Source organism: Thamnophis elegans, chromosome Z (assembly GCF_009769535.1).
Source record: "Thamnophis elegans isolate rThaEle1 chromosome Z, rThaEle1.pri, whole genome shotgun sequence".
NCBI lineage: Eukaryota > Metazoa > Chordata > Lepidosauria > Squamata > Colubridae > Thamnophis > Thamnophis elegans.
In genome coordinates, this window is record NC_045558.1 from 129,358,420 (window position 1) to 129,430,508 (window position 72,089).

The window sequence follows — 72,089 nt, forward strand, 5'->3', positions numbered from 1 at the left end:
TGTTTGAACTCTGTCTCGAGGCTCATAAATTAATTAGGTCATCTCTTGGGAACTTCACATGTTACAGCATTTTTGTGTCAGATATAAGAAGATCCATTTTATATTCCATTTTATATGGAATATAATATCCATTTTATATGGAATAAAAACATGATTAATTTTTGGGAGATCCTACAGATGTCCTCGGTAGACCAACAATATTGTTGTGTCATGACCCAACAATACCATATATTTTGGTCATCCAAATCTTCTGGTTTGCTCATAGGGTCATTTTGTGCCTTCCAAAGCCTTCTGGGAAGCCTCCTGAAGCCTCCTGAATGCTCTGGAGGGCAAAAACCGGCCCTACGAGCAAACCGGAAATCCATTCCCAAACTTCTGGTTTGCTGGTAGGGCCAGTTTTTTATGCTCCAGAGGTTTCAGGGAAGCTCCTGAGACCTCTGGAGGGCCTCTGGGGGGGGAGGCTGTTTTTGCCCTTTCCAGACTCCTAGAAAGCCTCTGGAGTCTGGGAAAGATGAAAAAAGCACCCTAATAATGTGGACACATGTGCATGCCCGCTGGGGTCATGCACATAGCATTATTGGTGCAGCGTGCCTGCCCCCAACCCCCCTGTGCTCCCCCCTTTTGGCACGCAAATCAAAAAGGGTTTACTATATTCAGTGTATATTACATGAAATCCTTCAATATTTTTTTTGTCTACAAAAAATGGTTTCAACAAAATTATTTATTATTAAGGATGATTCTGTGGTGTGGGAAGTGCTGCTAAATAGTGCTCATCTTATTTAGTGGTATTCCTCAAAATCTGAAAATATCATAGTAGCTTTCAAACTCTTGTGCATCATGTGAAATCTTTGATGTTTCAAACATTTCCTCCAAATTTGTTACCGCCTCCCTTCGGGAGGGGGTCTTTCCCCCCGCACTTAAAGCAGCAGTGGTGAGACCCCTCCTGAAGAAACCATCTTTGGATCCAGCCGTCCTTAACAATTACCGTCCAGTCTCCAACCTCCCCTTTGTGGGGAAGGTTGTTGAGAAGGTGATGGCCTTTCAGCTCCAGTGGGCCTTGGAGGAAGCTAGCTATCTTGACCCATTCCAGTCCGGCTTCAGGCCTGGCTACAGCACAGAAACCGCTTTGGTCGCATTGACCGATGACCTCTGGAGAGCCAGGGATGGAGGCCATGCCTCCATCCTAGTTCTCCTTGACCTCTCAGCGGCTTTCGATACCATCGACCATGGTATCCTTCTGCGACGACTGCGAGAGGTGGGGGTGGGAGGCACTGTTTTGCAGTGGTTCTTCTCTTACCTCTCGGACAGGTCGCAGTCGGTGTTAGTTGGGGGGGCAGAGATCGAACCCTAGGCCCCTAACATATGGGGTGCCGCAGGGTTCGGTCCTGTCTCCCCTACTTTTCAACATCTACATGAAACCGCTGGGCGAGATCATTCGGCGGCACGGGATAAAATACCATCAGTATGCGGACGATACCCAGCTGTATCTGTCCGCCCCGTGCCAACTCAATGAAGCGGTGGACGTGATGAACCAGGGACTTGAAGCTGTTAGGGACTGGATGAGGGCTAACAAACTCATGCTCAACCCGGATAAGACCGAGTGGCTGTTGTGTTTCCCTCCCGCCAATTTGGCAAGTATTCCATCACTCAGGCTGGGGGGTTAAACATTATACCCCTCAGACAGGGTCCGCAACTTGGGAGTCCTCCTGGACCCACAGCTGACTTTCAAATACCATTTGTCAGCTGTGACCAGGGGGGCATTTGCCCAGGTTCGCCTGGTGCACCAGTTGCGCCGCTACCTGAACCGGGAGGCTCTCACAACAGTCACTCGTGCCCTTGTGACCTCTAGGCTGGAGTACTACAATGTGCTCTACATGGGGCTGCCCTTGAGGAGTATTCGGCGACTTCACCTAGTCCAGAATGCGGCCGCGCGAGCGATTGTGGGTGCACCTCGCTTCACCCACGTAACACCTATCCTCCGCGAGCTGCACTGGCTACCTGTCGATCTCCGGATATGCTTCAAGGTGCTACTTGCCACCCATAAAGCCCTCCATGGTAGTGGATCTGGGTACTTGAGAGACCGCCTACTGCCAATCACCTCCATTCGACCAATTAGATCTCACAGATTTGGCTCCTCCGAGTTCCATCCGCCGGTCAATGTCGACTGGCAACCACACGGAGGAGAGCCTTCTCGGTGGCAGCTCCGACCCTATGGAACGATCTCCCCGTGGAGATCTGTACCCTCACCACCCTCCAGACCTTCCGCAGAGCCCTTAAAAACTGGCTTTCCTGTCAGGCCTGGGGCTAAAGATTGCAACCCGCCCGAATGGTATGAATGTTGTGTTTTAATGATGTGTGTTCTATATGTTAAAAGTTTGTCCCCCCCCCCTTTTTAAGTTGTAAGCCGCCCTGAGTCCCCCCAGGGAAAAGGGCGGCATATAAATAAACTTAAAAAAAAAATTCAGTAAACTGGGATATTAAAATAAAGGACAGAAAATAATTATTTTTAATACATTTTAGACAGGGTTTTCATTTGGAAACTATATATACATATATCCCACAGGAATGGAGGACTTTTTGTTTATTTAGTTGTCTGTTTGTTAAATTTATTTGCCACCCATGTTGCCACAAGGTGACCCATGTTATATGGTAGTTATGGACATAATTATGTGAAAATGTAAACTAGGACATTTAAGAAAGCATTTGAAATGCAGTTAAGTTCCTTGCAGAAGTAAGTGAAAAATAACAGAGCAATCAATGTTATCTATAGATCACAGTCTATTAACTAATTAATTAAATAAACACATTTCTACACTACAAAACTCCAAAATACTCTGGATAGTTTGACAAATATGAAATTATAATAGCAATAAAAATATATAATTATCAGAAGACAGCAACCAAAATTCTCCACCATTTAAATTTAAATTATTGCAATGGATTTTTACAACTTCATATATTTTCATTCCACACCTGAGTAAATAATTGATTTTTGAAATAGTTGGCAAATAGATTGTGATAACTTTGGAATATAGCTACGCAGGGAAAAGATCACAAAATGAATCATCATTCTTCAAAAAGTACCATAAAATGTTTATTAAAAAGTGGCTAGTAGGAAATAGGTGAGTTTTCTTTTGTTCCTTTATCCAGATGCAGAAGATTGTTTCAAGTGTCCTGAAGATCAGTATCCAAGCAAGGAACAAGATCGATGCCTTAACAAAACAATGAGCTTCCTTTCCCTTAAAGAACCTTTGGGGATCAGTCTGGCCACAGCTGCTTTTATCTTCTCCCTCATGACAACAAGCGTGCTTGGAATTTTCCTTAAGCGTAGAGATACCCCCATCATCAAGGCCAACAACCGGGACCTCACTTACACACTACTCATTGCCCTTCTGCTCTGTTTTTTCTGTCCCTTGTTATTCCTTAGTCAACCAGGGAAAATAATCTGCCTTTTCCGTCAACCAGCATTTGGCATCATCTTCTCAGCTGCTGTTTCTTGTGTGTTAGCTAAAACTATTACTGTGGTTGTAGCTTTCATGGCTACTAAGCCAGGTTCTTCAGTGAGAAAATGGGTGGGGAAAAGATTGGCCCTTTCCATTGTCATTTCTTGCTCTCTTCTTCAAGCAGGACTTTGCATTCTGTGGTTGGCAACATCTCCTCCATTCCCTGAGTTAGACATGAATTCCCTTACAGAAACCATGATTTTGCAATGTAATGAAGGCTCCATCTTCATGTTCTATTGTGTCCTGGGCTATCTGGGCTTCTTGGCTATTGCCAGCTTCATTGTGGCTTTTCTTGCCCGTAATTTACCTGATACCTTTAATGAAGCCAAATTCATCACTTTCAGCATGTTGGTCTTCTGCAGTGTATGGATCTCCTTTGTTCCAACTTATCTGAGCACCAAAGGAAAAGCCATGGTGGCTGTGGAGATCTTCTCCATCTTGTCTTCCAGTGTTGGCTTATTGGGGTGTATCTTTTTCCCCAAATGTGTTATCATTGTATTCAGGCCAGAACTTAATAGCAGGCACCAATTAATCAAACGGAATAATTAAATTAGGTCTACATTCTTTATTACTTATAGGGAAAGAATATTAGAAAAGGAAAATTAAGGATTGGTCTTTTCAAATCTTTTCAATTTTCCTTCCTATCCTCCATTACATAACAACATATCGATTTTGTACTTATAATCTCTCCTCCGTTTCCTAAATTAGTTGTGCCCCCAGTTACGGAAGCAACAAAAGAAGGAAAGAAGGAAGAAAGGAAAGAAAAAAAATTTCTGAAACATGTTTTTGTGTCTGAAACTTAAGCCTTTTTGCTATGCTATTCTACTCCATTCTATGAAATCAGATTCTACTACAAATTTAATAAAAGGAAATACAACATTATTTTCTTTGTTTGTTTATTATTCTCTGATCTTTTTTGATGCCACTTTTAATGTCTGCTAAAAAGGACAAAGTCTAGACATAGACTTTGGGTTGGTAATTCTCCCTTGGTTTAAAATAAGTTACAAGGTGTGATCTATTTTTATTGTTTGCTTAAATTATTGGGTTAAAAGAAATGGAAATTTAGCAGGCTATGAAAAAAAATGAATGTGTGAGTGTGGTACATAATTTGATAGACTATTAAGGGTCTGCAGCCAAGAGTTTGAAACTAGTGGTACTTAAGGGAAGAGTAGTGGACATTAATGAAAACAAGAGATTTGATGGATCATCTCAATTTTATTTTTATTCATTCAAAAACAATTAAACAATTTTTAAAAATGTTAGAATAATAAAAACATCTGCAAAATAAATACACATTCCAGCCATGATGGTTAATCATCTACAAGTAAAACCATGTTATGGGTCTCTTAACACCCCATTAAAGAAGAGTTACCTACTATCAGACCCTATCCCATGCTCCTTTCCACACAACTTTAATAACCCAGGCGAGGAATGGATCTAATACACAAGTGGCCAAACTAATAGCTTAGAGGATCTTGTCCACCTCCTCAAGTTCCATTGGTTTCAGGTCACCTTGCCACACCACACAGATCTTGCCTTACAGTTGGAGTCCAACATGTAGTTTATTTGAGTGATATGTCCAGCCAATGTGCAATGATGCTTTAACTATTACTTCCTCCATGAAGGGACCAAGTCACCTAAAATATGTATTACTTGGACAAGGCTAGATCCAGAAGGATGGATGAAACTTTAGGATGAAACCAGTTTCAGGTGAGACATCAGAGGAAAACGTAAGTCACAGGTGGCAGTATAGGAAAAACATTAAAATTTCCCCTACTGAAGATTTCAGAGCTACAAGTATATCAGAATGGTATAAAACAGGGGTCAGCAACCTGTGGCTCTGAAGCCAGATGTGACTCTTTCATCCCTCTGCTGCAGCTTCCTGTCATTGGTCGGCTCCACAATTGATAGGGCTTTCAGTTAGGACAGAAAAAGAATGCTGCACAGGAGGAGACTCTATGGTGGTGGAACTGGACTTCCGGTCAGCTTGAAAATTGAATGGGGGGTGGGCTTCTGTTTAGGGCCTTTGTGCCTCTTTCTGTGTTTAAGATTGCTGACCACTGGTATAAACCCTTTCAAATGGTTAACTTAAAACTATTTTCTAATTTTGATGAATCTTACTCTTATTAAAAACATAACCAAAACCTAGAAGAAGATAGTTAAGTGTGTCTTTTTATCAATTGTTCCTTGCTGTTTAAATCAGGCCTCAGAACAATAATGTAACATTTAGGGAAAAAGATGCATCCCAGGAGGGCAGCAGTAGAGCACAAGATAGAGAAGATCTCCACAGCCACCATGGCTTTTCCCCTAGTGCTAAGATAGGTTGGAACAAAGGAGACCCATACACTGCAGAAAGCCAGCATGCTGAAGGTGATAAACTTAGCTTCATTAAAGCTGTCAGGTAATTTACGAGCAAGAAAAGCCACAATAAAGCTGGCAATAGCTAAGATACCCATGTAGCCCAAAACACAGTAGAAGAAGAAAGCTGAACCTTCATTGCATTGTAAAATAATTTCTTGGGACTCTGATTGCATGTTCAACTCAGGGAATGGGGAAGATGTCGACAACCAAACAATACAAATACATATTTGTAAGAGAGAGCATGAGAAGACAATAGAAAAGGCCAATCTTTTCCCCACCCATTTCCTCATAGGAGAACCAGGTTTAGTGGCCATGAAAGCCACAACCACAGTAATAGTTTTGGCCAGGATACTAGAAATAGCCACTGAGAAAGTGATGCCAAAAGCTGATTGTCGGAGAAGGCAGGTCACTTTGCCAGGATGGCTGAGAAAGAACAAAGAGGAGAGAAAACAGAGCAGAAGAGAGACAAGGAGGGTGTAGGTGAGGGACCGGTTGTTGGCTTTGACAATGGGAGTATCCTTGTGCTTAATAAATGTTCCAAGTACCCAACATGTCAAGAAGAAGAAACAAAGAGTCGTTGAGGTTAACCCAATTCCTAGGGTTTCTTCAATATTTAAAAAGACCACTCGTTTCACAATGCATTCTATCTTTTCCTCATTTGGATAGTGATCTTTTGAACATTCAAAACAGTCATCCATATCTGAAAAAAAAAGTCATGGAATTTGTCATCTACACATTTCCTAGTTTTATTTTTGAGTGGGGAGGGACCACATGTTATTCTTTTTGAGTTGTTTCCAATAGCTCTAAGTTTGATCATGTTTCTATGTAAGCACAATTTTAATTCTATTTTATCATTTACGGTTGGCATAAAATGAAGTGCAATTAATCTTAAAATGCAGTCTTTCTAATATTTTTGAAAATTGGTAAAATAGAGACAATTTTTAAAAAATGGAATAAGACTCTGATGATCGATGTAAGATTTGAATAACAGAAGCAGATGGAGAAACATTTAGATTCGTCCCAATGTAATCCATTTAAACCCTGTAGCTTTTCTCCTTCTAAAGGGTGAGTAAACTAGGAAACATCGGTATTTTTATTTTGAGAAAAAAGGTATGATTTTACAAGAAAATACCATTGATTTACTTTCGATATTGCTGTTGTTCAGTTGCTAAGCCATGTCTGATTCTTTGCTATCTCATGGACCATAGCACACTATTTTCCCCATCCTCCACTGTCTCCCTGAGTCTGCCCAAACTCGCGCCCACTGTGTCAATGACACTATCTATGTATCCAATGCTATTCAGTCTCCTTCTCCTTTTGCCTACAATCTTTCCAGTGAGTCCTCTCTTCTCATTTGGTGGACAAAATATTTGAACTTCAGCTTCTGTTCCTGTCCTTCCAAAGAAATGTCAGGATTTATTTATTTTAGGGTTGAACGCTTAACATAGGAAAAAGTATATTACTGTGTTCCAATGAATTTTGGCCTGACCTTTGTGATGCTTCTATGTTATATGAGATAACATTAATAGATTCTACAGGCAGCCCCCTTATATGAATGTTTGATCTATTCACAAATCTTCCCTTTTCTAATGAAGCTTTTTTCATTTCCCTTATTTTCATGCTTTCATGAAAAATGGAAAACAGTGGAAGAAGTGACAGTTCATTGACAACTAAACTGACCTGAACCATTCAAACATTTGTTAGTTGTATTTTGCAATTTTATCAGCAGTCATTTTTTATTTTAATTTAATTTATTCTCCTTATTTTGTAATCTAGTTTTGCACTGGAATTGATTTAAATTGCAACTAGAAGCTTAAATGTAACTAGATTCTTATTTCTCTGCCCTGTTTGAAAAAGGAACATTGTGGCTCTCAAAAACTCTATGGCTCAATGCATCTATAGTTTGCGTTTGTATAGCAAACATGACCTGTAGGCATCTCAATGGCAAATTGTGTTTGATCCGCAGATAAAGAAATGAATATTTGCCATAAAGTATTCATAAATCTAATAATTGTATACATCCTAAATGTGTTACAGTTTGCTTAAGAATATCTAATGAAAGCTTCCTGGAATGTCTAACTTACCCATTTGATTTGAAATCTTCCCTTCCGGACATTGAATACAGTCATAACAACAGAATTTTTTTTCTTCATCTCCTTTCTTCCAAAATCCAGGGAAACAATGATCATTACACTGAGAAAGTGGAAGAGCCTATTGATAAACATAAAAGGTTTTGAAAAGGGCAATCTTTAAAACAGTTTCTCATTTTTTCCCCTTTATGGAGACAGATAATATTTTACATCCCAGTGGGCTGCTGAATTTTATCATCTTGGATTTATACTGTGCATTAAAAAGGTGTTGAAATTACAAGGATGTGTAAGAGGACTTGAAGAGGGGAAAATGTTGTAATATAGTTGCAGAGCCACGCTGAATCACATAGGAGAAAACAAACTCCTAAAACGCCATAACATCCTGATAGTGCATAACATAACATCCTGAGATGTGCCTTACCAATGACGTCCAGGATTTGACCATACATAGACAGAACTTTCCTGAGTAGTAGATTAGAGATTGTACTTTTACAGGCTGTTTTTAATCACATGCTATTGCTCCTCCTGCCTTTGTCCTATCTCAATAAAAGGGGCTCTCAGACCCCCAATCTGGGTCGCTCCATCCCGAGAAAGATCGTGTCCTGTATTTTCTCCACATTGGCCTCATGGACGAACCACAGGAACATCACATTTGGTAGCAGACGATGGTTACATTACAGAAAAAGAAATTAAATAAAGGAAGGAAGACCTGCCTACTATTCAAGAATGGACACTGAAAGTAACAAACCTAGCTGAGATGGCTAAAATATCTGCATATCTCAAGGACCATTCAAATGAGAGACTGGAGTGGAGAAGATGGATTGACTATACTCAAAATAAATATGGGACTAAGAAATTTCAGATAGCTTATGACTAAAAAACTAGGAATGATATAAGTTGTTTAGAGCAAGCCTAGCAAGGAGGAGTTAAAGCTCAAATGAAAGATTTTATTAACTTTTTAAAGTTTATTTTAGAATGTTCTTATTAAAGATTTATACCCTGTATTGGTTCTAGGAAGCCGGGGGGGGGAGGGGAAGGTTGGGAGGGGGGGGGAGGGGGGGGAGGGAAGTAAATGTTTGTAAAAGTTGTTTTTCAAAATTTTCAATTAAAAAAATCATACTACCAATCTGTCAATATAGTAAATGAAACTTTGCACAGGACATGACTTCCACCTCGTTCAACAACAGAAATCAGATTTGGAAAATCACCAGCTTCAGTATGGTTTAACAGACAATGATCAACAGATCATAATGGATCAAAATGTAATTTGTGCAGGCTGTAGAATAGAATAGAGTAGAGCTGAGTAGTGTAGAGTAGAATAGAATAGAATAGAATAGAATAGAATAGAATAGAATAGAATAGAATAGAATAGAACTCAACTCTTTATTGGCCAAGTGTGACTGAACACACGAGGAATTTGTCTTTGGTGCATGTGCTCCCAGTGTTTGCACAGGACATGACTTCCACCTCGTTCAACAACAGAAATCAGATTTGGAAAATCACCAGCTTCAGTATGGTTTAACAGACAATGATCAACAGATCACAATGGATCAAAATGTAATTTGTGCAGGCTGTAGAATAGAATAGAGTAGAGCTGAGTAGTGTAGAGTAGAATAGAATAGAATAGAATAGAATAGAACTCAACTCTTTATTGGCCAAGTGTGACTGAACACACGAGGAATTTGTCTTTGGTGCATGTGCTCCCAGTGTTTGCACAGGACATGAATTCCACCCCCGTTCAACAACAGAAATCAGATTTGGAAAATCACTAGCTTCAGTATGGTTTAACAGACAATGATCAACAGATCATAATGGATCAAAATGTAATTTGTGCAGGCTGTAGAGTAGAGTAGAGTAGAGTAGAGTAGAGTAGAGTAGAGTAGAGTAGAGTAGAGTAGAACAGAACAGAACAGAACAGAACAGAACAGAACTCTTTATTGGCCAAGTGTGATTGGACACACAAAGAATTTGCCTTTGGTGCATATGCTCCCAGTATATATAAAAAGACAAGATACATTCATCAAGAATCATAAGGTACAATACTTAATGATAGTCATAGGGCAAAAATAAGCAATCAGGGAAAAAATCAATATCAATATAAATCGCAAGAATACAAGCAACAAGTTACAGTCCTGCAGTCATAAGTGGGAGGAAATGGGTGATAGGAATGATGAGAAGAATTATAGTAATAGTAATGCAACCTTACTGAATAGTTTGACAGTGGTGAGGGAATTATTTGTTTAGCAGAGTGATGGCATTTGAGAAAAAATGTTCTTGTGTCTAGTTGTCTTGTTGTGCACAATCATGATTACCTACCTGGTTAAATCCAGGGTGCCAAATAATTGTGTTCCCCTGAATGATGAGTTCTTTTCCTTTTGGAACCTTGGACCTAAATTCTCCAACTTTAACTCTCTGAAAAGATCTGTTCGGAAAAGTGATCATGTTGACAATGTCAAAACCACCTTGGCCTTCCCTTTTGTCTTTAAAGAAGACTCTTTCTCCAGCTGAGTTGTTAAAAGAAATCCCTTGAAGGAATGTGTGGAGCTACTTGAAGAATGATAAGAAAAAGGGAGTCCAAAAGAAAACAAATGATTAGGGCTACAAAGATTAAAACTTCCCTTTATTTTACTCTCATTTTTCAGGAAATGGAAAAAAAATGTCTTCCTAACTTGAAATAAAGAAGAAGAAAATATCAACCCTGAATGAAAGGTCAATATATGAGGTTTGGAACTCGTTTTGATGGTATTAGTAAAGGATGATAAGTATTTTAAAGCAACAAGCACAACAGTTTTCCTGGTAGTTTACTTTAAGTCCAAAACCTAACATAATTTCATGAAGTTTTAAGTTTCTGGGTGTTATCATCAAAGAGGACCTGACTGGGGCACTCATCTTCTTGTATTCTGTAACTTAGAATCACCTCTTACACCATCAGCCTTGCTGCCTCAATGTTTCTATTGATATGTGATTATAGGCCAGAGCAAACAAGTTATACTCAGTAGTGGATGAGAATGACTATCCACTAAAACAAAAGGTAGGCAAAGCATCTTTTAAGATATTACCTGCCAAGGCTGAAGATCTGGAAATTCAAACCTTTGAATGATTCTCTGTTGGGCTCTCATTCTCACTGCCTCGTGCAAAGAATGGGCCACTGCATAGACAGCATTGTAGATACTGTAGCTTTGGCCAGTCAGCTGCAACTCAAACAGAGGTGTGGGCAAATCCCCCAAATTCTCTTCTCCACTACAAATTTCATCGTACATTATGGTTAATTCCTCATTTGGAAATGAACAGTCAAACAATTGCTCCCAAACGTTTTGAAAAAATCCGTTTTTGTGGGTTGAAGGCTTGATAGCTTGAAGAAATTCTTCAAAGCCTTGAACTTCTCTTGAGTGCACTGTAAAAGAAAGGGCCCCGTAGAACAACTGGAGATCCAAACCTCTTTGAAATGCTGTCAGTATGAAATCAATTGGGTCCATCAGGATCCAAACCTTTCTAAATGATGCACTCTCTTTATCCTCTAGCTCACACAGAAACACAGCAATTCTGAGCCACAAAATTGTGAATGATTCTCCATAGACAAGAAAAGCATTTGCTTTCTGATCTGTTAGTTTATTGCAGATAATTGAGTTTCCCTGAAGTAATTCAGACACATTCTCCAAATTAACTAGTTGTGGAATATTTTGTGAGAAAGCTGTGCAGATGCCATTCTGGGAAAACAATGACTGCAGTTTCTGGAAGAAACGTTCTCCTTTATTAGTATCAAGAGTGAAGACTCCAATCCATGTCCATCCAAAATAAAGAAGAAGTTGTATAACTCCAGTGTACTGATGGTCCTCATGTGGGACCATGCAATAAAACGAAGATAACTTAGTAGTCTGGAACTCTTCTTGGGCAAAAGAGCCATAAGTCAACTAAACTAAAAAAAGGAGAGCCATTATTCATGAAAATCAAGGGGAAAATATGGGGGAAATGATTGCTTTCTGGATATATATTGAATGAAGTTGTCCCTACACTGAAAATTTCTACAATTACACATAGATTATGGAAGATGAACAATATAAGCAATAAAATCTCAAAATGAAATATTTTCTCACCATTATGAACCGTTATGAACCAAAATTAGCATCCTGATATAGAGTTCCAGAACATTTATTCCCATAAACACCTCAATTGCTAAATCTAGGGAGAAGCAACTTAAAAGCAACCAAGGAGAGAATCAACTGAGAACTAAGGAGAAATTTCCTAAATCAACTGATGGAGGAGCTTGCCTTCAAAAGTGTTCCATCAATGAAGGCTTTCCAAAAGAAACTGGACAATCATTGATCTGAAATAGCATAGGGTCTCCTGCTTGAGCAGGACATTGGACTAGAAGACCTTCAAGATCCTTTCCAACTCTATTATTCTATGTTCTTTAGAGCTAGACTTATTGAACTACCTTCTGCTCTGGATGCTGGCAGAATAAAATATTTAAGCATAAAATCCATGAGATTCTGGAGAAATGGAAACAGTTAAGAATATTCTACCTTAGTGTTTTACATACATACATACATACATACATACATACATACATACATCTCCAAAAAGACCCAAGTGCACCAATCACCCAATAATTCCAGAAAAAAGCAGTTGAGTTTTATACCAAACTATTTTTATCAGATCCCAATGAAGACAGAGCAAGGAGAGGTACCACCTATTACCTGAAGGCAGTCAAAACACAATATTTGGCCACTTAAATAAGTTTAAGGTTTTTCTTTAATTTATGTTTTCCATTTTAATATTCTGATCTGTGATCATGGCAAAAAAAATTCATTTTTGAATATTGCATTCCCTTGAGCCCAAACACTGCATTGTGGAATCAAATTACAGAAGGATTGCAAAATGGACTTCAGTGTAGTTCTGCAGAAAGACATAGCAAACATCTAATATCTAACATTCATCACAAAAGAAGGCAAAGTTTCTATCTCATCCCCTGCCCAAATTACCTGTGGAATTTTGTAGACGTTTACACTTTCTGCCATATAAGATGATGTATCCGAGCCTAATCCTCCTACAATGGCCATGAGATTCTTCTGACTGTCACATTTGTAGTTAGGGACAAATCCCTGGGATTTGAAAAGCAGGTCCAGAGTGGTGCGATAGGTCATCCTTGGATCATGGTAACTATCATGGATGTGGAACCCGAGAGTGAGGTTAGGTAAGATCTGGAAGTCCTCATTGATCTCCTTCACAGCAAAGACTAATGCAAGGATGTGCTGGTAGAATTTAGTTATTATACTGCAAATAGGTTAAATACACCCATTGAAAAATGATTCTACAATTCTTGTAAGGGGACAAAATCTCTATAAGAAGAAGAAGCATTTCTGTCTCTTATTGAAGTAATAAATGACAGTTTTCTAAAACACTCAATAATTAGAGCAGAATTTAAATATACTTTTTACACAATATTTCTATGATTTGAAACAGATGTGTACTACAACAATATAGTAGCTTTTTTCAAGCTACCACTTTTATTTTCTATCCACATAACAGAGAACTAAATATGAATAGATAATGTAGACTTTATTTTAAAAAGTATGTTAATCTCATTAAATGTTCCTCAAAAGACTTCTTGCAGCATATGTTTCATACATTTTACAAGAAAGACTTTAATTATTCCTTCTCCCACACCCAAATGCATTTGAAAGACAAACAAGGTTAGATAACATATAAAACCCAGCATTTATGTTCAAACAGCTTTTATTTATATAAGAAAGATTTGGAGGACTTGGTTAAGATTGAAAACGGCATGTAAAGAAAAGAAAACCCTTACAGTGGTAAGCCATAACCTTTTAAAGATGGATGTTCCTTAAATATAATTTCATAAAAGTGGTAAACAATTTGAGACACCATCCCACCAATGACAAAGTCACCCGGTTGGTACCACTCATGTGGAACAAGGAAAGCATCCCGTGCAGGGCACCTCAGAGTAACTACTTTGTTCATCAGGAATACCATAGGGAGAAACTTCATGACTTTCTGCTTATGGTGAAAATATCTGGGCCTATCATTCGAAGAGATGTTCTGGCAGATAAGACAGGAGGAAGAGAATATGTGGAAGTGAAACTCAGAGAATCAGCATTACCCTTTCCTTCCTCCCTGTGGCTCTTGAAATATTTATAGGGATTGTTTCTCACGTCCTATCCCCTTCTTCACAGAATCTTTGTTGTTTGGCCTACTAGAATAATGATGTGATTTCAGCAATTCATAAGGGACATAATTACCATTGAGCAATAGGCAACCTGGAAATTTTCTTTATATAATAATAGGTGAAATGTCTAAAAACTATAGGAATTTAAAAATTAGGACCTGAATCTTAGTTATCACTTGCTTCCTGAAGATGTTCAAGGAGTAAAATGGAAAACATATTATACTGATGGAAATAAAGTAATGAAGATTGTAGGTATTTTTTGAAAAGACAAGATATTTTATTCCGTTTTGAGAGTTGCTTCTACCCTATTTAATTCATACAGCATAACTTTGTATTTACTGTTACCCAGCACAAATTATTTCTGTCAAACAAATTACCTGCCATGGTTTTGCATTTTCATATTTTGGTGATTTATGCATCACTAAATGCTTGTGATTAGATTGAAGTAAGAAGAGAGCATGTAAAGTTTGAGCCAATACATAGACAGCATTATAGCTGTGCCCAGTCAACTGTACCTCAAAAAGAGACCCAGGAATGTCCTCCAGCTTTTCCTCTCCTGTACAAATGTTGTTATCGACTAGAGTTGAATGAGAAGATGGCAATGAACAATCAAACACTTGTTCCCAGAAAAGTGGGGGGAAACCATCTTCTTGAATCCAAGAAGGTTTTATAAACTTTAGGAATTCATTGTATCCTGAAATTTGCTTTGGGTGAATTGTAAAGAAAATGGCACCATCAAAGAACGGTCAATCCCTGGAGGAGGAGCCAACGTCTCAACAATATGAACATGCGGTCTCGAAGCTCCAGAAAGCTGCCCAATACTTTTGCCACTGGGTGGTCCAATTGGACCTAAACCATCCCATAGAGACGTTGAACAGGAAGAATACATCTTGCTGATCTCAGGGACAACACAAAGTCCCTGATTGATCCAAGAGAAGTTCTTCAAGCAGGCAACAAAATGTCCAGCCCCAGGCTGATGAAGTTGGGACCGCTACAGAAGGGAAGGGAAGTGGAAAGAGAAAGTGTGTCCAAATGGTGCGGAAACTTTACTGTTTTGGAAAAAACAGCCCAAAATTATTATTTTTTAAAGTTAAATTAAACCTGAAAGCAGAAGAAAATAAGCAGCATAATTAACCTATATTGGATTCCTTTGGATAATGTGTTTCTTTTTCACTGTAATTTTACTTTGTGGATTGAAGGGCTCACAACTTTTTTTAAAAAAGAATATGGATCAGTTTTTCTTGTTCAATTTTTTATTTTTATTTTTTAATTTAGGGATTAAGGTCTTCTTTATTTCAACAAGGACTTTTATTACTTGCTTTTTCTTTTAAGTTTGAAATAACATTAGAGAGTGGGAAGCAATACTGCCACTTGGAGGCTGGAGGCTTGAGTTTTTGAAACAATGCACTTTCCCTTTTCCTTTTGATCTCACTGACTTTGCATCTCGTGGCTTGGCAACTTGTTTATAGAAAGTGATATGAAGCAAGGGCATGAATTGCACTTTGAGAGTCTTACTGGCAGTGGGAGAGAAAAAGAAACAGAACCTTCTTTTTTGAAGATCATAAATGAACTTGTGTTTAAGCTAATTTAATATAAGAAGCCTTGAAAGCCAGAGTCGCAGTATCTACCAGCTTGCCAAAATGGCACAATATTCAAAAGAAACAATAACATTGCAAAACATCTTGGCTGGAATTCAAAATTTATTAGAAATAACAGGGAGAATTGAGAAGAAGATGGAAAAAATAGTGTTTATAAAAGCAAAAAATGATGGGGTCAGAGTCCCAAAAATTGAAGGGGAAAATGATTATAAAGACAAGACAAGTGGTTACTTTACCAGTGGAGTGAATGTGGTTGAAAGTAGGAAAAGGGGAGTATGGAAAAGGGAATTAGATTGAAAGGAACTATACCCCAGATTTCAAGGCATGGAAGAAGAAAAAAGAAGAAAAAAGATGGATTTAAGGAGAGAGAACTTCTCAGAAACAAGATTGACAACTAAAGATAAGATGATTAAAATAGCAGATGGAGGGCATCGAGATTACTTATGTGATGTTTAAGCAACAAGCTGCGGAGACAAGTCTACAAAAAGTTTATTAAGGAAATAAATAAAAGATCAATTCCACAAATGACAAAACAAATAAGACTGTATTATTACTGGAAGGATACAGGCTGATATATGAAAGTTGAAATAAAAATAGTTAATTTTAGTAATTAGTAATTTAGTAATTTCTAGAGTGCTATGTCAAATAAACAATTGATAAGGATAATAAGGTACATACACATGTTGGTTTGATGAGAGGAAATTTGATATAATTAGCGAATGAATTTTTGTTTGTAAATAATATCTCTAAAAATAACAATGAAATGACAAGGGATATACTGAACTGTGTGTGTGTGTGTGTTGTATTTGTGCTGATAAATAAATAAAGGGAGACTAGTATAGATCTATTTCAAGCTATTTAGCTCTCATCAGCTAGCCATACCCTTACTGGGATTCGAGCCTGTGCTATATTACATCGTAGGCAGACGTCTTAGCCATTAAGCCACAGGATCTCCTCCTTATCAGCTGAAGCCAGGGAGGAAGGTATATATTTAGTGTCACAACCCCTGGTATGCCCCAATTATGGGAGGAAGCTAACTGCTTCCATATCTGTCAATCGGCTCGTCACAAGAGTCCATCACGACAGAAACCCAATATTTTTACTGTTGCCTTTTGTACATTTTTGTTGTATTTTTGCTGATAAATAATATGGCTAGCTGATGAGAGCTAAATAGCTTGAAATAGATCTATACTAGTCTCCCTTTATTTATTTATAAGAGGTAATTCCTCTTTTTGAGTTGTACCTTTTGGTTGAGGTCAGGCCGCAAAACAATAATGTAGCATTTGGGCAAGAATATGCATCCCAGTAGTGCAGCACTGGAGGCCAAGATGGAGAAGACTTCCACAGCTATCATGGCTTTACCTTTTGTGCTCAGATAGGCTGGAAAGAAGGAGACCCACACACTACAGAAGGCCAACATGCTGAAGGTGATGAACTTGGCTTCATTAAAGCTGTCAGGTAGTTTACGGGCAAGAAAAGCCACAGTAAAGCTGGCAATGGCCAAGATACCCATGTAGCCCAAGACACAGTAGAAGAAGAAAGCTGATCCTTCATTGCATTGTAAAATCATTTCTTGAAGCTCTGAGTGCATGTCCAGTTCAGGGAATGGGGGAGATGTTGACAACCAAAGAATACAAATACATACTTGGACAAGAGAACAGGAAAGGACTATAGAAAAGGGCAATCTTTTCCCCACCCATTTCCTCATCTGAGATCCCAGTTTAGTCGCCATGAAAGCCACAACCACAGTTATAGTTTTGGCCAATACACTAGAAATGGCCACTGAGAATGTGATCCCAAAAGTTGGTTGTCGGAGAAGACAGATGACCTTGTCAGGTTGGCTGAGGAAGAACAAAGAGGAGAGAAAACAGAGCAAAAGAGAAACAAGGAGGGTATAGGTTAAGGATCGGTTGTTGGCTTTGACAATGGGAGTATCCCTGTACTTAATAAATGTTCCAAGTATCCAAGATGTCAAGAAGAAGAAACAAAGAGCTGCTGAGGATAAGGCAATTCCTAAGATTTCTTCAAAAGTTAGAAAGACCAGCAGTTTCAGGATGCATTCTTTCTTTTCTTTATTTGGATAATGATCTTCTGAACATTCAAAGCAATCTTCCACATCTGGAAAGAAAATCAATATATTTTTTTCATATGGGCACTCCATATTGCTCTAAATTACCTTGTTAATTTTATGCAACCCAGAGGTTTATTAACATTTGCTTAAGTCTAATGAAAAGTGGTAGAATGCCTAACTCACCATTTTGATTTGAAAACTTCCCTTCTGGGCATGGAACACAGTCATAGCAGCAGAACTGATTCCCCTCAATCCCTTTCTTCCAGGATCCAGGGAAACAAGGCTCATTGCATCGAGAAAGTGGAAGAACCTGATGATGAGGATAAAAGATTTTGAAACTGGAGATATTTAAAACAGTTTGTAATTTTTCTCCTTTATGGAAGAGAATTGTTTTTGACTTCCCAAAGGATACTGACTTTATCAGAAAATTATTGCACGTGTGGATAAACACATGGAAATATGCGAAGAAGAGACTTCTTAGTGGTTTCTTACAGGGGGTTTTAAATCAAATTTTAAGGTGGGGTGGGGAGAGTTGATCCGGATGGCTCATACAGGCTTGGTGGGGAGTCTGCCAGGGCACAGGCCAGAGCTAACTAATGGGCGTGGGACGGGAGTGTTGGGAAGGGTTGGGATTCCAGGGGGGACATTAAGCCATTCCATTAGGGGGTTTACCATCTCTACTTTTTGTGGGAGAGGCAGATATGGTGGGGGCCGAGGGCCAAATTACGTTCGGGGATGTGGGTTCGCTGCATAAGAATGATCGTGCATTCTGACCCTCATCATCCTTCTCACACCCCCGGATGCTCAGGACTACAAGGCTCCCCTCATTTACGACCTCATACAAGAGGGTAGAGTGGACCTGGCATGTATTATGGAGACCTGGTTGGGCCATTAGGGGGGGGTGTTCTCCTTAGTGAATTATGTCAACCAGGCTTCCGGGAGTTTCACCAGCCAAGAGCCCAGGGCAGGGGTGGGGGGATAGCGGTGGTTATTAGGGAAACTCTCAGACCTCAGGAGGTTACTGTGCCTGATATAGTGGGTGTGAGTCCCTTTTTGTGAAATGGGGTCTTGGAGTTCAGGTTGGCCTTTTTGTTACATACCTATCTCCCTGCTACGTTTTATCAGTCTTGCCGGAGCTACTGGATATATTAGCCGGATTGGTGGTTGATTTCACCAGGCTTATGATCCTGGGGGATTTCAATCTGCCTTCCATTGGAGAGACATCCAAGTCAGCTCGGGAGTTCATGGCTTCCATGATGGCTATGGACCTAACTCAGTTAATTCAAGACCCCACCCATAACAGGGGACACACGCTCAACCTAATTTTTGTCTCTGGGCAGTGGATGAATGATCTAGATTTAGGGGATATTTCTATCCAACCCTTGCCATGGTCTGATCATTTCCTCATCAGGCTTGACTTCCATCCTGCTACCCCTCGCCCCAGGGAGGTGGAACCGACTAGATGGTTCTGCCCCAGGCGCCTGATGGACCCTGAAAGGTTCCTGATGGAGCTTGGAATTTTTCCTGAATCCCTTGCTCACAGCTCGACCGAAGCCCTAGTGGAAGCCTGGGATAGGGTGGTCACTGGTGTCTTGGATCATGTTGTGCCTTTGCGGCCTCTGACCCAGTGTCAATCCCTGGTTTACCGAGGAGCTCTGGGAGATGAAACACCAGAAAAGACACCTAGAGAGTGGTTGGAGGGCCAGCCAGTCCGAATCCAATCAAAGACTAGTAAGAATTCATATTAAATCCTACTTAGTGGTGATAAAAATGGCAAAGCAGCAACATTTTTCCGCTCTTATCGCGTCCGCAGATAACTGCACAGCTCCCCTGTTTAGGGTGACCTGCTTCTTATTTAACAAAGGAACTGGGAATGACCCCTTGCAGGGTAGGGCTGAAGAATTTGTTCAGTATCTGCAGGATAAAATCATTCAGATTCAGACACACTTGGACTCTGACTGGGTAGATTCGGGCGAGTCAACGGGGATGAATCTTGTGGAGACTATCTGGGATGAGTTTGACCCTGTGACCCCTGAGGGCATGGACAGGATTATGAGGAGACTCAGTGCTGTCACTTGTGTGCTGGACCCATGTCCCTCTTGGTTAGTTTCAGCTTCCCAGGAGATGACATGAGGCTGGCTAACCTTTGTAGCAAAGGTTGTCGAGAGTGTGGTAGCATGTCAGCTTCCCCAGTACCTGGATGAAGCTGCCTACCTGGATCTGTTTCAGACGGGTTTCAGGCCTGGGTACAGCATGGAGACAGCATTGGTCGCATTGGTTGATGATCTCTGGTGGGCCCGGGACAGGGGATACTCCTCTGTCCTGATCCTTTTAGACCTCTCAGCTGCTTTTGATATCATCAACCATGTTATCCTACTGCAATGACTCAGGGTGTTGGGAATGAGGGGCACCATTTTGTGGTGGTTCTCCTTCTACCTGTCGGATCGGTCGCAGTTCATTTTGACTGGAGGATCAACCCCGAAGCACATCACTTGTGGGGTGCCCCAGAGGTCGGTTCTGTCACCCCTCCTGTTCAACATTTCATTTATTAAGTTTGTATGCCGCCCTATTCCTGAGAGGCTCAGGGCGGATATATGAAACCACTGGGTGAGATCATCCATGGTTTTGGGGTGCGGTATCATCAATAGGCTGATGATACTCAACTTTTCATCTCTACTCCAAACCACCCAAATTATGCCCTCAACATGATGTCCCAATGCCTGGAGGCTATGCGGATCTGGATCACTCATGCCCTCATCCTTTCTCACCTGGACTACTGAAATGCTCTCTACATGGGGCTGCCCTTGAAGAGCACTGGGAGGCTTCAAATGGTCCAGAATGCAGCCGTGCAGGTTATCTTGGAGGTACCCAGGAGCTCCCATGTTACATCCCTTTTAGGCAGCCTGCACTGGTTGTCTGTTGTCTTCCGGGAGCGATTCAAGGTACAAATTATGACTTTTAAAGCACTCCATGGCTTAGGCCCAGGGTACCTGCGAGACCACCTACTGCCACCGGTAGCCTCCCACCGTCCAGTGCGATCCCACAGAGTTGGCCTCCTCAGGGTGCTGTTGGGCAGACAGTGTCAGCTAGTGACCCCCAGGGAGAGAGCCTTCTCTGTGGAAGCACCTTCCCTCTGGATTGAGCTGCCCCTGGAACTTCGCATAATCCCTGACCTCTGGTCCTTCTGACGCACCCTAAAAAGTTGGCTTTTTCAGCAAGCCAGCCTAGCCTGAATAGAATAAAATATAAGATTAATTTGATTGTTAATTTAATTGTTAATTTTAATTTAATTTTTTAAATTTTATTCTAAATATCAATTGGGGTTTTTTGGATACTTTATTTAATGTCCCTTTTAAGTTTTGTAATATGAGGTTTTTTTATGTTGTACACCACCCTGAGTCCTTGGGACAAGGGTGGCATATAAATCCAATAAACCTCATAAACCTCAAACCTCACTCTTGGAAATGCCAACCAAATATGCATACATAACTTTTATACTGTAATTTCCTTTTGTCAATTTGATGAGTGTTTGATCATCAACAGCATTTGAAAAGAATACGCCTTTGTTTCTTTTAAAAATGAGAAATCACATTTTGAAAGAGACTATGTTCAACATGGAATCATAATGGATTAAGGTGTGGGCGATTCATTGATTTGATACCTGGTTAAAAGCTGGATTCCAGACAATCACATCTTCATCAATGAATAATTCCTTCCCTTTTGGAGCCTGTGGATCCAGCTTTCCAACTCTAACTCTCTGAAAGGATCTGTTTGGAAACATGATCAAGTTTGTGATATCGAATCCACCTGTTGCTTCTCCTTTCTCATTCAGGAACACTCTCTCCCCAGCTGAATTGTTAAAAGAAAGGCCTTGTAGAAATGAATGGAGCTACTTGAAAGGGAATAAAAGAGAAAGGGAATTGAAAGTATAATAATGTAGAAAAGAATATCATATTCAATGTTTTCACCATTCTTTCCATTCCAATAACAATAATTAAGCTAAAGGTTCCCCTCACACATATGTGGTTAAGATGCTGAGCTTGTCAATTTGGTGTTTCAAATCCCTAGTGCTACGTAACGGAGAAGCTGTCCCAGCTTCTGCTAACCTAGCAGTTTGAAAGCATATAAAAGTGCAAGTAGAAAAATAGAAACCACCTTTGGTGGGATGGTAACAGCGTTCCGTGCACTTTTAGCATTTAGTTATGCCGGCCACATGACTATGGAGATATCTTCGGACAATGCTGGCTCTTCAACTTTGAAACGGAGATGAGCACCACTCTCTAGAGTTTGAAATGACTAGCACATAGGTGTGAGGAGAACCTTTACCTTAATTATTGTTATTGGAATGGAAAGAATGGTGAAAACATTGAATATGATATTCTCTTCTACATTTCTACAAATTTATAATTGATATTTCATGGAAATATATAAGTCCACTCTTATTAATTTTATATTATTTTAAGGAAAGGTAAGAATGCATTAAAGGTGAGTAAAAATTTTAAATTATGTAAGTTTCTTCGATTATGATCAGGTTCCCTATTTAAACAACTAATTCTACATATATCATATCTAATCTGTCCTGATTGGTACAAAGGTGTTCAACAGTTTGAGATCTGACTAGTTTCCTTTAGTGGAATTTTTAATCTGAGACTCAATATTCTTTGGTGGATATTTAGGGGTGGAGATTATGGCAAACAAATTTGTTTCATACTATGGATGCAACACGAAAAACAGACCACTTTTATTTCATTCCTCTAAAACTCTAATAAGGACAGAAAGTTCAGTTTGTCAGACAGGAAAATTTCATGAGCCACACAGAAAGTTCTTGGAGAGTTGATTATTTTTGGAGGAGACAATGAACAATAATGTAGATTATCACTTTAACTGTCTTTTATTGTGCAAGATCAGGTGATTTACTAAATAACTCCTGCCGACATTTAAATCATAATTTATAGAGTAGCTTCTTGATGAACAGATTGATAGAATAACAACAAAAACTGTTTTCTGCATCTATTTTAGACAGAACAGTAGAATTTTACAAGGGGCTTTGGAAGTCTTCTAGTCAAATACTCTGCTCAAGGAGGAGACCCTATGCCCCATTCAATTCATCCTGATTATTCTTGGGAATTTTAATAAAGCATAACATAAATTTTAATAAAGCATAATCTACTCTTGATGGCAAGGAAATGACATCTTTTTCTGTAGCTCACTATGCAGTTATGCATTTATATTACAATACCATGCACAGGTTTTATCTTCTAATCCTTCTCACTTACCGCATCAGATTTATTTTATTTTACTTTACTTTATTTTTTACTTGATTTTTTTTTATTTTATTACTTTATTTTATTTTTCCTTCTTATCCCACCTTTATTATTTCTACAGAATGAAAGAGTTAGAAGTGATCTTTGAGGTCTTTTAGTCCAACAGGCAGGAAACCCTATACTATTTCAATAAATAAAATAGTAATAATAAAAAATAAACTAATTGTCATTTTAATTATCTCTTATTGTGCAAGCTATGGTGATGTACTAAATAACTCCTGCCAACATATAACCCATAAGTTATACAGTAGCTCCTTGATGATCAGAATAACAGAATAACAACAGAAACCATTTTTCTATATCTATTTTAGACAGAACAGTATAATAGGGTCAGAAGGGACATTGGAGGTCTTTTAGTCAAACACCCTACTCAAGAAGACACTATGCTATTTCAAACAAAAAGCTACCCTTCTCTTCATTAAAATCTAGTGTTGGAGCATCCAAATTTCTGAAGACAAGTTATTCCACTAATTAATTGTTAATTATTCTCACCATCTGGAATTTTTTTGCTTATTTCTACTTTGTTTATTATATTTGTTTCCACATACAAAAAACATTAAGACATTCTACAAGGATATTTTACATCAAACTGCTCATTTAAAAAAAGAAGAAATGTCCAATGAAGAGAGAATACCTGCCAAGCCTGCAGATTTAGAAGATCAATTTTTTTACGCATTGTAATTGTCTTCTTATTGAACCTCAACATGTGTAGTGCCTGCAAAGCATGAGCCACAGCATAAATGGCATTGTAAATGCTGTAGCTTTGGCCAGTCATTTCCATTTCAAAGACAGGCCCAGGAAGGTCCTCCAACTTCATCTCCCCAGTGCATTTCCTACTTGGCAGTTCTTGTAACTCTGATTTTAGAAATGAACAATCAAAGGATTGTTCCCATACTTCCTGCAGAAACCCATCACTGTAGACAGAAACAGGATTTACAGACTGAAGAAATTCCTTGAAACTTACAAATGCCCTTGAATGAATGGTGAAGGAAATAGCCCCATAGAACATCGCGAGATCCCAATTGATTTGAAATCCTGATAATATGAAATCAATCTGTGCAGTCATAATCCATACCTTTCTAAATGGTACTATTTCTTTGCTTTCAGGATCTGCCAGAAATGTGACCGCTCTTAGCCACGTAATTGCCCAGGATTCTCCATAGACAAGAACTGCATTGGCATTGCTATTTATCAAATTAATGGAAATCATGGAGATTGTTCTATAAACTTCTGGAAAGTCCTCCAAGTGAACCAGTTGCGAAAGCCTTTCTGTGAAGGATGAGCAGATTCCATTCTCTGCAAGTAAGGGCTGCATTTTCTGTAAGAAATTCTCTCCATTATTGTTATCCATAGCAAAAATCCCAATCCATGTCCACCTGAAATGGTGAAGCAGTTGAATAATCCCAATGTACTGATGGTCCTCTTTTGGTACCATGAAATAAAGTGAAGAGAGCCTACTGGTTTGAAATGCATCTTGGGCTAATGAACCATATGTCAGCTGCAAGAAAGTGGAGCAGGTTTCTGTTCAATTATTCAATATAACCTAATGTTTCTAGTCTAGTTTTATTATAAAAAATATCAAAGGTCTACTTAAAGATGAACAGTCCATAACTAAAGTGCAGGTGGCCAGATTCTGTGCCGCAGCACTGGGGATTCATTGCAAACATGTGTCTTCTCCACCATAGTTATCTTATATATGAGTCGCCATGGGTGAATAAGCAGCAATATAAATCCAAAAAATATAAATAAATAAATAAATAAATAAATAAATAAATAAATAAATAAATAAATAAATAATGTGGCAAACCTTTTACATTGCTCAGTCTTTTCCCTTTTAGCATTGAACCTACAATGGGTGACACAGTTTATGAGTTGTAATTTTGGTATAGTTAGACCATGTATAATCGACATACTGGATCTTATAGATTTTAGCTGTTATTTATTATTTTATACTAGAATTTTTAATTGTATATTTGCTGAGTATTTTTATTTATTCTGGTCTCTAGTCTAAGATTTTAATGAACTGATTGAGTGATTGATTGATATATCAAAGAAACAATTTTCCCTATAATTCTTCTAAATATTAATATAAAAAAGAATTTCTTGGAATTACTTAAAATACACATAATACATCAATTGTTTTAATAGAAGAAAAGTGTACTACATTAAAATCTTCACTCAGGTATGGAGTAACTCTGGATACTCACTTCCTGTACTTGGCATCAATTGTTTTAATAGAAGAAAAGTGTACTACATTAAAATCTTCACTTAGGTATGGAGTAACTCTGGATACTCACTTCCTGTATTTGGCAGTTTGGTAGTTTCAGGCAAGAGTGCTAAGTAGTAGACCTGAACTCCTTAACACAAACCTATGCCTAATCTTTGATGCTCATTAAATATTCCATCACAATAAGCAAACATAAAATTTTGCTCCTCAATCCCATCACAGCTTACTTGTGGAATCTTGAAGAATCTTATCATTTCACCTATATAAGATGATGTGTCAAAATCCAATCCTCCAATGATAGCTATGAGATTCTTCTGATTATCACACTTGTAATTAGGGACAAATTCCTGGGATTTGAAAAGCAGGTCCAAGGTGGTGCGATACGTCATCCTTGCATTCATGTAACTATCATAGATGTGGAACCCCAGAGTGACATTAGATAAGATCTGGGAGTCCTCATTGATCTGCTTGATAGCAAAAGCCAAGGCAAGGACATGTTGATGAAATTTGGTGATTATGCTGCAAATAATTTAATTACTCAAGTTGAAACAGTAAGTTGACAATTCTTTTAAGGCAGTATTATTTCTGTATGAACAAACATTTCTTTCTACGATGATAGTAGAAAGGTAATAGTATTTCTGAATTCTCAATAATTCCTACAGAGGGAGCTTTGGTTTTTTTTCTGAGCTTGGTTGGTTTCTTGCAGACATTTCATTACCCAAAGTATGTAACAACATCAATGACTAGCACTACTGATGCTATCTAGTTTGGATAATAATAATTGCAAGAAAACAACCAGTATCAGGGAGCATCAAAAATCCCTCATTTCAAACTTGAACTAAACTTGAACTATTCTCCTTTCTTGGTAATTTCTACAACTGTTGAAATTTACTTTTACACAATATGTCTTGCAAAAAACATATACTGCAACAAATGCAAGTAGTGTTTTTTTTCCCCAAAGTACTGTTTATTTTCACAAATGTTATATGAATACATTCAGCATGTATGTTACTCAATTACTGTATGTATGTTTTGAGAGGAGAGATCATGTCAAAACTTTTTAATAATTACCTTATTCTCTGTATATGTTCAACAAAAGCCTCCTTGATCTGAAATTTTGCAAATTTTATTTGAACGTCTTTAAAATATGTAAAGAAGATTATTTGTACTTGCCAGGACCAGATGTCATTGAAAGACATGGAAAGCACAGATTACATACAAGAATTCTACATTATGCACAGTCAGCATTTATTCATATAAGATTTTTTGGGAATGCTGGCTAAGATTAGATAGCAAAGAAAAATTCTTACATTGGTATGTCTTTAGGTGTTTTTCCAGGATATTCATTAAATTTCATTTCACAGAAGTGGTAAACAATGTGAGATGCCATCCCACCAACAATGAAGTCTCCAGGCTGGTACCACTCATGGGGAACAAGGAAAGCATCACTTGCAGGGCAGCTCAGAGTAACTACTTTGTGTACCAAAAACATCAGAAGAAACATCTTGATGCTTTTTTAATAGTGAAAATGGTATGCCTTCCATCCTACCAATCAGAAAGTATCCAAGACTTCATAGTAGGTTTATATCTGAGAATGTAATCCATCGTTTTCTATTTGAAGATATTCAAGAGTGCAAATTCGTATCTTGAATATCTCAAGAATTTGAACAGATACTCTGACAAAAGAGAACAGAAGGTAGAAACTTAAAGCAATAAATCTGACAGAGTTGTTATTACTCCTTGTACCAAATCTACTCTTGAACCCTACAATTCCAAACAACCTTTATAGCCAAACAAATGTCAAGACTGCTGTTGAATTTACATGCCCTTCGGTGCAGCCTTTGATGTTTTGGCCTAGTATTTATGAAAATATATTGTTTGCTCTAGGATATAATTATTTTGTTTTGATGAGATAATAAGTAGCTGATGGATCATCTATTTTTTTTTAAATGAGCAATTGCCAACGGAAGTAATAGAAATGATGGCTTCTGGTGAAGATGGCCAACTGTGGAGTTGAAGTGTCACAGTGGTTAGAATGCAGTATTGCAGGCTTTTTCTGCTGACTGCCGGCTGCCTGCAGTTCAGCAGTTCAAATCTCACATTCAAGTCAAAGGTTGACTCAGTCTTTCATCCTTCCAAAGTGGGTAAAATGAGAACTCAGATTGTTGGGGAAATATGCTGACTCTGTGAAACTGCTTAGAGAGGCTGTAAAAGCACTGTGAAGCGGTATATAAGTCTAAATGCTAAGTGCTATTGTTATGCCCAGGGAGAAATCCCCGGGGGTTCCTGAAGGATTTTTTCTTTGGACTGTCACTTTTTTCACCTTACCAACAAAAAGAACTGGCATTCTTTCAGTTTATATGATCCTCCTGGTTAGGGAGAGTCCTGTAATCATCCCACATGATTCTCCATAAAGCAAAAATCTGCAAGTACCGTAGGAGCTGTGTTTTGAAGCAGCATGTATGCCAACAGCTGGAGGGCGGATCTGCAATCACTCCATTGTTGAAAAAGCAGCCATTTTGGAATTTATTTTTCAAATAGACAGTGAGTTCTGTCTTTATTTTCTCAATCACTTTTAAAGACTATTAATCTTTATTAAACTGAGACAGGCTCTCTTTACCTGCAGCCTGTCATTTCTTTTTGAAGATCTGCCCCATTTGGGGGATTCCTTTGTTGTTTAAAAAAGGAAAAAGACTGCTGGAGGCAAACTAAAATAAGGAAGTATGGGATATCTTTAAAAAATGATGGAGAAATAGAGTAGAAAGTTGTGGTTCTGGTTTATTATTTGTAGCATGATCTGATTTGCTGTTGATGGCTCAATTGTTTTTATTTTTATGATTCTTGATTGGCCAGTAATTCTAAAGTATCTTACAACAAAGCTTCTCTTTCACTAAAGAGGGAGTTAAAGAGGAGCAAATTATTAGGGATGCATTGGAAAAATCCCTAAATAAAATCCACTTGTTTGTAGACCACCTATGCTCCAAGTATGTAAAAAATGCTATTCAAGCTACTTCAGGGATACAGTTATGTGTGGATAAAGTTACAAAATTACCAAAGCACATAGCTGTCAATGTAGAGGAGTCGATTTCAAATTGGGAACATAAACCTGACACCAATCTTTATTATGATGGTTTAAAGATAAACCTCTCAACACAATTGCAAGAAGAGTTCCAGGAAAATCTGAAGCATTCAAAAGGACAAATTTGGGACCTTTTCTTCACCTAACAAGGTTGAGAAATCCTTGAGAAGTTTATTGACTTTCCTTGATCACATCCATGTGATCCAGTAGGGCAGGGAGACAGGGAATGTTGCAGGTCCTCTCTCTTCAGTAAGAAGATCTGGTGGGACCATCTTCTTTATGATGGCTCCCTCCTTCTAGAACATCATCCACACTGAGATTAGATTCGTCCCCACTTTGACCCTCTTTTGCAATGCCCTGAGCACCTAGTTTTGTCAATAGGCCCAGAATGGGCTGGAACCTATGAAGTGGCTTGACTGATTGATTGTTATCCCCAGGGGTGTGTTTTTATTCTTTGTATATTTTTTTAAAAAAAATTAAACAGCTCAGAGACACTGACAGTAAATGGGTGAACATATAAATTTGCTTAAATAAATAAAAAATAAAACTCCTTACAATGGTATGCCATAAGGTTTTATATAAGGATATTCCTTAAATTTCAATTTATAAAACTGAAAAGTATGTGGGACATCCTATTACCAATGAGTAGAACAGAAGAAGCATCACTTGCAGAGAAGTCAAGAGTAACTAGTTTTTAATTAGAGTTGGACTTTCATTATAATTTGGTCCATTTTCCCTATCCATAGCATCTATCATCTGTCTAAATGTCCATCCATCCCTCCATCCATCCCGCCATCCCTCCCTCCAACATCTATCATCTACCATCTACCATCTACCATCTACCATCTACCATCTACCATCTACCATCTACCATCTGTCCATCCGTCCATCCGTCCATCCGTCCATCCATCCATCCATCCATCCATCCATCCATCCATCCATCCATCCATCCATCTATCTATCTATCTATCTATCTATCTATCTATCTATCTATCTATCATCTCTATCATCTATCTATCTTTTTCATCTGTCCATCTGTCTGTGTATCTATCATCTATCTATCATCTATCTATTTATCTATCTTTCTCTCTTTCTATCATTTATCTATCTACATGTCTGCCTACATATTTTACACCTATCTATCGCCTCCATTTAATGAACACTCAAAATTTTCCTCCAGGTTTTTTCATCATTGCAGTACCTCTCTCTATGAGAGATGAGCATACATTTTTCCCCTAGGATTTGAGCTGAATTTCAGCTGATTTTCATGAAAAATGCTAGATTTCTTATTCTAAACCAGGGTGTCAAACTTGATTTTATTGTGGGCTGCATTAGGGTTGTGTTTGACCTTGGGGGTCTGGCCAAGGTGAGCATGGTGATGTCATTTGTGTTGGGGGCTCCTATAGTGGCTCTGAGTGCTCTGCCAGTGAAAATGGGGTCCCAAGCTCAGTTTTTGGCTGGGACAACCTGCAACCCTCTGCCAATGAAAATGGAGCTTGGAGGGACCATGTGCAACCCCTGTGAGCTCGATTTTTGGCTGAGATGGCCTCCTGCAACCCTCTGCCAGTGAAAATGGAGCTTGGGAAGGCTGCATGCAGCCCTTGTGAGCTCCATTTTGGCTAGCAGAAGCACCATGGGCCAGTCCTTTGCTTTTCCAAGGCAGTCCTGAGGGCCAGATCTAAACACCCTCTGGGCTGGATCCAGCTCCTGGCCTTGGAATTTGACACCCTTGTTCTAAAACATGAGTATCAAACAACGCCACATCACATTGACATCACATGAAGTTTTGTAACATTTTCCTCATTCATAGAGCTGGGGTGGGTGTGGCCTAGGTGTGATGCATCCAGCCCATGAGCAACCAGATTGACATCCTGTGTGCACCCCTCCTGAGTTTTATTTTTGTTGGCAGAGCACTGGAGGAGGGAGTCACAGCCATTCTCTCTGATCTCAACTTCCTCTGCTGGAGACAATGGATCTTCCCCCAGCCCTGCCAAGGGCACCATAGGTGCCCCTGACATGAGTAACATCGAATTAATGCCACCCCAGCCATGCCCACCCCAGCCATGCCAATCCTGGCCACACCTACTGCCCACAGTGGTAAAACACAACCCTAATGCAGCCAAGGTGAGCATGGTGAAATCAAGTTTGACACTCCTGAAATAAACTGTTGAAATGGACAAAGAGTTATATTCAACAACCTGGAAAATGGTTGAAAATGCAGCATCATGAGTATTACTCTTGAATTGGGCAACTATAAAAAGCATCACTGTTAAGAATAATCATCCACAAATCCTCTTTTGAAAGAAATATTTTATGTATATATTCCCTGTAGACAAGAAATATTTCTATTCTTTTTTGTCAGCAATTTCTTTGAGCAAGGAAGATCATGTGATGAACTAATTTCTCTTTATAAGTTGCTCCCTTTGGTTTAGATCAGGCCTGAAAACAATGATGTAGCATTTGGGTAAGAATATGCATGCCAGTAATGCAGCACTGGAGGACAAGATAGAGAAGACCTCCACAGCTACCATGGCTTTTCCTTTTGTGCTCAGATAGGATGGAAAGAAGGAGATCCACACACTGCAAAAGGCCAACATGCTGAAGGTGATGAACTTGGCTTTGTTAAAGCTGTCAGGTAATTTACGGGCAAGGAAAGCCACAATAAAGCTGGCAATGGCCAAGATACCCATGTAGCCCAAGACACAGTAGAAGAAGGAAGCTGATCCTTCATTGCATTGTAAAATCATTTCTTGGAGCTCTGAGTGCATGTCCAACTCATGGAATGGGGGAGATGTTGACAACCAAAGAATACAAATACATACTTGGAAGAGAGAGCGTGAGAGGACAATAGAAAAGGGCAATCTTTTCCCCACCCATTTCCTCATCTGAGATCCTGGTTTAGTGGCCAAGAAAGCCACAACCACAGTAATAGTTTTGGCCAATACACTGCAAATGGCCACTGAGAAGGTAATCCCAAAAATTGGTTGTTGGAGAAGGCAGATCACTTTGCCAGGTTGGCTGAGGAAGAATAAAGAGGAGAGAAAACAGAGCAGAAGAGAGACAAGGAGGGTGTAAGTGAGGGACTGGTTGTTGGCTTTTACAATAGGAGTAGCCCAATGCTTAATAAAAATTCCAAGTACCCAAGATGTCAAGAGGAAGAAACAAAGAGCTGCTGAGAACAAGCTGATTCCTAACGTTTCTTCAAAAGTTAGAAACGTCACCAGTTTCAGGATACATCCATTCTTTTGTTCATTTGGATAATGATCTTCTGAACATTTGAAACAGTCATCCATATCTGGAAGAAAAATCAAGGAATTTGTCATTGTAACAATTCTAAACAATTTGGACTCATTTTATATTATGCACAATTGGTTTATTAAAGGTTCTTTAAGTCCAAAGAAAATTGGTAGAATGCCTACCTACCATTTTGGTTTGAAATCTTCCCTTCATGGCATGGAACACAGTCATAGCAGCAGAATTGATTTCCCTCAATCCTTTTCTTCCAGGATCCAGGGAAACAAGGATCATTACATCTGGAAAGTGGAAGAACCTGGTGATAATCATAAAAGATTTTGAAAAGGGATAAATTTAAAATAGTTTCTGATTTTTTTTCCTTTATGGAGGAAAATTATTTTTGACTTCCACAAAGAATATTGAATTTATCAGCATCATCAACGACTTTTGGTAGCATGACTATTATTATGAGATAAGCCCAGGAGCAAAACACAACACACAGCACACAAAGCCTTTAGACAATTAGCAGTTTATATATACATATATACAGACATAAGTGGTAGATAAAGTCCTTACCACTCTGTTAAGGACACAAGGAGAGAAATGAGATACACAACAAGATAGAGAAACACCCTCTAATGACCACTTCTTTATAGACACCTTTTAAAAGAGTACCGTATTTTCACCCATATAACCCGCGGGTTATATGCGGTTTTTACATGCACAGCGCCCCCCTGCGGGTTATATGCGTGGGCGGGGTATACAGAAACTATTTTACACGATCGGAGGCTTACACGATCGGAGGCTTGCTTCTTTCTCCGTTTCTTCCCCCACCCCGATCTCAGCTGTTTCCTTCTCCTTCGTTCCTTTCCTCTTCCCCAGCGTGCGCAGGCTTCTTTCTCCGTTTCTTCCCCCACCCCGATCTCAGCTGTTTCCTTCTCCTTCGTTCCTTTCCTCTTCCCCAGCGTGCGCAGGCTTCTTTCTCCGTTTCTTCCCCCCCCATCTCAGCTGTTTCCCTTCTCTTTTACTCGCCGCGGGTTATATGCGTGGGCGGGTTATATGCGTGGGCGGGGTATACGGGAAACATTTTACACGATCCAGAAAACCCGCGGGTTATATGCGTGTGCGGGTTATCTGCGTGGGCGGGTTATATGGGTGAAAATACGGTAAATGACTTTTGTGGATTCCATTAGAGTCTTTAATAAGTGATACATGTATTGCTGAATCATCCTCATTGCATCAGCTTACAGTTTACAGTTTACAACCTTACATCAACTGGCAGATATTAAATCCTCAGTTACCTGACAAATCTACTAATCAGAATAAAATTGATTGCAACAAATACGACTTCAGCAACAGAATGGTCAATGCTTGGAATGCTCTACTTGACACCCTTGGAAACATGTCCATTGGTATGATTTCAAACAGAGCCAAATATGCAAACATGGCTTTTACAATATCATTTTGTCAATTTTAGGAATGTTTGATCATCAACATTTGAAAGAAAATGCCATTGTTTATTTAAAACATAGAAATTAGACTTCTAAAGAGAGTACATTCAATACTGCATCCAGTTTTGGTCCCCACAATGTAAAAAAGATGTTGAGACTCTAGAAAGAGTGCAGAGAAGAGCAACAAATATGATTAGAGAACTGGAGGCTAAAACATATGAAGAACAGTTGCAGGAACTTGGTAGGTCTAGTTTAATGAAAAAAGGACTAGAGGTGACATGTTAGCAATGTTCTAATATTTCAGGGGCTGCCAAAAATAAGAGGGAATCAAACTATTCTCCAAAGCACCTGAGGGTAGGACAAGAAGCAATGGGTAGAAACTAATCAAGGAGAGAAGCAACTTAGAACTAAGGAGAAATTTCCTGACAGTTATAACAATAAATCAATGGAACAACTTGGCTCCAGAAGTTGTGAATGCTCCAAAACTGGAAGTTTTTAAGAAGATATTGGATAACCCTTTGTCTGAAGTGGTGAAAGATTTCCTGCCTAAGCAAGGGTTAGACTAGAAGACCTTCAATGTACTTTCCAACTCTGTTATTCTATTCTATTCTAATATGGAATCATAATAGATTAAGACATTGTTGATTCAATAATTCGATACCTGGTTAAAAGCTGTGTGCCAGACAATCACATCTTCAACAATGAATAATTCCTTCCCCTTTGGTGCCTTGAGATTCATCTTTCCAACTTTGACTCTTTGAAAGGATCTGTTTGGAAAAGTGATCAAGTTTGTGATATCAAATACACCTGTTGTTTCTCCTTTTTCATTCAGGAACACACTCTCCCCGGCTGAATTGTTAAAAGAAATGCCTTGTAGAAATGAGTGGAGCTACTTGAAAAGGAATAGAAGAGAGAGGGAATTGATAGCAATATAATAGCTCTGACCCCATGTAATTTACAGCCAATTATGACCCTATTTTTCCCCTCCCCCCAGGGTGTATCATAAATCATATTCTTCAATGGAGCACTTTTGTGGGCTGTAGAGGTCATGCCCCTCCAGCTGTTGCAGGTAACCTGGAATACAGCCTTGAAAAAAAATATGTGTGGAATGTACTTCTGGTTGTGGCTGCCATGCTGCTCTGTCAGTCCCCCTGTTGCTTATGGCACCTCGAGAGCAGGCCAGGGATGCTTTGTGAGTTTGTGAGTCTTATTATGCAACTATGATGATTTACTTAATAACTCCTACTGACACTTAAACTGTAATGTATATAGTAGCTTCTGGATGTTCAGAATAACAGAATGACAGAGTAATAGGAAAACAGAACAACAAGAGAAATAAGAATTCTGTATCTATTTCATACAGCATAGTATAAGAAAGTTGCAAGGAACCTTGGAAGTATTTTACCTAACACTCTACTCAGAGATGACTCTACATAATTTCACAGAAAGGAGTGTCCAATCTTTTCATAAAAATCTTCAGTGATGGAGCAAAAACAACCTCTAAAGGCAGGCTGTTCCACATTAATTATTCTCATCGTCATGAAATTCTGTCTTATTTCTATGTTGTTTCTTATATTTGATTCACAGGCAGAAAATATTAAGACTTTCCACATTGGGTTCAAAAAATCATTTTATGTCAAGCTGCTCATTGAAATAAAAGTATCCAATGCAATGGGAATACCTGCCAAGACTGCAGATTTGGAAGATCAGTTTTTTTACGCATCCGAATTATCTTCCTATTGAACTCCAACATGTATAGAGCCTGCAAAGCATAAGCCACAGCATAAACAGCATTGTAGATACTGTAGCTTTGGCCAGTCATTTCCATTTCAAACAGAGGTGAAGGAAGATCCTCCAGCTTCATCTCCCCAGTGCACTGCCTACTGTGTGTTTCTTGTAACTCTGACTTTGGAAATGAACAATCAAATGCTTGTTCCCAAACTTCCTGCAGAAACCCATCTCTGTAGTCTGAAAGTGGATTTATGGTCTGAAGAAATTCCTTGAAACCTTCAACTTCCATTGAATGAACAGTGAAGGAAATAGCCCCATGGAATATCTGGAGGTCCCAATTGATTTGAAATCCTGACAATATGAAATCAAGCTGTGCAGTCATGATCCACACCTTTCCAAATAATGCAATTTCTTTGCTGTCTGGTTTTCCTGAAAACATTACAAATCTTAGCCACAAAATTGTCAATGATTCTCCATAGACAAGAACTGCATTGGCTTCTCTATTTATCAAATGAATGGAAATTCTTGAGATTGTTTGATAAACGTCTGGAAAATCCTCCAAGTGGATCAGTTGTGAAAGTCTTTCTATGAATGATGAGCAGATTCCGTTCTCTGCAAGTAAGGGCTGCATTTTCTGTAAGAATTTTTCTCCATTGTTGTTAGCCACTGCACAAATCCCAATCCATGTCCACCTGAAATGACGAAGCAGTTGGATAATCCCAGTGTACTGATGGTCCTCTTTAGGGACCATGAAATAAAGAGAAGAGAGCTTATTGGTCTGAAATTCTGGAGTAGTATTCTTTTGAGTTGTTAGATCAAATATGAATGTCCTGTCTAGTTTCATATAAAATATATATCCAATGAAGGAATTATTTTCCTGAAATTCTTCTAAATATGGAAAGAAATTTCTTAGAATTATTTCAAACACATATAACTGATCAAAGCAGAGAGTTTAAATTTTTCCTCTAGTATGAAATGCCCATGGATTCATACTTCCTGAATTTGGCATAGTAGTTTCAAAATTATGCTAATTAATAGACCTTAAACCAGAATATTTTAACACAAACGTGAGATTAAATTTTAATGCTCCTTAATTATTCAAGAACAACAATGGTACAAGAATATAGGATTTTTCTGTTTAATCCTTTCATAACTTACTTGTGGAATCTTGAAGAAACCTATAATTTCAGCAATATGAGATGATGATGTAAAATCCAGTCCCCCAATGATAGCCTTTAGTTTCTTCTGGCTATTACATTTGTAGTTAGGGACAAATTCCTGGGATCTGAAAAGCAGGTCCAGAGTGGTGCGATAGGTCATCCTTGCATTGAGGTAGCTGTCATAGATGTGGAACCCAAGAGTGACATTAGGTAAGATCTGGGAGCCCTCATTGATCTGCTTCACAGCAAAGGCCAAGGCAAGGACATGTTGATGAAACTTGGTGAATACACTGCAAATAGGTTAAATCCCCCCATTGCAAAAAATAATAATTTTACAACCTTTTAAGGTGGCATCATTTCTATAAGAATAACAAACTTTTTTTCTCTGACAGTAGTAGGAAGATTATAGCTTTGGTACAATGCTTAATAATTCATACAGCATTTCCATGACTTCCAACAAATATGTACTGCAACAAATACAAGTAATTACTTTTTTAAAAGTACTATATTTATTTTCTAGAGATTTTCAGAAAATGGCATATGAACAGATTCAGGAGGTGTCACTCAATTATGTATGTATGTTTTGTGAGGAGAGATAGTGCCAAATCTTTGTAAAAATACCTTTACCTCAGTAAACGTTTAAATAGAGGCTTTTTATTTTTTTTATTTTTCAACATATAAACATTTCACCTTTCCTTAAACAGGGTGTCATCTGGGTATAAATATCTCTGTGCAACAGCTTTCAGGATTTACAACATCATTCACATTAATATTAATTCTCTAATCTTAAAATTGCAATATATTAAGCAATTGAACATTATTAACCTAATCATTTTCCTCTTAACATATCTTTGAATAAATAAAAACAATACTAACATTAATTATAATTATCCTCCTCATTGTAATACTAACAATTATCATCTTGCTTATACCTCTATCTCAACATATGTTCTACTCTTTAGTCTTCTTCCCTCATTTCCAATTCCCCTTTTCCCTCTAACCATTAATAAAATACTTATAATAGTCAGTTTGTTCTTTCTCTTTAATTATTAATGTTAATCTATTCATTTCTTTACATTCTAATATTTTCCTGATCACCTTCTCATCAATAGGAATCTCTTCACTTTTCCAGTGTTGTGCAAATACAATTCCAGCTGTAATTAATACATGGATAATTAAATAAGTATTCTCTTTATTACAAGTTTCAGGTAAAATCCCCAGCAAAACTATTTCTGGCTTTAACTCATTATGTTGGTTTATCATATTCTCCGACTATGTCATTATTTTTATCCAATTTTTTTTTTTTGCTTCTACACATGTCCACCACATATGATAGTAAGATCCATGTATCTAGTGGCATTTCCAACATTTAGCTGACTTATCTTTAAACATCTTCGTCAGTCTTGTCAGTGCCAGGTGCCATCTGTAAAACATCTTATATAGCTCCTCTTTATATACAGTTGACATTGTTAATTTATAAATCCTTTCCCTCAATTTCTGCCAATTATCTAATTCTATTGTATAGCCAATTTTTTTTTGCCCATGCTATCAGTCTCTTTTATTTGTTCCTCTTCCAGCTTTATACTCAATAAGTAACTATATAGTTTCTTTATCAATCTTTCTTCTGTTCCTGTTAATGTTTTATCTAATTCTGTTAATTCTTTATAAAAGCCGTGTAATTTAGCATTTCTCAAATCTAGACTGTATCTGCACTTGGGAGCACTGTGTTATATCGATCCCTTGCTCAAACATTTCTTGTTTGCTTTTGAGCTCCCTCTTTCACTCAAGATGTCTTTATATCTAACAATATTTCCCATATTAATGACATTTGGGTGAATCAATGCTTCCATTGTTGAAAGCCAAACTAGTATTCTCAAATAATGTTGTTCTTTCATTTTCTCCCATACTAATATTAATGCATTCCTTATATAATGTCTCTGAAAGTATCCGTGTATTTTATTTTTCCCATACCACAAAAGGTATGCCAGCCCAATTGGAAGTCATGTCCTTCTAAAGTCACTAATCTTGTATTCCTCAATACAATCCATTCTTCCATCCATGTTAATACAGCTGCCTGATAGTACAATTCCCAATTTGGTAATCTGAAACCTCCTCTACTTCTTACACGTTGTAACATTTTAAAGATAATTCTTGCTTTTTTTCCCTTGCCAAACATACTTATATATTATTTTATTAAATTCTTCAATTTTTTTTTCAAATTTATTGGAATTGTTTGAAATAAATACAATAATCTTGGCAATATATTCATTTTAATAGTAGCTATTCTTCCTACCAATCATAATTTTTTGATTAAGTTTTCCATTTTCCCAGATCTTAAATAGAGGCTTCTCTATCTTGTACATTTAAAAGAATGTAAAGAAGGCTATTTCTTGTCTCGTAACCAGATACAGTTGAAAGAAAAACAAGGCATAGATTACATTAAAAATGCTACATTTATACACTAACAGTGTTTATTCATGTAAAAGATTTTTGAAAGTCTGTAAGATTAGATAAAGAAAAAAATCCTTACACTGGTATTTCATAAGGAGTTATAGAAGGATTTTTACTAAATTTAAATTCATAAAAGTGGTAACCCATGTGAGATGTCATCCCACCAATGATGAGGTCTTCAGGCTGGTACCACTCATGAGGAATAACGAAAGCATCACTTGTAGGGCAGCTCAAAGTACCTACTTTATGCACCAAAAACATCAGGAGAAACAGAGCCGAGGTGGCGCAGTGGTTAAATGCAGCACTGCAGGCTATTTCAGCTGACTGCAGTTCAGCAGTTTGGCTGTTCAAATCCCACCAGGCTCAAGGTTGACTCAGCCTTCCATCCTTCCGAGGTCGGTAAAATGAGGACCCAGATTGTTGTTGGGGGCAATATGCTGACTCTGTAAACCGCTTAGAGAGGGCTGAAAGCCCTATGAAGCGGTATATAAGCCTAACTATTGCTATTGCTATCTTGATGATCTTGTTATTGTGGAAATGTTTTGACTTCCATCCTACCCATAGGGAAGCATATATAATCCAATACTTCATCTAAAGATAAATCTAAAGATTATACTTGAGAATACATCTAATGAGAAAATCTATCATTTTCTGTTTGAAAGAGAGTACAAATCTTTATCTTGAATATCACAAGGATTTGATACTCTGGCCGAAGAGAATGGATGGTGGAAACTTGAAGCAATGAATCTGACAGAGACGTAATTACCCCTTGTACTAAACACTCTGTGATTCAAGACTTAGTTTATAGCCAAACAGAGACCTTCATCATTGCTGAATTTCAATAGCCTTCTGGGAATACTTTGAAGTTTTGGCCTGTGGCAATTCCTCTAGGATGAATGAAGTGGGCGTATGGAGTCACTGAAGCAGTAGGCGTGAGTTTAAATGGACTCCAGAGGATGGTAGAGGACAGGAAGGCTTGGAGGAATGTTGTCCATAGGGTTGCGATGGGTTGGACATGACTTCGCAACTAACAACAACAATTCCTCTTAGATATAATTGTTTTATTTTGATGAGATAATAAGTAGCTGATAGTTCAGCTATTTTTTTTAATGAGCAAGTGCCAATAAAAGTAATATAAAGGACATATGCAAGAGAATATATATTTAATTGTTATAATTGTAGAAATAAATACAAAGCTTTTTCCCCCCAAGATAACATTTATTTCCTAGCATTTTTTTTTCACAAAATAGAATATGGACAAATCCAGCAGTTATCAGTCATTTATTGTAGGTAAGTTTTCTGAAGAGTAACTATGCAGATCATTTTTTAAAAAGTATGTCTAGTTTAATGAAAAGAAGGATTAGGGGTGACATGATAGCAATGTTCCAATATCTCAGGGGCTGCCACAAAGAAGAGGCAGCTATCTTAGTCAGTTGGAGTCAGCAAACCAATGGAAAGCATGATGCCATATGCTTCCATTGGCTGTCCTGTATGGCAAGTATAAAAAATTGTTCTCGTTGGTTACGAAGTCATGTCCGACCCATCACAATCCCATGAACAACATTCCTCCAGGCCTTCTTGTCCTCTACCACCCCTCTGGAGTCCATTTAAGCTTACACCTACTGCTTTGGTGACTCCATCCAGCCACCTCATTCTCTGTTGTTCCTTCTTCTTTTGCCCTCAATCATTCATTCTCCAAAGTATTTGAGTTTCATCTTCAGGATCTGAAGATACCATTGGCATTCCTGTGATTCAGGAGAAGTGGAGACTGTGGGTCACATACTCCTTCGATGTTCCTTTTACACAGAGATTTGGGGAAAAATATTCTGCCAATAACTGATAGGTAATCCTGAACATTACCTATCTTCAGTGGCTGCTTAAGGATGAACAGTCCTTAACTACAGTGCAGGTGGCCAGATTCTGCCCAGCAGCACTGGGGATTCATCACAAACAAGTGTCTTCTCCACCATAGTGAAGTTATATAACAATTGTGGCAAACCCTTGCATTGCACTTTATTAAACTGAAGGTCCAGGGGACCAATCTGGCCTTCAGGGTGCTTAGGTCTGGCGTGTGGGACTTCCCTGGAAACAGCAAAGGACTGGCCCATGGTTCCTCTGCCATGGAGCTAATGAGGGCTGTGCATGGCCCCCCGAGCTCTACTTTCATTGGCAGAGGGTTGCAGGGAGGCCGTCACAAAACTTGGGAGCCTGTTTTCACTGGCAGAGCACTCAGTCCACCACAGTAGCCCCCTGACATGAGTGACATCATACCCCCTGGCCATATCCTCCCCCCCAAGATCAAACACAACCTTAATGTGTCCCTCAATGAAATCAAGTTTGACACCCCTGGTTTGGTCCTTTCCTTTTTAGCATTGAACCTACAACAGGCCATAGAGTTTTTGGATTGCAACTGTAATACTATATAGTCAGACCACTTATAATTGATAGACTGGATTTTATTATAGATTTTAGTTGTTATTTATTATTTTACATGAGAATATATATATATATATATATATATATATATTCATTCTCATGTATATATTCATATATATATATATATGTTTTCTGAGGTTTTCGCGGGTGTTAGTATGTAGGTCTCTAGTTATTCGGGTTTTCTCCCGTGTAAAATTGGAGATGTCTTGGCGACGTTTCGACGAAGTCTCATTCATCATCTTCAGGCTACTTCAGGCTTGGTGCTTCCAGGAGCAATGTGAGATCTCGGCTGTTTCTTCCTTTTAACTGCCAGTGGGGGTTTGAACTGATTGGGTGGGAGCTTGGCTGTGTCCTGATTGGGTGGAGGTGTGTCCTGATTGAGTGGAGGTGTGTTCTGATTGTTTGGGGGTTTGTGTTTCATGTAAGGATAGGAGGGGTTTAAAGAGGCTAATTGTGCATTTGCAGTCTGGCTTCTGGTCCTCGGTCGTGCCTCCTCATCAGTTTGTGTTTTTGTCTGTTTTCTTTGTGGATGTTTGGTGGTGATATTCTGTGTGGCTCTTGTGAGTGTGGGCCTGGTGTCATTCATCATGTTCAGGACTCATTTATCAATAAGGGCAGGCTTCCAAATGGCTGACAGGCAGGGCTGGGTGAAAAGAGGCTAGCCTAGGGATGTTGCTGAGCAGTTCCTGCCATATTATCGCAGGCGGCTGGAACTGTCAGAATTTAAAGGCTGCCTATTATGAGGACAGAGAGTTGCAGTGCCCCCATCTCTTTGTACTCCCATTCTGCGTCACCTCCACAAAGGGCACCCTGGCATCACCAGGATGAAGGCTCTAGGCCACAGCTATGTCTGGTCACCCAAATTAGATGAAGAAATAGCTATCTGGGTGGCAGGATAACCTTGTCAGTTATCCATACCTAGTCCTCCATCAGCCCCCACTAGGACATGGGAAGCGCCAAAGGGGCTGTGGGCTCGACTGCAGTTAGATTTTGCTGGCCCAGTAAACGGCCACAATTTTCTGATAATGATATTTTGCAAAAAAAAAAAAAAAAAAAAAATTCACAGTTAGCAATGTCTCAGCAGGATTACAGATATTTCTGGTAAATTTTGAAATCATCCCAGCTGAAAACTTTGATTCAAATCTTTTTCTTCTGGCCTGCTACCATTCATAGAACTTATTAAATTTAATAGATCAATAGGCTATATTTCTTGATTCTCACAGCACGCTATGGAATGGAGGGGAGTTGTATGGATTCGTCAGTCTAAGGTTCATATGTTATCATTAAATGATCCAGGAATCAAATCCCAAATAGGTTCAGTGTGAATTCATTTAAGCTGTATGCATTGGTTTGAACTTTGACTATGGTTTACATTTTGAAATGTCTATTTTTTTATACTGGAACATGCACTAAAAAAAGACACAGGGCCTAAATTCTTGCAATATAGTCTGTAATGGCTCCTTTCCTAACTTGAGAAAGTAAAGACTCTTGAAACGAAATATTTCAAAAGGAACCTTTAATCAAGCAGGATGGAAACCATTAGAATCAAAGCAGCATGTGAAAACCTTTAGGCCATGCCAATGAGATTAAGCTAATAATGACCCTTCCCCTTTGTCCAAATGCAGATTCTGACCAATACCCAAGTGTGAAGATGCTTCCTTAACTCTTCTGCCCTGGGAGTCAATAAAGCACACATTCCCATGGATATCTCTAGTTAGACATCAAAGTTATATATCCCACGTGGCTACCATAAACATCCCTCCAAAGATGTTGGGACCTTCAGTTTCCCAGTGACAGAAAACCAGTTGTAAAGTTGTAAAACTCAGTTGTTTCAGATGTAGCTAATGATCTAACTCCAAGGCTCCCCTCCTCCCAATTGAATGGCAGTATCACTTTTAGGTATCTGACATAGTCACAGACAGGATATTTTCTTAAAAAGCAGAAAGAGCTCACTAATTGCCTCATCAGAAAAGTTAGATATGAAGAAAGGGGAGATTAGGAGAACAACCAAGAAAGCATTTCAGCTTTTCTTCCACAGCCATTTTCTGCAAAGGCTAATAACACTATCATTAAGTGACCCTAAAGATGCTTTTTCAAGGGAGAGATTTTTCCTCATGGAAAAACAAATCCAGTTGCCTTTTGAAAAAGCACTTTCAGGACAACCGTGACCTGGTTGACCGAGACTCTCCATAGACATCATTAAGTGATATTCTGGTGTGTAATTACAACACAGAAAGCCCGGCTATATGATTGACACCAATCTTGCTACGCTTGTGTCAATTCTTGGGTTGAATAAAAAACTAGGAATATGAATGTTTGTATCTGCTGGCCCTAACCATGCCACAGTAGGATAACTAATGCCCAATTCGACAGACATCTTATTATGTCATTGTTTATTTTTCAGAATAATGACTCTGCAATTTGGCTTTAGATGTTTCCTCAGCCTCAGTGTTGAGAAGACCACTTCCAGGCCTTTGAGAGTTACAGTCCTCAAGAGAGTTTCTCACAGACTAGCTCTTTTCACAGATGAGATAATTTAAACTTTATCTGGAATTAGCTGACATGGAAACTGAATTGCTTGGAGGACATGAGAATGGTTTAGAGAAGTCAACACACACTCTCTCTCTTCATTTACATCTCTAGAGTCCTAATGTACATTTCCTGCTGCTGAAAATGAGCAACTAGAGCTATGGTTGACACTTTCAGAGTTATATATTTAAAACAATGGGACTAAAGTAATACCATGTTTTCCCCAAAATAAGACCAGGTCTTATATTATTTTTTTGCTCCAAAAGATGCATTAGGGCTTATTTTCAGGTGCTTTTTTTTCCATATACAACAGACATGTCAAAAATAAGGCCCACACTGACTCTCCCAGTAGCAGGTAGAAGCAGAGGCTTGGGAAGGCATTCTGACCTGACAGATGTGCTGCGCAACAGGATGCCTACTCCATTCCCCAGTCTGTCTTTGCTTGCCCATGGCCATGACCAGGCAGTCAGCTGTGGAGCACCTGTAGCAGGCCAGATCAAGTGCCTCCACCAATACCTCTGTGGTTGGTTGGACAGTGGGGGTCGAGCACACAGGAGCCACACCATTGGGCCATCTATATCCCGCCTTGCCTTGCCTTGCCTTGCCTTGCCTTGCCTTGCCTTGCCTTGCCTTGCCTTGCCTTGCCTTGCCTTGCCTTGCCTTGCCTTGCCTTGCCTTGCCTTGCCTTGCCTTGCCTTGCCTTGCCTTGCCTTGCCTTGCCTCGCCATGCCATGCCATGCCATGCCATGCCATGCCATGCCTCAGCAGCAGTGGCAGTAGGCAGAAGCAGAGGCATGGGGGGAGGCATGTGATCTGACCACTCCAACAATGACATCACCCCTAGTTCTTCCTTTCACTAGACTAGATGTACTCAATTCCTGCAACCATTCTTTATATGTTTTAATCTCCAGCCATTAATTATAGAAATTCAAGGAAGCCTCTGGAGGGCAAAATAATGGCCTCAAAAGAAGACCGAAGGTGGCACGCAGAATGGGATAAGATTGTTTTTCAAAATTCAAAATCCTATGAATTATGCATTGAGGTATCCAGGGTTCCATGAATTATTTAATTCACGCTGGCCAGCACTTTTTAATATGCTGTCTAGATTTGCCATAGCTTTCCTCCCCAGGAGCAAGGATCTTTTATTTTCTTAGCTGCAGTCCCCATCTGTGGTGATCTTAGAGCCCAGGAAAATAAAATCTGTCACTACCTCCATTTCTTCCTGATCTATTTGCCAGGAGCTGAGAGGGCCAGATGCCATGATCTTAGTTTTCTTAATGTTAAGTTTCAAGCCAACTTTTGCACTCTCCTTCACCTGCATCAAGAGGCTCTTTAGTTCCTCATCACTTGGTACCATTAGAGTGGTATCATCTGCTTATCTGAGGTTGTTGATATCTCTCCCGGCAATCTAAATGTCAACTTTTAATTCATCTAGCCCCACATTTCTCATGATGTGCTCTGCATATAAGTTAAATAGGTATGGTGACAGTATACAATCTTGCTGGACTCCTTTCCCAATTTTGAACCAATCTATGGTTCCGTGTCCAGTTCTCACTGTTGCTTCTTAACCTGCATATAGGTTTCTCAAGAGACAAATAAAATGGTCTGGTACTCTCATCTCTTTAAGAACTTGCCACAATTTGTTGTGATCCTGTTGTGGCCCAGCAGGAGCCGTTGGAGCTGCCACCAGACTCTGACAGGGAGGGGCTTTATGAGTCGGCTTTGGAGGATGTGGAGGACCCTGGACAGGGTTCCGACTCCAAGCAGGGCGCACAGAGGCTGGTTGGCCACCAGGAGGCATCTGAGCCTTGGACCAGTGGGGAGGAGACAAGGGAGTCTGATCCGGACATCAGCAGTGGGGAGGAGCCAAGGGAGTTATTCCTAGATGCCCGGCACCGAGAGCTAATAGGCGTAAGGAACAATTACGTAATTATAGGAGGTAATTGCACCCAGTTGGTGGTAATTAGGCTCCTCTCCAGACTATAAAAGGAATGCTTGTGCAGAAGTCAACGCAGGAGCGAATGTTGTAGAACATTATTGTGAGCTTGGCAGGCTGGATTGCTGCCACAGCTTATCTGTGCTGGTTGCTGCCCAAGCTTCTCTGTGCCGGTTTGCTGCCAAGGACCTGTCTGTCTGTTAATTAAATGCCGTAACTTATCTTTGGCTCGGAGTGTGTGTTGGTGTGGGACGAGGGGGGTCAGAACAGATCCATACAATCAAAGGCTTTAGCATAGTCAATGAAGCAAAAGTAGATGTTTTTCCAGAACTCCCTAGCTTTCTCCATGATCAAGCGTATGTTAGCAATTTGATCTCTAGTTCTTCTGCCTCTTCAAAATCCTGCCTGTATCTCTGGTAGTTCTCAATCCACGTACTGCTGGAGCCTAGCTTGTAGGATTTTTGAGCATAACTTTACTAGCATGTGAAATGAGTGCAATGGTGCGGTAGTTTGAACATTCTTTGGTATTGCCCTTCTTTGGAATTGGAATGTAAACTGGCCTTTTCCAATCCTGTGGTCACTGTTGACTTTTCCAAATTTACTGGTACTTTTACTGCATCATCTTTTAAGATTTTAGATATATGTTAGCATATAACAAATATGATTGCAGTGTTCTCATATCGAAGGGGATGCCACAAAGAAGAGGGGGGTCAGCCTATTCTCCAAAGCACCTGAAGGCAGGAAGAAGCAATGGATGGAAAATAATCAAGGAGAGAACCAACCTAGAACTAAGGAATAACAGTGAAAATATTTAATCAATGGGATGACTTGCCTCCACAGGTTTTGAGTGCTCCGTCACCGTAGGTTTTTAAGAAGAGATTGGACAACTATTTATCTGAAATGGTATAGGGTTTTATGCTTGAGCAGGGGATGTCATTATAAGACCTCCAAGATCCCTTCCGAGTCTTTTATTCTGTAATTCCAATTTTCCTCACAATAGCAAGAAAGTGGGTTGGGCTTCCAGGGAGTGACTGGCTCAAAGTTATCCAGTTGGCATTCATGGCTAAGGTGGGACTTGAACTGATAGTCTTCCACATTCTAACCTGTACACGAATCACTAAACCAAACTGACTCTCATATCTGAAACTGGCTCTCAAATCAAATATTTCACTTATGAGTGAATGCAGCAATCTTTTTTGAGCAAAGAATTCCAAAGCCACAAAGCAGAATAGAAAATATTGAACTGATACTCAAAGAACACAACATTTGTGGTTGCTGGCTGTGATCGTCACAATTTCTATGGCTCTGTTTCAGTAGGTTGTGTGTCGTCCCCCCATTGAATCCTTATCTTTATGTCTTTAGGACATTTGATTGTCTTCTCTGAAACTTTCATTGCTCCCTTACCAAATTATAGTCTGCAACATATTTCCCAATGATGGTTCCTTTATTGTTGCTTGTCCAAAAGGGGATTTTTCAAAAGGCAACTGGACTGGACATACAAACTCTATAACATTCACATTTCAAAGACCGCATACCTATCCGAAAAGGATATCCCCCTCATACCATGTTAAATATATCTTCATAAAATGTAATTCCTGTTTCACTATATTTATGAAGTCATTTATAAATAAAAATATATAGAAATGATGAAAATGGCAAAGTCCCATCCCCTCAGGAGGTACACTTGGCAAGACCCAGAAGAAGGGCCTTCTCCATGGTGGCTCCCAAATTCTGCAACATAATCTCTTCAGAAATTAGACTGGCCCCAACTTTGACAATCTTACATAATGCCCTGAAGGCCAGATCATTGTCCCACACATACTGCAGATCTTATTTTACTGTGTGTTGTTGCCAGAGGAGGTTATAGTTTTTTCTGCTCCCATATTGTGCTTTATTGCTGGTAACCAGCCAAGAGGCTCTGTTGAAAATGATTACTAATGCAGCAGCATGAAAATTTCTTTTGCAATTGGCAACTATAATAAATCTTAGTGATCAGGACAATCATACATCAATTATTTTTGTCAGAATTAATGATTTCTATATGTCTCCTTGCACAGCAAACAATCCTTTTTTGTCAGCAATTTCTCAAAGCCAGAAATGTTACATTATTTGCTAATTCCTCTTTCTGAGTTGCTCCTTTTGGTTGCAGTCAGGCCGCAAAACAATGATGTAGCATTTGGGCAAGAATATGCATCCCAGTAATGCAGTGCTGGAGGCCAAGATGGAGAAGATCTCCACAGCTACCATGGTTTTGCCTCTTGTGCTCAGATAGGCTGGGAAGAAGGAGACCCACGTACTGCAAAAGGCCAACATGCTGAAGGTGATCAACTTGGCTTCATTAAAGCTGTCGGGTAATTTACGGGCAAAAAATGCCACAATAAAGCTGGCAATGGCCAAGATACCCATGTAGCCCAAGACACAGTAGAAGAATGGAGCTGAACCCTCGTTGCATTGTAAAATCATTTCATGGAACTCTGAGTGCATGTCCAACTCAGGGAATGGAGGAGATGTCAACAACCAAAGAATACAAATACAAACTTGGACAAGAGAACAGGAAAGGACAATAGAAAAGGACAATCTTTTCCCCACCCATTTCCTCATCAGAGAACCAGGTTTAGTGGCCATGAAAGCCACAACCACTGTAATAGTTTTGGCCAGTATGCTAGAAATGGCCACTGAAAAGGTGACCCCAAAAGTTGGTTGTCGCAGAAGACAGATCACTTGGCCAGGTTGGCTAAGGAAGAATAAAGAGGAGAGAAAACAGAGCAGAAGGGAGACAAGCAGGGTGTAAGTGAGGGACTGGTTGTTGGCTTTGACAATGGCAGTATCCCTGTGCTTAATAAAAGTTCCAAGTACCCAAGATGTCAATAGAAAGAAACAAAGAGCTGCTGAGGATAAAGCAATTCCCAAGGTTTCTTCAAAAGTTAGAAAGACCAGCAGTTTCAGGATGCATTCTTTCTTTTCTTTATTTGGATAATGATCTTCTGAACATTCAAAGCAATGTTTCATATCTGGAAGAAAAGTAAAGGGGTTTTATCATTTATGCATTTCATAATATTGAAAATTACCTTATTAATTTAATTCAATAAATAGTTTATTAATGTTTGCTTAAGTCTAATGAAAAATGGTAGAATGCCTAACCTACCATTTTGATTTGAAATCTTTCCTTCTGGGCAAGGAACACAGTCATAACAGCAAAACTGATGTCCCTCAATCCCCTTTTTCCAATATCCATGGAAACAAGGGTCATTGCATCGAGAAAGTGGAAGAACCTAGTGATAAGTATAAAAGTATAAAAGCATTGCACACCAGAACAACTAGACACAAGGACAATTTTCCCATATGCCATTACTCTGCTAAACAACTAATTCCCAAAACACTGTCAAACTATTACTAAGAATGTATTACTATTATTCTTTTCATCCTTCCTATTACCTATCTCCTCCTTATGATTATAAACTTGTTGCTTGTATCTTTTACAATTTATACTGTTTTAGTTAGTTTCCTAGTATGATTTGATTGTTTATTTAGTATCCCATGAGTATTACTAAGTGTTGTAACATCTGATTCTTGCTGAATGTATTTTTTTTTTAAAAAAAACTTTAAATAAACTTTATTTAACTTCACAAATTGAATAAATATAAACATGTTTTATGTCTGTTTGGGGGCTTGTAACGTTCATTGCTTTTTTTGTCAATATATGTTTTATTTCATTTTCATTTTCAATTTATACAATCACTTATATACTGTGCGATTAAAGAAACAATAAGCACAACTCTTCTTATATTCCAAAATACAAAACCAACATAACACTTCAACCCTCCATACACCCTTTCTTTCTCCCCCTCCAACTTTCGTTTCTCCCCTTCAGCATTCCCCTCCTCTACTTCCCCTCCCCCTCTAACGTTCCTTTCTCCCCCACCCTCCATCTCACCCTCCTTCCATTCCTCTCTCGCTCCCTCTCTGCCCCTCCCTCTTCTTTCCCTCTGCTCCTCACTTCGGTGTATTTCTACTATTCATCGATATATTCCGCTTCTTATTTTATACTAATTTTTTTTAAAAAAGGCAACAGTATACAAGTGCATTCATGTTGTTTTAAAAACTGGCACAAACTATATTTCCCCCCTCCCCCCTCCCCCCTATGACCCCACCTCCCTTCCCCCCTTCCAACTTCCATTCCCCTCTCACTCCCTCTCTACTCATCCCTCTTCTTTCCCTCTACTCCTCGCTTCGGTGTATTTCTACTATTCATTAGTATATTCGATTTGTATTTTATACTAAAATTGAAAGAAAAGAAAAAAATAAAATAAAATAAAGAAAAGGAGCAACAGTATACAAGTGCATTCTTGTTGTTTTGAACATTGAAACTATGTTTCCCCCCACCCTCCTCCCCCCTCCCCCTTTTGATCCCCCCTCCCTACCCCCCTTCAGACTTCCCAGATCCCATACCTGGCTTAGCTTTTTATCAAACACAGTCTAGAGTATATTAAAACCAAGTACATTGAAAGTTAAGAGATTAAAAAAAAGGAAAAAAGAAGGAAATAATAAAAAAAGGAAAAAAGGAAAGATCAATAAACTCTTTACGTTGAGCTCAGCTTCCCATCATTATTAAGGCTTGAACAATGTACATCATTCCTAATCTCAGTTAATTAATTGCTTGCAGGATTTCAAACTGTATTGAAACCAAATAAGTTAACCAGATAGAATTCTTCTCTAGCTAGGGGCCTTATTTCTTTATCTAAATATCTGTTTGATTCCAAACCTTTAATTTGTCCCTTTTATAAACACGTCTCCAATTCTTCTCTCGGTTTCCTTTTCCAACTCTTCTCGTCCTGCCTCTATCCATGTCCATATACATACATATACACATATATATGTATATACACACACATATACATACACATACATATATTTTATTTTCATCCGTACTCCTCTCATATATGCTCTGCCTTCCTACAGACTCCCTGGGTATATCCTTCCAGGCATTATAATCAAATAACAGTTTATACAAAAAATCAATTTACTTTCTATCTCAAAATAAGCTCTAATTCAACCTCCACTACCCTCCCGTCTACACCACACCTCTCAACTCCCTCCAACCTGAACCGCGATCCAGAAACACCAAGCTCTCCACCCTCCTCACCCTGGAAAATAATTCATTAGTAATTTATATAAAAGTTCAGGATTATCCATCAAGTCTTCTTCTTTTTTTTTAAGTCCCATACAATATATTTTCCAAGGAGATCAGCATCAGTTCTTTCAGTATTAATGTCTCTTCATCTGTATACAACTATACCATTTTATGCAAAACAAAAGTCTCAGAGTATTATTCAAGTTGAGAATTAAGCCAATATTTTAAATCAGTTAATTTAATATAATTTCCTTGCAAAGAAGTTATATCATTTTAAGGCTATTTAATATAGCAAGATGTTTATAAAGGTTTCATGAATATCTCCTATGTTCATAGATTTTGCTATGATCCACTTTATTTTCGATTCGTCTGGGAGCACGGCTAGATCCTTGTTCTTTGGTCTTCTGCTTTTCCGGAAGGGGAAAGTGATACTTCCTGTCTTGTGATTATGTATTTTGTTGTTTCTCTTCCCCTTCTCTTTGTCTTTCTCCAAGTCCAGGTGATTCAAGGTGTCCCACCTTTAGGATCTCATAATAAAAATCTCGGGCTTCCCAAAGAGAGTTAAGACGATATTTTTGGTCATCGAATGTAACTATGATACCAAATGGCACATCCCATCTATACTGTATTTGACGGTTTCTGAGTTCTTTAGTTAGAAAAGCATAGTCTCTCCTAGCTCTTAACATTTGGGATGGTATTTCTTTGAAAACAATCAAGTCCTGTCCATCAATTCGCAGCCTGGTATTATAAAACTCTTGTAGTATCGCATTTCTGGATTCTCTTGTAGCAAAATATATAATTATGTCTCTCGGAAGCTGTCTCTGTTTTGCCGCCCACGAATTCTGGCGATAAATTTTTTGGATCTGCCAATCAAAGTTGAGTCCCAGACTTCCCACCAAACGACTGAAAGCCTCTGAAAAAGTCTGTTTCAAATTCTCCTGTTCATTTTCACGTAATCCCCTAACTCTTAAAGCAAGCTCCATCTTTTTATAATTTGTCATAACGAGTTGTTTTTCTGCGTTTTCAACTTCCTGTTGTAGCACTTCAATTTTAGATGTCAGGTTGGAGTTGGCTTCCTCCAGGAGCTCCAGCTTATCTTCCATTCCAGCAACATAATCTGTCAATACAGTTATAACTCTTGTCATATCCTCCCTTGTTTGAGCAATCTTGGTATCAAGCTTGTCACATAAATCTGTAACAAGTTGCTTCATCTCCTCTCTAAATTCTTTGAGAGTTTCAAAAAGAAATTCTTTCGTTAACAAATCTCCAGTAGGGGGCGTGGAAGGTAAGAGCTGTGGCTTTGTAACAAATGCCTGAGATGTAAGAGAACGTCTGGGCTGCTTCGATTTCGGTGCCATTATAAAAAGAAAGCAAACAGAGTCTCTGCTCATGTTGATTTAAGATAAGGTAGTTTCAGTAAACTTTTGGCAATTGATAAAAGGAAATCTTCGAGGGAACGGGGCTAATTGGTTTGTAAAAAGTTATTTCCTTAATTCTGTGCCAGGAAGTTGAAGATATATCGTTATAACAAATGCGGAAGCTATAAAATCGCCATTTTTTAAAAAAAAAAAGTTAAACAAAGGAGTCTTTTATAAAATTGAAGCTGGTATTTTAAATAGAGAGAAAAAAAGTTCACGGGTATGGTCGCTGCTCGGATTGATCTTAAATGAGTTAATTACAAAGGCTTGTCCTGAGGGGGGGGGTAACTCGCCTTGAGCTGAAAAAAAACAGCTGAGAAGATCTGGCCGGAGTAAGTGACTCAGCTTTCGTTGATCCTTCTCTTTTGTTCGCAGCCAAAAAAAAAGAGCTGCGAACTACAAAGAGGATTCTAACTAGCTGGGTCCCTCCCCACTTTTTTCTTGCCTGAAAAAAGAGATATCTAAGATCTTTAATAGATATGCGAACCAGAACTCTGAGGGCAGCTTAGTTAAGCTGCCGACGGCGGCAACCCCTCCCCCGGAAGCCCTTGCTGAATGTATTTTTATGTACACTGAGAGCTTATGCACCAAAGACAAATTCCTTGTGTATCCAATCACACTTGGCCAATAAATAATTCTATTCTATTCTATTCTATTCCATTCCACTCTATTCCACTCCATTCTCTGGTTTTCAAATTGGAGATATTTAAAAGTTTCAGGTTTTTTTTCTCCTTTATGGAGCGGAATTATTTTTGACTTCACAAAGGATACTGAATTCATTAACTTCACCAAAAACTTAAAAAGATGTAGAAATTACAATGATGTACAAAAGGTTCTGTTTGAAGCGCAGATAAAATAATTGCACAAAGTAACAATCTCATGTAAAAATGGCCACCCTTATGACTTAAAATGCAAATGAAATATGTAAACATGGATTTGGTATTGTAATATCATATTATCAATTTAATGAATGCTTGATCATTATCAACATCAGATTTTGAAAGAGACTATGTTCAATATGGGATAATAATGGATTAAGTCATGATAGATTCACTAATTCAATACCTGGTTAAAAGCCAGATTCCAGACAATCAGATCTTCATCAATGAATAATTCCATCCCATTTGAAGCCTGTGGATCTACCTTCCCAACTCTAACTCTCTGAAAGGATCTGTTTGGAAATGTGATGAAGTTGATAATGTCAAATCCACCTGTTGCTTCCCCTTTCTCATTCAGGAACACTTTCTCCCCAGCTGAATTATTAAAAGAAATCCCTTGGAGAAATGAATGGAGCTACTTGGAAGAGAATAGAAGAGAGAGCAATTGAAAGCAATGAAAGAACAAAGAGAACATCCTAAAACTATTATTAAATATGTATGCTTAGAAATTTGAGAATTGATTTTGCATGGAAATGTACTTGGCCACTCTCTAATTAATTTGGTATTATTTTGAGGGAAGGTAAGAATGAATTGAAGTAGAATGAAAATACAGTTTTGGAATGATGTAACATTCTTCAATTATGATTTAGGTTCCTTACTTAAACTAGCCCATATCAAATCTTTCATAATCTGTATAAAGCTATTTTAAAGTTCTGAGGTGTGACTAATTTTGTGGCTCTTTGGTAGGATCTGGGTCATTTGGCGGGCTGGAACATATAACTTGTATTCCAGGTCAGCCCTCATCGTCACATTGATTGTGTGGTCTTTGAGCCATTCATCTTCCTTCAGAGCTTCTTTTAGCTGTTGGATGAGTGTGCTGTCAGCCAGCTGAGGAGTGTATAGCTGCCATCACCTTGGAGGGAATGATGGAGTTAACTATTTCCTTGCAGGTGCTTTTGTATTGGGGCATCCAAGAGGATGCATCAGTGAGGAAATTCTTTCTCCTTGGCAAATATCGAAGGGTGAAGTTGAACCAATTAAAATACTTGGAGAGAAGGAGAGAAGAAAGGAGGGAAGGAAGGAGGGAATGTAGGAGAGAAGGAATGGGGGAAGGAAGGAGGAAAGGAAGGGGGAAAGGAAGGAGAGAAGGAGAGAAGAAAGGAGGGAAGGAAGGAAGGAGGGAAGGAAGGAAGGAAGGAAGGAGGTAAGGAGAGAAGGAGAGAAGAAAGGAGGGAGGGAAGGGGGAAGGAAGGAGGGAAGGAAGGTGAGTAGGAGAGAAGAAATGAGGGAAGGAAAGAGGGAGGGAGGGAAGAAGAAGTAGGACCGTTGTAAGATAAGATGGATCTATGGGATGGTAAGAAAGCAATTTTCAAGTATATTGTCAACTGTAGGGGAAAAAAATGTTATAAATACATATTATTAATAACAGTTATAAGATCATATAATTGTGAATGTATATATGAAATTGATAAAATAAAAAATTGGAAAAAAATAAATAAAATACTGTGCCCATCTCACTTGCTTAAGGTATAGCTTCCTTGGTGTTCTTAAGTCTTCTAGGTTTTTGTGGTCAATTAAACGCTTCAAACAGAATCTTACTGCCTTCTAGGAACCTCCAAGTCAGCAATGCCAATCAAACAGCATACACTTCCTTCTCACACACAGCTCAATATCTCTTGATGTCGGTCACCTTCTGGTAAGTCTAGGCACAGGATTGTAGCATCCTGTTCACCTTTTTGGAGCAAAAAAGCCCCCATTGGCTTATATTACAAATAGCATGTATGGGTGCTTAAGGATTGGCTCTGCCGCAAAAAACCTTTAAACTTTTTGAAAGTCGCATGGTATTCCAAATTCCAAATGAGAGACTGGCTTCACTCCCCTTCCACCCACTTTAATAGTTTGATGATAGGCAGAGCTATCTGTGCAAACAAGTGGATGAATTGACACTAGAAGTTGGTGAAGCCCCAGAAGTTCTGCAGTTGCTTTCTGGTGCAAGGACCTTTCCACTTCAGAATGACTTTCATCTTTCCAGGGTCCATCTAAACCTTCCCACTGGACGCGTAATGTCCCAAGTAGTCTAAACTGGTTTTAAGGAAGTCACGCTCAAATAGTTTAATGTAGAGCTTAGCTTTCAATGGTTTTCTTAGCTTCTCACATACTAAATTTAGGTGGTATTCCATTGTCTCAGAATAAATCAGAATATTGTTCAGTTACACCAACACCCCCTTATACAGTTGCTTATGCAGTACTTTATTGATTAGCTGCATGTATACCATGGGTGGCCCCTTCAGCCTGAAAGACATCATTCAGAATTGGAAACACTCTAAGAAACAATTGAAAGTGGTTTTCCACTTAACACCTTCTTTTATTCTTACTCTGTAATACATTTCTCTCAAGTCCAGCTTGGTGAACACCTTTCCCTTGTCCAGCATATCCTTCATGGGGGGGAGGGGGTTGTTCCATTGATTAATTGTTCTATCTGTCAGGAAATTTCTCCTTAGTTCTAGATTGCTTCTCTCCTTGATTAGTTTCCACCCATTGCTTATTGTCCTACCCTCAGGTGCTTTGGAGAATAGTTTAACTCCCTCTTCTTTGTGGCAGCCCCTGAGATATTGGAACACTGCTAGCATGTCACTCTCAGTCCTTCTTTTCATTAAACTAGACATACCCAGTTCCTGCAACTGATCTTCATATGTTTTAAACTCCAGTCCCCTAATCAACTTTGTTGCTCTTCTTGCCACTATTTCTAGAGTCTCAACATCTTTTTTACATCGTGGCAACCAAAAGTGGATGCAGTATTCCAAATGTGGCCTTACCCAGGCATTATAAAGTTGTATTAATACTTCATGTGATCTTGATTCTATCCCTCTATTTATGCAGCCTAGAACTGTGTTGGGTTTGTTTTTTTTGGCAGCTGCTGCACACTGTTGGCTCATATTTAAATATCCACTAGGGCACCAAGATCCTTCTAACACTACTATTAAGCAAGTATATACCACGTATACTGTACCTGTGCATTTTATTTTTCTTGCCTGAATGTAGAACCTTACTTTTTTCACCATTGAATTTTATTTTGTTAGATAGCACCCAATGTTCAAGTTGGTCAAGTTCCTTCTGTGTCTTAAACCTATCATCTGAAGTGTTGACTATTCCTGCCAGCTATTCCTTACTAGGTCTTCTAGTCAAACACCCTGTTCAAGGAGAATTAGACAAATGACTATCCTTCTCTTTGTAAAAATCTCCAGTGTTGGACCATCCATAACTTCTGAAGAGAAGTTCTTCCACTAGTTAATTGTTAAATGTTCTCACTATCAGGATTTTTTCCTTATTTCTACTTTGTTTTTCATACTTGTTTCCACATACAGAAAATATTAAGACTTTCCACAATGAGTTCAAAATTAATTGTCCATCAAACTGCTCATTGAAATAAAAGAAGAGTCCAATGAAAAGAGAATACCTGCCAAGCCTGCAGTTGTGGAATCTCAGATTTTTTACCCATTATAGTTTTTTTTCTATTGTACCATAATGTGTACAGAACCTGCAAAGCATGTGCCACAGCATAAACAGCATTGTAGACACTGTAACTTTGGCCAGTCATTTTCATTTCAAAGGCAGGTCCAGGAAGATCCCCCAGATTCATCTTCTCAGTGCATTTCCTACTATGCATTCCTTGTAACTCTGCTTTTGGAAATGAACAATCAAAGGATTGTTCCCAAACATCCTGTCGAAACCCATCTGTGTGGTCCGAAAGAGGATTTATGGTCTGAAGAAATTCCTTGAAACCTACAACAGCTGTTGAATGAACAGTGAAGGAAATAGCCCCATGGAACATCTGGAGATCCCATGTGATTTGAATGCCTGATAGTACAAAATCAATTTGCACAGTCAGGATCCACACCTTTCCAAATAATGCAGTTTCCTTGCTTTCAGGATCTACCACAAATGTGACAAATCTTAGCCATATAATTGTCCAGGGTTCTCCATAAACAAGAAATGCATTGGGTTTGCTCTTCAACATATTAATAGAAGTCATTGTGATTGTCTGATAAAATTCTTGGAATTCTTCCAAGTGGAATTGTTGAGCAAGCCTTTCTATAAACGCTGAGCATATTCTGTTCTGTGAAAGTAAGGGCTGCATTTTCTGTAAGAAATTTTCTCCATTGCTGTTATCAACAGAAAATATACCAATCCATGTCCACCTGAAATGATGAAGCAGTTGGACAATGCCAATATACTGATGGTCCTCTTTGGGAACCATGAAGTAAAGTGAAGACCGCTTACTAGTCTGAAATTTCTCCTGGGCTACTGAGCCATAGATCAGCTAAATGAAAGTGCAATAGTATTCTGTTCAGTCTTTAGTTCAAGTTAAATTTCTCTATCTTGTTTTCATATAAAATATATCAAAGGAATATTTTTCCCTTAGCATTCTTTTCAGAATATAGGTATGCTTTTTTTCTAAATATTTCAAACCTATGTACCAGAACAATTGCTTTAATGGAAGCAGTTCAAATCTTCCCTCAGGTCTGGAATGACTCCTGATAATACTTCCTGTAGCTGATATTGTAGTTTCAGAAAAGAATGCCAAGTAGTAGACTTTAAAACTTTCAGAACATCTTAACAAAATCCTGATCTTAATATTTAATGCCCATTGATTGTTCTATAACAACAATAAGATTAATAATTTTCTTCTCAACTCTTTCAGAACTTACTTGTGGAATCTTGAAGAATCCTACAATTTCAGCTATATAAGATGATGTGACAAAATCCAGTCCTCCAATTATACCCATGAGATTCTTCTGGCTATCACATTTGTAGTTAGGGACAAATTCCTGGGATTTGAAAAGCAGGTCCAGAGTGGTGCGATAGGTCATCCTTGCATGGAGGTAACTGTCATAGATGTGGAACCCAAATGTGACGTTAGGTAAAATCTGGGGGTCCTCATTGATCTCCTTAACAGCAAAAGCCAAGGAAAGGATGTGCTGGTAGAACTTAGTTATTACACTGCAAATGATTTAAATACCCCAATTGAAAAAAGGAAGTTGTCCATTCTTATAATGTGGCATCATTTCTACATGAATAACAAACATTTCTTTCTATGATGAAAGTAGGAAACTAATAGGCTTTCTAAAATGCTGAATAGTTAATACAAAGTTCAAATTTGCTTTTTCTACATTATTTGCATCATTTGCAACAAATATCTGCTACAATAAATGAAAACATTTTTTTCATCCAAACCCATTTATTTTCTAATACATTTTCACAAAATAGAATATGAATGATTCCAGCATGTATCAGTCATTTATTGTATGTATGTATGTTTTGTTAAGGGTGACAATATTATTTTTTTAAAAAAATTACAATAGGGTGAGGGTTAATAAATGTTCTTCACAAAAGGTTTTGCCCTAAAGTTTCATACATTATATGACCAATACTTTACCATAAAGGAAATTATTTATTCTCCCATAACTAGAAACATTTGAAAGGCAGAGAGATTTAGATTAAATATAAAGCCTAAATGTCAGTCCTGGAAGTAGAAGATTGGCTAGGGGAACTTCATGTCGAAGAAGACACTAAATTTATATTAAAAACTTTTTATTCTCATAAGCAATTTGGGGGAAAGAAATTAAGATTAAGGGGTGGGGAATCCTTACTTTGGTATGTCATATGATGTTATACAAGGATGTTCCTTAAAATTAATTTCATAAAGGTTGTAAATGATGTGGGACACTATCCCACCAATGACAAGGTCACCAGGTTGGTACCACTCATGTGGAACAAGGAAAGCATAACTTTCAGGGCAGCTCAGAGTCACTATTTTCTTCACCAGAAACATCAGGAGAAGCAACATCTTCACTCCTGAAAATGTCTCTTTTTTCATCTTATCCTATAAGAAAGGTTGTATTATTCCAATGTTTAATTCAACAATTCATTCAAGGTTTGTTTGATTCCTTCATTCATTCAATGCCCCCGATCAGAATATCCACCTTTGGGTATTTGGAGATCCACGAGAGTGCAAATTCATGTTTCGAATAGCATCAGGGTTTGAACAGATACTCTGGCAGAGGAGAAGAGAGGGAGGGAACCTGTAGCTATGACTCTGAAACACCACAGTTATTATCTTTCTGCCAATCCACCTGGGGTTCAAGATACATGGATTGTTGTTGAATTGAAATAGCCTTCTATGTATTACTGAAACCTGGCTGGGCCCGGAGGGAGGAGTCCCCCTCACTGAAATGTGCCCAGAAGGATTTCAGGTGCTTCATCAGCCGCGGCCTCAAGGAAGGGGTGGGGGAGTGGCCGTCATCGTCCGAGGGTCTTTAGTTCCTCGTAGGATCCCTGCTACAGAGATTGTTGGGTGTGAATCCCTGCTGATGAAGTTGGACCTTGGAGGTCAAGTGGGTTTGTTGTTAACGTACCTACATCCCAACAGCATTGCAACAGCCCTCCCCTCGCTCCTCGAGTCAGTAGCCGAGTTGGCGGTACAGTTCCCCAGGCTTATGGTTCTGGGGGATTTCAACCTGCCTAAACTTGGTGAACGCTCTGATGAGCGCAGGAGTTCATGGCTTCCATGACAGCCATGGACTTGACCCAAGTAATTCGGGGTTCGACTCATTCAGCGGGTCACACGCTTGACCTTGTATTACTCTCGGAGCAGTGGAGACGTGATCTAGAGTTGAAGGGCATTAAGACCTTGCCCTTGTCATGGTCTGATCACTTCCTATTGAGGCTTGACTTTCGGAAACCAATCCCCCACTATAGGGAGGAGGAACCGATTAGGTGGTTCCGCCCCAGGCACCTGATGGACCCTATGGGATTTCAGACGGCGCTTGGAGAAATACCTGACACTCTCGTCCACAATCCGGTGGAGTCCTTAGTCGCTGCCCGGAATACAGCGGCGGCGGGGGCTCTAAACCGGATTGCGCCTTTGCGACCTCTCTGAGGCAGCGGATCCAGGAGGGCCCCTTGGTTCACCGAGGAACTCCGGGAGATGAAGCGCCAAAAGAGACGCCTAGAGCGCCGCTGGAGGGCCAGTAAATCTGAGTCAGACCGAGCACTGATGAGAGCCTTTATCAGAGCCTATCTCGTGGCAATACGGGCGGCGAAATGTTCGCATTTTGCCGCCCTTATAGCATCGGCTGAATCATGCCCAGCCGCTTTGCTTAGAATAACCCGCTCCCTCTTGAAAGGGAGGGATGCAGATAACCCTTTACAAGGTAGAGCTGAGGAATTTGTTCAGTATTTAACGGATAAAGTCGCTCGGATTCGGACAGAGCTGGACTCCAATTGCACGGTACCGGCCGAGGTACCGGGGGAAGGTCTTGAGCATACTTTATGGATTGAGTTTCAATTTGCTTCTCCTGAGGAAGTGGACAAGGCCATGGGAGCGGTGAGTACCTCCACTTGTATACTGGACCCATGCCCCTTCTGGCTGGTCTCGACCAGCAGGGAGGTGACATGCGGCTGGATCCGGACGATAGTTAACACCTCTCTCCGGGAGGGAATTTTCCCGCTCCTCCTAAAGGATGTGGTGGTGAGACCCCTCCTGAAGAAATCATCTCTGGACCCAGCCATTTTGAGCAACTATCGTCCAGTCTCCAACCTGCCCTTTGTTGGGAAGGTTGTTGAGAAAGTGGTGGCCTCTCAACTCTGACGGTCCTTGGATGAAACCGATTATCTAGATTCCTTTCAGTCGGGTTTCAGGCCTGGTTACAGCACGGAAACTCCTTTGGTCGTGCTGATCAATGATCTCTGGTGAACCAGGGATAGGGGTCACCCCTCTATCCTTGTGCTCCTTGACCTCTCAGCGGCCTTCGATACCATCGACCATGGTATCCTTCTGCAAGGGTTGTGAGAGGTGGGAGTGGGAGGCACCGTCCTTCGGTGGTTCTCCTCCTACCTCTCGGACAGGTCGCAGTCGGTGTTGGTTGGAGGGCAGAGGTCAACCCCAAGGCCCCTCAATTACAGGGTGCCGCAGGGTTCAGTCCTGTCCCCCCTCCTATTTAACATCTACATGAAGCCGCTGGGTGAGATCATATGCTGGCATGGGATTAAGTACCACCAATATGTGGATGATACGCAGTTGTACCTGTCCGCCCCGTGCCAACTCAGCGAAGCAGTAGAAGTGATGTGCCAGTGCCTGGAGGCTGTTAGGGTCTGGATGGGAGTAAACAAGTTGGCACTCAATCCAGACAAGACCGAGTGGCTACTGATGTTCCCTCCCAAAGATTGGCCAAGTATTCCATCTCTCAGGCTGGGGGGTGAACTTATACGCCCCTCAGAGAGGGTTCGCAATTTGGGAGTCCTCCTGGATCCCCAGCTGACTTTAGAACACCATTTGTCGGCTTTGACCAGGGGGACCTTTGACCAGGTTCGCCTGGTGCACCAATTGAGACCCTACCTGGATCGGGAGGCCCTTCAGACAGTCACTCACACCCTTGTGACCTCAAGACTGGATTACTGTAACACGCTCTACATGGGGCTGCCCTTGAAGTGTGTTCGAAGACTTCCGCTGGTCCAGAACGCAGCCGCGCGAGCGATTGTGGGTGCACCCAGGTACACCCATGTCACACCTATCCTCCGCGAGCTGCACTGGCTACCCATTAGTCTCTGGACCCGCTTCAAGGTGCTGGTCGCTACCTATAAAGCCCTACATGGCATCGGACCTGGGTACCTGAGAGACCGCCTCCTGCCGATCACCTCCCATAGACAGATTAGATCTCACAGGTTAGGTCTTCTCTGGATTCCATCTGCCAGCCAATGTCCGCTGGCGACTCCCCAGGGGAGAGCCTTCTCTGTCGCAGCTCCAGCCCTTTGGAACCACCTCCCCGTGGAGATCCGGACCCTTACTACCCTCCCAGCCTTCCACAAAGCTGTTAAGTCCTGGCTGCTCCAGCAGGCCGTGGGGCTCTCGAAATATCCAACCCCACGGAAACTGTGACTGATGTGTATTTTAAAGTGTTGTTTTGTGTATTTATCCCCTTCCCTTGTTTATTGTAAGCCGCCCGGAGTCCTTCGGGAGTGGGTGGCATACAAGACAAATAAACAACAACAAAACAACAGTCTGATGTTTTTGCCTAGTTCAGAAAATATCTCCTGTAGAGGATGATTGCTTTGTTTTTGATGAGAGAATAAGTGGTCATTGTTTAAATGCTTTTTTAAATTGCTAATAAAATGTAGAGAGGGTTATTTACAATACAAAATACACTTGATTTTTTTAAAAATTGTTTTTATTTATTTTTTTACAATGAATGATGCATGCAGTTTACCTTCCTTTGCATAGTGTTAAGAGGCATAGATATTTTGGTATTCTCTCATATTAAGAAGTTTTGAATGATTTCCTTCCAGATCCTTAGAGTAGGGAGGGAGACACCTCTATTGTTCCCAAAATGATGGGTGACATTTTTACTTCAGTTAGCCATGAGCAGGAAATACATTTTTTCTTCTATTTGGAAATGCCTACAACCGTAGATCTTTACTGTGGGTTTCAAACCCTCTGTGAACCAAGCCCAGGAAAGCTTTAACTCCATGGTAAAATCTGTGGTCATTTACTCCTCAAAATTTCCAAAGAGAGAAAAGTTCTTCTGATGTTTTTCTTTCTAATTTCTTTGACCTCTCTCTCCCCCATCCCTTTCTCACTTTCAGAATCAGTTTTCATTTTATTGTCACTCATGAACACAACAGAAGTGAAAATCCCATAAACTAACATGCAGGGTTTCTGTATTCACTACAGATATTTAGTTGATGGAGTGGATAAAGGAGAAAAGAGGCAACGGAGCCTAGCATTCAACTCTACTTGAGCTACCATGAACTGTTAGGTACATTGGTCATTTATATAATAGTGAGATGGTGGTAAAAATGCTAAATATAATCACTATTATAAGAGCCGAGGTGGCGCAGTGGTTAAATGCAGCACTGCAGGCTACTGCTAGATCAGCAGGTCAGCGGTTCAAATCTCACCGGCTCAGGGTTGACTCAGCCTTCCATCCTTCCGAGGTGGGTAAAATGAGGACCCAGATTGTTGGGGGCAATATGCTGACTCTCTGTAAACCACTTAGAGAGGCTTGAAAGGCCTATGAAGCGGTATATAAGTCCACTGCTATTGCTATTGCTATAACTCTAACTTCGCCACCCAGTAAATAAATTTGGGAGCAGAGATTAATCTCAGTCAGAAAAAAAACAGGTACATACATGAATGTTCAAATAATCTGATTCATTGCTTAAAGTATATGCAGAGGAATCTATTCAACGGATCATCAGCAGAAAGAGATAAGAAAGCTAGATGACCAAAATCTGTTCAATAGATGTGTTGAAAAGGAGAAAGGATTTGGTTAAAGAACATTCAAAAAGACTGAAAACACAGCAACATGAAAATTCTTTTGGAATGGGCAATCACAATAAATCTTAATGATCATAAATATCGTACACAAATTGTTCTTTAACAGAAATAAAAATGTCTATATTCCTATAGTTTTATAGTTTATAGTTTCCTATAGACAGCATTCTTTCTATTTCTTTTTGCAGCAATTTCTCTGAGCCAGAAATATAACATGATGTATTAATTCCTCTTTCTGAGTTGTTCCCTGTGGTTTAGCTCAGGCCGTAAAACAATGATGTAGCACTTTGGTAAGAATATGCATCCCAGTAATAAAGCACTGGAGGCCAAGATGGAGAAGACCTCCACAGCTACCATGGCTTTGCCTTTTGTGCTCAGATAGGCTGGAAAGAAGGAGATCCACACACTGCAAAAGGCCAACATGCTGAAGGTGATGAACTTGGCTTCATTAAAGCTGTTGGGTAATTTACGGGCAAAAAAAGCCACAATAAAGCTGGCAATGGCCAAGATACCCATGTAGCCCAAGACACGGAGGGAGGGTGACCTTTGACCTTTCGTTGCATTGTAAAATCATTTCATGGAACTCTGAGTGCATGTCCAACTCAGGGAATGGAGGAGATGTCAACAACCAAAGAATACAAATAGATACTTGGACAAGAGAACAGGAAAGGACAATAGAAAAGGACAATCTTTTTCCTACCCATTTCCTCATTGGAGAACCAGGTTTAGTGGCCATGAAAGCCACAACCACAGTAATAGTTTTTGCCAATACACTGGAAAGAGACACTGAGAAGGTGATGCCAAAAGTTGGTTGTTGGAGAAGGCAGATCACCTTGTCAGGTTGGCTAAGGAAGAATAAAGAGGAGAGAAAACAGAGCTGAAGAGATACAAGGAGGATATAGCTGAGGAACCTATTGTTGACTTTGACAATGGGAGTATCCCTATGCTTAATAAAAGTTCCAAGTACCCAAGATGTCAGGGAGAAAAAACAAAGAGCTGCTGAAGCTAAACCAATTCCTAAGATTACTTCAAATTTTATAAACACCTCCGGTTTCAGGATACATCCATTCTTTTCTTTATTTGGATAATGATCTTCTGAACATTCAAAGCAATCATCCATTTCTGGAAATAAAATCAAGGAATTTGTCATCTAGGCATTCCAGTTATTAGAAATTACTTTGTTATTTTTTTGCATCCTAAACTGGCATATTAAAGTCTAATGAAAAATGGTAGAATTCCTACCCTACCGTTTTGATCTGAAATCTTCCCTTCTGGGCATGGAACACAGTCATAGCAGCAGAACTGAACACCTTCAATCCCTTTTTTCCAGAATCCAGGGAAGCATGGGTCATTGCATCAGGAAAATGGAAGAACCTGTGATGAGCAAAGAAGGTTGCAAAATTAGAGATATTTAAAACAGTTTGGTTCAATTTTTCAACCTAATCAACTTAAAAAGATGGGGAAATTGCAGTGATGTAGGAAAGATCCTGTTTGAAGTTCATGGGATGTAAATAATTGAACATAGTGACAATCTCGTGGAAAAGTGATTTCTGATTCTAGTGATTTCTGATTAAAATCCAAACCAAAAATGCAAACATGCCTTTTACATTGTAATATCATATTGTCAATTTGAGGAATGCCTGATCATCAACAATATTTGCAAATAATATGCCATTGTTTATTTTTTGAAAGAACCCAGAAATCAAATTTCTAAACAGATTACGTTCAATATCAGATTGAAATGGATTAAGCCCAGCTGATTCAATAATTCAATACCTGGTTAAAAGTTGGATTCTAGACAATCATATCTTCATCAATGAATAATTCCATCCCTTTTGGAACCTGGAAATCCATCTTTCCAACTCTAACTCTCTGAAAGGAACTGTTTAGAAATGTGATGAAATTGGTAATGTCAAATCCACCTGTTGCTTCCCCTTTCTCTCTCCCCAGCTGAATTGTTAAAAGAGATGCCTTGAAGAAATGAATGGAGCTACTTGAAAAAGAATGGAAGAGAAAGGGAGTTGAATACAATGTAGTAGAATGGAGAACACCATATTCAAGTTTCCTTGACTCATTCTTCCCATTCCTACAACCATTATTAAATGTGTACACTTAGAAATTTAATAATTGATATTTCATTGAAATGCACAGTACGTAGCCACTCTATTATTCACTTGATATTATTTTAAGGAAAGACAAGAAAGAACTAAAGCAGAATGAAAATAGGATCACTCAAAATGGCATTACTGTATTTTTCAGAGTATAAGATGTTCCAAAGTATAAGACACACCTAGATTTTGGAGGAGGAAAACAAGGGGAAAAAATCTGCTTCCCAGCAATTTGCTTTCCTGCAGCAAATAGCAAACAATACATACAATACAGACTGTTTGTGGTGTTACATTTCAGACTGTACTGTTAAACTTGATGTGGCTTTCAGGAAGTATACATTATTATCTGCTATTTAAAAAAGATAAAATAGCACTGGGCCTCTTCAGATCAAGATTTATTTTAAAAAGCTTCTTCATTTTGTTAAGTTGTCTAGAACAACAACAAAGAAGTCTTTAAAAGTAAGTCTAATAATTTGAACATTCTATAGGTGCCTTTATAGTTATTGAATTCAACCCTTGGCACCACAATTTGACACTTTTCTTTTTTCAAACAGAGCCCCTTTTCTCTGATTCTCAGACATTTGAAAAGTTATTTTTTATTTTCAGTGGAAACCAGAGCATCATCAAAATAAGGGACTACACCCAGTATCCCCTGCAAAAGTCATTCCATGACATTTTGGAACAGTCCGGGGGCTATGCTGACACCAAATTTCAATCTAGTGCATTTGAATGACCAACTATGTGTCACAATGGTTTGGGCCTCCACTGTAGCAGTATTTACTGGCAATTGCTTGTAGGTCTGTGACAGACCTAATTTGGCAAATATTTTCCCCAGCCCAAGGGAGTGCAATAAATGCTGAACAATAGGCACTGAGTAGGCGCTTTGCTGAAGGGCCTTGTTTAGGGTGCACTTATAATCTATGCAGATGTGTATTGACCCATCGGATTTAATGGGGGTCACAATAGGGAATTCCCACTGAGCATGTTCAACAGGCTCCAGGATCCCATGGCCAATTAATTTGTCCAATTCTTGGTCAGGTTTGAGTTGGAGGATGAAAGGGACCCTCCAGGGCTCTAATCTGATTGGTGCAATATTGGGGTCTAGGTTCAATGATATAGAAGTCTCCACATACTTGCCCAGGTCTCCACTGAAGAAGTTCTTTAACTCGTGGATCAATTTCTCAGCATTGTCATCATTGATGACATTGATGTCAGTTACCCACATGCCCAGGGATTTGAACCAGTCCAAGCTGAGCAGGTTTGGGAGGGAGCCGCTGACCATCATCAGTGTAAGCGGTCTGTCAAAGTTTTTAAATTGGACATGGAAAGTGTCCACAGCCTAGGACAGGGATGCAATTTCCCTGATAATCACTGAGCTGCAGTTGTTGGCACATCAACTGCCATCTCTGGAGGTTAGGGCTAGCCTTCTTCAGGGTTGCCCAGGATACAATGGTCAGGGATGACCCGGTGTTGATTTCCATGCTGCACAGTGACCCCTTGGTTTGGATGATTACTCACAGCTATTTATTTCTTGGCATACTGGCTTGCCAAATTTTGGTCTGGAATGCTTCTTTCTTGCTTCTGCCAGGGCTTAGAGGTCTGGGTGCCCTTGGTTGTCCTGACTAGCTTGGCACTGGTTTGGGTTGTTGAATGGACAGAAGATTTGCATGGCAGACTCAGGCCAGATGCCGTCTCTAGTAACACCTCTGGCAGATGGCGTCCCTAAAATGATAGGTTGTTCTCTGTTAGTTGCCCCTGCAGCTGGCCCAAAGTGGGAAACGTCTTTCAAGCTCAAATGCTGTCTTTTTTTTTCAAACCGAAGGCAGAAAACTCCATCTTCACTGTCAGATAAGAGATCTTGCTCAGCGTTCTCACAATGAACCATAACAGCTCTGCATGTGCTTTTCTGTTGACTTTGTTGATGATTCAGTTGCTCTGGCCTTGTCTAGTGTGATTTGTAGTATGATATTTGTTTTTGCTAGCAGCCTCAGCTGCATGTAAATGTATTGCAGTCCGCAGATTATTTGATTGAACAGCAACTCGTCCAGGTCTCTGAACTCACAGTAAGTTGCGGCCTTGCGAAGCATGGCAACATACTGGGTGATTGTCTCCCCTTCTTTCTGAATGTGCAAATTGAATTTGTGCTGCCGCACAAACTTAGAAGGTTTCGGCATATAGTGCGTCTTTAGCATATTCTGTAATGCAGACCAAGTGACTGTCTGGACCGGCAACAGTTCGGTCAATGCCTTGGCAGTGTCAAAGACTTCAAGCCCACAGTAACTCAGGAAAAGAGCCCTCTTCCTGTTGTCCAATAGACCGAGAATGTTGTTGGCTTCCATAAAGCACTCAAACCTCATCATGTAGGAATCCCAGTGTTCCATGGCTAGATTGTAGGGAGCTGGTGGGGCATGCATAGTCATTTTGATGAGCCAAGGCAACCTTGAATTTGCCACTCAAAATGGCTGCTGGATCACATTGTCAGCTCTTTCTGCCTAGTTGTCTTCCGATCCCATCTTCATTGCCAGTGTTAGATAGGGTGAATGGATGAGACAGGACTCAGGCTTCAGAGACAACAACAGCTCTTTATTCAATAACTATGTACAGACCCAGTGCTGGCTGTCTGACAGCTAGCCCTTTTATAAGGAGCTATCAGACAGCACAGCCAATTAGCTTTTAGTATTTTCCCGCTGGAATAGAGGACCTTGGAGGAGCCTATTGCTCCAGTCTCAATATGTAACAGTTACTGTTAGCGTTGCTCTTATTCTGTGCCATTCTGTTCTGTTCTGTTCTATTGACATAAATTAAACAAGCTAACCAAGACTAGACATTTGTCATCATAAATAAGATGAATTATATAAGGAAAGCTAAGAAGCAATTCTCCAATACCATCATCTTCAATGAGGACTACAATTGATGGTTTCCCAGTTTCTACTCCAGTATTTTACCTGTTACCCCAATGTCAATTTCAAACATTCAGATTTAGGGCAGTGGATATTAGTGTGGAGTTTCCTTTACATATTTTTTTTAACTAGATGTGAAGAATATTGGGAGGCTTGGCTGTTTTCTTTTTTTGGTAGCGGAATTATAAAGTTTATGGCTACAGGACATGAAACCACCATTTAAGGGAAAAGTTCACATTAGAACATTAAAAATTGATTTTGAGAAAAATTAACTTTTTGATTAGCTATTCCCATTTAATCTGATTAGGGCTCAGAATAATTAATATTAAAAAAACATGCAAGGAAAGTCTCTAGGTTCTGAAGTGAACTTGGAAGAAATCAAGGGAAGATTCTTGAAAAGATAATCAAGCAGCAAATCAGCAAATAACTAGAAGCAAATGAAACAATAACCAAAAGCCAACATGGGTTTATTAAAAATAGATCATGCACAATCATGGAAATAATGCTGAACTCATGATATAAATCAATGAATTAAGATGTAGCTATTTATATATTTTTCTTATTTATCAAATTATTATAATAGATTCCACTGGTTACTGAGATGTGCAGGCTTGATGACAAAGGCAAGTCTTGAAGGATTTTGAGAAAATAAGGAGAGTTGGAGATAACCTCACTTCAAAGGAAGGAAAGTCTTTTTTGCCATTTAACAGATTAACAGAGTGGGAAGGTACTTTGTAGGTCATCTAATTCAACTCCCCCACTCAAGTAGGAGACCCTACACCATTTCTAACAAATGACAGTCCAATCTCCTCTTGAAAGTCTCAAATGATGAAGCTCCCACAACTTCCGAAGGCAAGCTGTTCCATTGGTTGATTGTTCTAACTGTCAAAAAGTTTTTCCTTATTTCTAGGTTGAATCTCTCCTAGTTCAGTTTCCATCCATTATTCCTCATCTGGCCTTCAGGTGCTTTGCTATCATGTCCTTCTCTTCACTAGACTAGCCATGCCCAGTTCCTGTAACCATTCTTTGTATGTTTTAGTCTCCAGTCCCCTAATCATACTGGTTGCTCTCCTCTGCACTTTTTCTAGAGTCTCAACATCTTTTTTATAGTGTGGTGACCAAAACTGGATGCAGTACTCTATGTGAGGTCTTACTAAGGCTTTATAGAATGATATTAGTACCTCACTTGATATTGATTGTATCCCTCTGTTTTTTTATTTAGTTTGTCAAACTGTACAAGATAACAGGTATAAGTATAAACATAGACAATGCATTACAATAGTTGGAAGGGACCTTGGAGGTCTTCTAGTCCACCCCCCTGCCTAGGCAGGAAACCCTATAATGTTTCAGACAAATGGCTATCCAACATCTTCTTAAAGACTTCCAGTGTTGGGGCATTCACAACTTCTGGAGGCAAGCTGTTCCACTGTTGAATTGTTCTAACTGTCAGGAAATTTCTCCTCAGTTCTAAGTTGCTTCTCTCCTTGATTAGTTTCCACCCATTGCTTCTTGTTCTACCCTCAGGTACCTTGGAAAATAGTTTGACTCCCTCTTCTTTGTGGCAACCCCTGAGATATTGGAACACTGCTATCAAGTCTCCCCTAGTCCTTCTTTCTATTAAACTAGACATATCCAGTTCCTGCAACCGTTCTTCATATGTTTTAGTCTCCAGTCCCCTAATCATCTTTGTTGCTCTTCTCTGCACTCTTTCTAGAGTCTCCACATCTTTTTTACATTGTGGCGACCAAAACTGAATGCAGTATTCCAATTGTGGCCTTACCAAGAGATTATAAAGTGGTATTAACACTTCACGTGATCTTGATTCTGTCCCTCTGTTTATGCAGCCTAGAACTGTGTTGGCTTTTTTGGCAGCTGCTGCACACTGCTAGCTCGTATTTAAATGATTGTCCACTAGGTCTCCAAGATCCCTTTCACAGTTACTACTGTTGAGCAAAGTACCACCTATACTGTACCTGTGCATTTTGTATTTGTTGCCTAAATGTAAAACCTTACTCTTTTTACCATTGAATTTCATTTTATTAGATCGTGCCCAATGTTCAAGTTTGTCAAGATCCTTCTGTATCTTTAGCCTATCTTCTGAAGTGTTGAACATGAACAAAGGAAATGAACAAAGAAAATGTGTACAAATAAATGTTAATGCAATTTAGGATTAAATTGGCTTTTTTGGCTGCTGCTGTACACTGCTGGCTCATATTTAGCTCGTTGTCCACTAAGACTCCAAGATCCCTCTCAGTCACTGCTATTAAGCCTGGTTTCACCCAGTTTATATGTGTAGTTTTGGTTTTTCTTGTCTAAGTGTAAGACTTTACATTTCTCTACATTGAATTTCATTTTGTTACATAGGGCCCAGTGTTCAAGTCTGTCTATCTTCTAAGCGTTAGCTATTTCTTTCTCCCCCCCTATCAAAGCCGCCCCCGAAGCTTCGACGCGGGCGGCTGGTGCTGGCAGACATAGTGTGGCTTTTGCCCCCTTGCCTCACTGGCCATGAACCTAACCGTACATCACTGGTCCTTAATGGGTCTAAGTCTACATGGACAGACGTAAGTAATAGGTTACCCCAAGGTTCTGTTTTAGGCCCAGTACTCTTAAATATACGACTTAGATGACGGAATAGAGGGGAAATTACCAATTTGCAGATGATAATAAACTAGCAGAAATAGCTCCTGAGAACATGAACTCTCTCAGGAGTGGCGAAGGCAGCAGCTTGAGACTGGCCCTAAACCAGGCCCTCTCTCTCTGCCGCTGCCATGTCCCTGCCGCTGCCATGCTCCGCCGCCTCACCCCTCACATCCTCTGACCCCACCGCTGTGTCCAACAGGCCAGGCGTCTCGCATTGGACACAGTGGCGAGAACATCCTTGCCGCTGCCACACTTCGCCTCCTCGCCCCCTGCCTCCTCCGACCCCACTGCTGTGTCCAACAGGCCTGGCGTCTCACATTTATGGCAGATATAAACGTGAGACGCCTGGCCTGTCTGACACAGTGGGGGGGGGGGGCGAGGCAGCAGCTAACAAAGAAAGGGGAGAGGAGGAGGAGGAAAGGGAGAGGTGAGCAGGATGGGGCTCCCAGTGGGGGGGGAGGGCTGCCCCTCTCTTCTCAAACAAACTCTCTCTCAAATTGAGTTTGTTTGAGTGAAGAAAGAAACACATGCACACACAGACACACACACACAAATTACTCACAATAAAAATTACAAATTAAATTACAATAATTTTGAATTCTCCCCCCCCCCTCCATCCGATCCACATACCTTTTCCAGCTGTGGATTTCAACTCTCCTCTTGTCCGCGCACCATGATGAAAATGTAAAAAATTAAACAAAAAAGCAACTTAGGCACGATTTGCTGCTCCCAGATCAGGAGGCAGAGAACCATGTGCCTCCTTTGCATAAGGAATGTTTCACCTTTTAACCCTTTCTTAACTCTGAGCAAGGGTTAAAAGGCGAAAAATTCCTTATGCAAAGGAGGCCCATAGTTCTCTCGCCTCCCCCTGCAGTTAGCACTAAGCAGACTCAGAGTCATACACTGTGACTCTGGAGTCTGGCAGCAACTACCTTAGCCTTTTTAATTATTTTAATTATTCTTTTCTTTTCCTCATGACACTGGTGAGGCCCCGCCTCCCCTGCCTCCCCTGACTGCATGTCCCTGTTAAGGACTACTCATTGAGTACAATTTGTCAGCCAGTTGTGAATTCATCTGCTGGTGAAGCTATCTATTCCACTTTTTTCTAGCTTAAGAAGAAGTAGGTTGTGGTCTACTTTGTCAAATGCCTTGCTGAAGCCTGTCCACAGTATTTCACTGGTCTACTAATTTAATCACTATGTTGAAGAATGGAATAAAATTGGTCTGGTATGATCTGTGCTGACTGCTAGTCATTAATTTACTTCTTTCTAGGTATTTCTAGGTGTTGGTTTTTAGGGTTATTTTTTCCAGTA

General features: G+C 39.5%; 4 protein-coding genes across 4 annotated transcripts in view; 1 reads left to right on the top strand and 3 right to left on the bottom strand.

The window, feature by feature from the left end:
• Positions 1-4,052, top strand: part of LOC116521767 (vomeronasal type-2 receptor 26-like) — a 9,885-nt gene extending 5,833 nt beyond the window's left edge. Inside the window, exon 6 of the mRNA XM_032236424.1 lies at positions 3,151-4,052. Coding sequence (XP_032092315.1) covers positions 3,151-4,052 — 902 coding nt within the window. The remainder of the gene's footprint in view (positions 1-3,150) is intronic.
• A 1,610-nt stretch (positions 4,053-5,662) lies between these two features.
• LOC116521768 (extracellular calcium-sensing receptor-like) lies at positions 5,663-13,963 on the bottom strand. The gene is made up of 5 exons (XM_032236425.1): positions 13,764-13,963; positions 12,937-13,228; positions 11,014-11,865; positions 7,949-8,075; positions 5,663-6,564 (listed from the first exon to the last, which is right to left on the bottom strand). Exons 1-5 carry the CDS (start codon positions 13,961-13,963, stop codon positions 5,663-5,665), a joined length of 2,373 nt encoding a protein of 790 aa, XP_032092316.1.
• Positions 13,964-16,949: 2,986 nt separating this feature from the next.
• On the bottom strand, positions 16,950-26,865 carry LOC116521770 (vomeronasal type-2 receptor 26-like). Its single transcript, XM_032236426.1, has 6 exons — positions 26,672-26,865; positions 25,589-25,880; positions 23,769-24,632; positions 21,472-21,699; positions 17,994-18,120; positions 16,950-17,857 (listed from the first exon to the last, which is right to left on the bottom strand). Exons 1-6 carry the CDS (start codon positions 26,863-26,865, stop codon positions 16,950-16,952), a joined length of 2,613 nt encoding a protein of 870 aa, XP_032092317.1.
• Positions 26,866-30,836: 3,971 nt separating this feature from the next.
• LOC116521771 (vomeronasal type-2 receptor 26-like) lies at positions 30,837-38,728 on the bottom strand. The gene is made up of 5 exons (XM_032236427.1): positions 38,547-38,728; positions 36,015-36,306; positions 34,807-35,790; positions 31,864-31,990; positions 30,837-31,735 (listed from the first exon to the last, which is right to left on the bottom strand). Exons 1-5 carry the CDS (start codon positions 38,726-38,728, stop codon positions 30,837-30,839), a joined length of 2,484 nt encoding a protein of 827 aa, XP_032092318.1.
• Between the last annotated feature and the right edge of the window lie 33,361 nt (positions 38,729-72,089).

Excerpts from the sequence above, each read along its gene's own strand:
- LOC116521768 (XM_032236425.1), bottom strand. The coding sequence starts at position 13,963 with ATGAAGTTTCTCCCTATGGTATTCCTGATGAACAAAGTAGTTACTCTG. Across the intron at positions 13,229-13,763 it reads AAAGGTTATGGCTTACCACT|TATAATAACTAAATTCTACC; the intron begins GTAAGGGTTTTC and ends ACCTATTTGCAG. Across the intron at positions 8,076-11,013 it reads CAGATCTTCAGCCTTGGCAG|GCTCTTCCACTTTCTCAGTG; the intron begins GTAATATCTTAA and ends GTTTATCAATAG.
- LOC116521770 (XM_032236426.1), bottom strand. The coding sequence starts at position 26,865 with ATGTTTCTTCTGATGTTTTTGGTACACAAAGTAGTTACTCTGAGCTGC. Across the intron at positions 25,881-26,671 it reads ACACCTAAAGACATACCAAT|CATAATCACCAAATTTCATC; the intron begins GTAAGAATTTTT and ends AATTATTTGCAG. Across the intron at positions 17,858-17,993 it reads GAAGTTTTCAAATCAAAATG|ATGTGGAAGATTGCTTTGAA; the intron begins GTGAGTTAGGCA and ends TTTTCTTTCCAG.
- LOC116521771 (XM_032236427.1), bottom strand. The coding sequence starts at position 38,728 with ATGTTTTTGGTGCATAAAGTAGGTACTTTGAGCTGCCCTACAAGTGAT. Across the intron at positions 36,307-38,546 it reads ACTCCTTATGAAATACCAGT|TGTATTCACCAAGTTTCATC; the intron begins GTAAGGATTTTT and ends ACCTATTTGCAG. Across the intron at positions 31,991-34,806 it reads CAAATCTGCAGTCTTGGCAG|GTTCTTCCACTTTCCAGATG; the intron begins GTATTCCCATTG and ends GATTATCACCAG.